This window comes from Trichoplax adhaerens, genomic scaffold (assembly GCF_000150275.1).
Source record: "Trichoplax adhaerens TRIADscaffold_2 genomic scaffold, whole genome shotgun sequence".
NCBI lineage: Eukaryota > Metazoa > Placozoa > Uniplacotomia > Trichoplacea > Trichoplacidae > Trichoplax > Trichoplax adhaerens.
This window is the reverse complement of record NW_002060944.1, coordinates 1,014,039-1,086,127: the sequence shown is the minus strand read 5'-3', so window position 1 is coordinate 1,086,127 and position 72,089 is coordinate 1,014,039. Positions and strand designations below refer to the sequence as shown.

The 72,089-nt window shown below is 33.6% G+C and overlaps 13 protein-coding genes across 13 annotated transcripts in view; 4 read left to right on the top strand and 9 right to left on the bottom strand.

Moving 5' to 3' along the window:
- Nucleotides 1-2,854, bottom strand: part of TRIADDRAFT_52972 (uncharacterized protein) — a gene marked incomplete at both ends in the record, with an annotated part of 3,111 nt that extends 257 nt beyond the window's left edge. Inside the window, 10 exons of the mRNA XM_002109156.1 lie at nucleotides 1-79; nucleotides 265-392; nucleotides 487-644; nucleotides 746-832; nucleotides 964-1,053; nucleotides 1,194-1,302; nucleotides 1,544-1,658; nucleotides 1,796-1,919; nucleotides 2,197-2,318; nucleotides 2,671-2,854. The exon at nucleotides 1-79 is cut by the window's left edge and continues 23 nt beyond it. Coding sequence (XP_002109192.1) covers nucleotides 1-79; nucleotides 265-392; nucleotides 487-644; nucleotides 746-832; nucleotides 964-1,053; nucleotides 1,194-1,302; nucleotides 1,544-1,658; nucleotides 1,796-1,919; nucleotides 2,197-2,318; nucleotides 2,671-2,854 — 1,196 coding nt within the window. The remainder of the gene's footprint in view (nucleotides 80-264; nucleotides 393-486; nucleotides 645-745; nucleotides 833-963; nucleotides 1,054-1,193; nucleotides 1,303-1,543; nucleotides 1,659-1,795; nucleotides 1,920-2,196; nucleotides 2,319-2,670) is intronic.
- Nucleotides 2,855-3,624: 770 nt separating this feature from the next.
- TRIADDRAFT_21672 (uncharacterized protein) lies at nucleotides 3,625-4,528 on the bottom strand (the record flags this gene model as incomplete). Its single annotated transcript, XM_002109155.1, has 2 exons — nucleotides 3,625-4,094; nucleotides 4,225-4,528. Coding segments are annotated over 2 exons (774 nt in total), but the record flags the coding sequence as incomplete, so codon positions are not given.
- Nucleotides 4,529-8,393: 3,865 nt separating this feature from the next.
- On the bottom strand, nucleotides 8,394-10,098 carry TRIADDRAFT_52971 (uncharacterized protein; the record flags this gene model as incomplete). The annotated part of the gene is made up of 7 exons (XM_002109154.1): nucleotides 8,394-8,557; nucleotides 8,645-8,712; nucleotides 8,786-8,848; nucleotides 8,937-9,033; nucleotides 9,122-9,233; nucleotides 9,556-9,624; nucleotides 10,033-10,098. The coding sequence occupies 7 exons, from the start codon at nucleotides 10,096-10,098 to the stop codon at nucleotides 8,394-8,396; spliced, it is 639 nt and encodes a 212-aa protein (XP_002109190.1).
- Nucleotides 10,099-12,887: 2,789 nt separating this feature from the next.
- On the top strand, nucleotides 12,888-13,817 carry TRIADDRAFT_3835 (uncharacterized protein; the record flags this gene model as incomplete). The annotated part of the gene is made up of 1 exon (XM_002109728.1): nucleotides 12,888-13,817. A coding segment is annotated over one exon (930 nt), but the record flags the coding sequence as incomplete, so codon positions are not given.
- A 6,694-nt stretch (nucleotides 13,818-20,511) lies between these two features.
- On the top strand, nucleotides 20,512-23,407 carry TRIADDRAFT_21514 (uncharacterized protein; the record flags this gene model as incomplete). The annotated part of the gene is made up of 9 exons (XM_002109727.1): nucleotides 20,512-20,619; nucleotides 20,924-20,962; nucleotides 21,386-21,553; nucleotides 21,780-22,059; nucleotides 22,270-22,339; nucleotides 22,768-22,866; nucleotides 23,009-23,072; nucleotides 23,141-23,235; nucleotides 23,329-23,407. 9 exons carry the CDS (start codon nucleotides 20,512-20,514, stop codon nucleotides 23,405-23,407), a joined length of 1,002 nt encoding a protein of 333 aa, XP_002109763.1.
- A 1,239-nt stretch (nucleotides 23,408-24,646) lies between these two features.
- On the bottom strand, nucleotides 24,647-26,585 carry TRIADDRAFT_52968 (uncharacterized protein; the record flags this gene model as incomplete). Its single annotated transcript, XM_002109153.1, has 8 exons — nucleotides 24,647-24,757; nucleotides 24,866-24,981; nucleotides 25,082-25,157; nucleotides 25,304-25,403; nucleotides 25,548-25,639; nucleotides 25,758-25,834; nucleotides 26,273-26,387; nucleotides 26,526-26,585. 8 exons carry the CDS (start codon nucleotides 26,583-26,585, stop codon nucleotides 24,647-24,649), a joined length of 747 nt encoding a protein of 248 aa, XP_002109189.1.
- Nucleotides 26,586-27,424: 839 nt separating this feature from the next.
- On the top strand, nucleotides 27,425-32,557 carry TRIADDRAFT_52967 (uncharacterized protein; the record flags this gene model as incomplete). Its single annotated transcript, XM_002109726.1, has 17 exons — nucleotides 27,425-27,532; nucleotides 28,526-28,615; nucleotides 28,871-28,942; nucleotides 29,071-29,129; nucleotides 29,333-29,385; nucleotides 29,485-29,627; nucleotides 29,835-29,921; nucleotides 30,071-30,142; nucleotides 30,563-30,637; nucleotides 30,933-30,978; nucleotides 31,094-31,127; nucleotides 31,238-31,331; nucleotides 31,384-31,453; nucleotides 31,643-31,724; nucleotides 31,817-31,878; nucleotides 32,274-32,349; nucleotides 32,485-32,557. 17 exons carry the CDS (start codon nucleotides 27,425-27,427, stop codon nucleotides 32,555-32,557), a joined length of 1,296 nt encoding a protein of 431 aa, XP_002109762.1.
- A 597-nt stretch (nucleotides 32,558-33,154) lies between these two features.
- TRIADDRAFT_52966 (uncharacterized protein) lies at nucleotides 33,155-33,895 on the bottom strand (the record flags this gene model as incomplete). The annotated part of the gene is made up of 1 exon (XM_002109152.1): nucleotides 33,155-33,895. One exon carries the CDS (start codon nucleotides 33,893-33,895, stop codon nucleotides 33,155-33,157), a length of 741 nt encoding a protein of 246 aa, XP_002109188.1.
- Nucleotides 33,896-35,903: 2,008 nt separating this feature from the next.
- TRIADDRAFT_21077 (uncharacterized protein) lies at nucleotides 35,904-39,172 on the bottom strand (the record flags this gene model as incomplete). The annotated part of the gene is made up of 9 exons (XM_002109151.1): nucleotides 35,904-36,118; nucleotides 36,219-36,249; nucleotides 36,334-36,429; nucleotides 36,620-36,771; nucleotides 36,870-36,995; nucleotides 37,442-37,599; nucleotides 37,711-37,780; nucleotides 38,585-38,645; nucleotides 39,119-39,172. 9 exons carry the CDS (start codon nucleotides 39,170-39,172, stop codon nucleotides 35,904-35,906), a joined length of 963 nt encoding a protein of 320 aa, XP_002109187.1.
- Nucleotides 39,173-40,909: 1,737 nt separating this feature from the next.
- TRIADDRAFT_52964 (uncharacterized protein) lies at nucleotides 40,910-43,748 on the bottom strand (the record flags this gene model as incomplete). Its single annotated transcript, XM_002109150.1, has 9 exons — nucleotides 40,910-41,045; nucleotides 41,188-41,258; nucleotides 41,368-41,463; nucleotides 41,555-41,706; nucleotides 41,816-41,941; nucleotides 42,115-42,272; nucleotides 42,438-42,507; nucleotides 42,615-42,675; nucleotides 43,695-43,748. The coding sequence occupies 9 exons, from the start codon at nucleotides 43,746-43,748 to the stop codon at nucleotides 40,910-40,912; spliced, it is 924 nt and encodes a 307-aa protein (XP_002109186.1).
- A 1,226-nt stretch (nucleotides 43,749-44,974) lies between these two features.
- On the top strand, nucleotides 44,975-46,441 carry TRIADDRAFT_52963 (uncharacterized protein; the record flags this gene model as incomplete). Its single annotated transcript, XM_002109725.1, has 3 exons — nucleotides 44,975-45,302; nucleotides 45,755-45,858; nucleotides 46,067-46,441. 3 exons carry the CDS (start codon nucleotides 44,975-44,977, stop codon nucleotides 46,439-46,441), a joined length of 807 nt encoding a protein of 268 aa, XP_002109761.1.
- Nucleotides 46,442-48,117: 1,676 nt separating this feature from the next.
- On the bottom strand, nucleotides 48,118-49,589 carry TRIADDRAFT_52962 (expressed hypothetical protein; the record flags this gene model as incomplete). The annotated part of the gene is made up of 7 exons (XM_002109149.1): nucleotides 48,118-48,193; nucleotides 48,337-48,406; nucleotides 48,515-48,638; nucleotides 48,752-48,847; nucleotides 48,976-49,083; nucleotides 49,379-49,465; nucleotides 49,587-49,589. The coding sequence occupies 7 exons, from the start codon at nucleotides 49,587-49,589 to the stop codon at nucleotides 48,118-48,120; spliced, it is 564 nt and encodes a 187-aa protein (XP_002109185.1).
- Nucleotides 49,590-51,502: 1,913 nt separating this feature from the next.
- Nucleotides 51,503-57,801, bottom strand: TRIADDRAFT_52961 (uncharacterized protein; the record flags this gene model as incomplete). The annotated part of the gene is made up of 21 exons (XM_002109148.1): nucleotides 51,503-51,686; nucleotides 51,817-51,895; nucleotides 51,962-52,013; nucleotides 52,084-52,136; nucleotides 52,283-52,393; nucleotides 52,558-52,624; nucleotides 52,749-52,839; nucleotides 52,986-53,061; nucleotides 53,231-53,294; nucleotides 53,354-53,460; nucleotides 53,600-53,627; nucleotides 53,884-54,101; nucleotides 54,178-54,386; nucleotides 54,460-54,533; nucleotides 54,614-54,683; nucleotides 54,804-54,918; nucleotides 55,236-55,336; nucleotides 55,623-55,678; nucleotides 56,756-56,840; nucleotides 57,156-57,234; nucleotides 57,648-57,801. The coding sequence occupies 21 exons, from the start codon at nucleotides 57,799-57,801 to the stop codon at nucleotides 51,503-51,505; spliced, it is 2,073 nt and encodes a 690-aa protein (XP_002109184.1).
- Nucleotides 57,802-72,089: the final 14,288 nt, after the last annotated feature.

Sequence of the window (72,089 nt, the reverse complement as noted above, 5' to 3'; positions counted from 1 at the left end):
TCTGGCTGATTTCCAACGAAATAGACATGCGGGCAAGACTCTAATATAAAAGGATCCTTCTCATAATATGGGTAACAAGCTACAGTGGCAGACACGTCAGAATTACAATTTATTAATATATGGCAGTGCAATATTATAGAGATTATTAACGTAATAATTGTTTGCTGTTGCAAATAAAATCTTTGCAGGAATGTATTCCTACATTACGATTTTATAAACAGTGGCAGATAATGAAAATTAAATATCACGGTTGATATTACGTACCTAAAGTATCTGGAGCAGTTGGCGATATATGACCCCACCTTAAGCACTGTTCGCATATTTCAAGACGATCTTCGAAATATGAATAACGATAAATATCGTCGATATTTTGACCAGAAGTTCCCAGAAACCTACATCATATTATAAAATATTAGCATGAGTATGATAGCGTTACTTGATGCTTATAGCCACTACAATTCAAAACAAGTTGCTCATTCATCGTACCTCACTCCATCAACAGAAAATTCATAAGGGTTTGTAACACTTTTTAGCGAAGAAAATTGAAAACCTTTTGGAAACATACATGGATGTAACGGTTGCTGTGGCATTATGTGATTTGAAGGATCAAATTCCCCTGGCATTATGTCCACAGGAATGCATGACTAAAAAATTTAAAATAAAACTCTCCTTTAAGTTAAGATCAGAATCCAGGCTACGCTTATTTGAATTTTTGTATTAGTCTTATTGAATATTCAAGACTTACACATAACTGCGTCAAAATTTCGTCTAAGGCCTTAATCCCTTCTAGAGTGTTAGCTGAGCTACGCGAGGAAAATTTTTTGGAATTCGCCTATGTAACATGTATTTAAGTACAGTACATACATATTATTAAGGTTAGCAAGGAGACGCTATTCATCAACCAGCATTACTTTAGATTATTCAGTTTGAGTAAAGGTACAGTAACGCATGGAATATACAAACCTTATTTGTTTCACTGGTACTACTATTCTGCTGGGCAGCAGAGTTACCAGCTATGACAATTTGCACGATTTGAGAGCACATTTTTCGATCCTAAGAATTTTAGTATAATTGATATGACGTAATGAAGTAGGCTCTTCGATTACATAGTGGAATTTAAGGCAATGAATATACTGTACTGTATAGTAACATTGGCAAAATTCTATACTCTCACTATATACATCAAAATTTACCTCTTGTCCTTCAGTTAGCCGACCAGTAATAAAGTCAATAAACAGTTGCATCGTTAAGAATCCCTGATGACTGCTACCAAGATTTAATCCTGATACGATACATATATATCTGCAAAATAACCAAAATTACTATTACTTTAAGTATTCTAAAACAACAAGTTTATCTTGTTTGCAACACTATGCAATGAAATCTCATTTGATAATTCATTACAATAGTAAGCATACACTGTATATAAATGTATATATGTTACTGTCAGCGTGCGAAATCGGCCATCGTATGCCATAGCCGGTCATGGTATACGATACCCAAGTTCGTAGCCGATGTATATGTACAACGATTGATGACCTACTTATCATTATGGATAAAGGGACGAGGAATTTGTTTTGGTAGGCCAGCAGAGACCATTTCATTCACATAAAATTTGCCTCCATCTAATTCCTTACCTAATAATGCGACAATGACGCCTAAAATGCCAAAATAGTAAAAATCTCATTAGAAAATATACAGCTAATTCTACGTAAACATAGCAGCTATTCAATTGCCCCGGTCGAGTTATGTACATGATCATACAGATACAGGGTATGAATAAATCTTAACCTACCTGTTACCGATTTCGTAACATTAATGTTCCCAGTTAGAGAAATCCGTTGTGTTTCATCTTCAGCAACTAGCTCATCCGAATCGTCAGCGTATTTCGTCCGCGGAGGTAAAGGAATTAAGTTGTACTGCAACAAGTTAGTAACGATAATCTTGCTGAATAGGTAGATTACAATCATTTTTTGTTTAACATGTGTATTCTCAGCGATGAATGATACGATAACATAACGTAACATTATCATCAATTGGAGTATCTCAGCATGCTATTTATACAACACATCTGAAACTAAAAGAATTTCACATGTTACGGTGCTTGTACTAAACGTATATCCCCAGTTCATTCCTAATCGGTGTACTGATTGCATCCTCAGTATACGAGATACACTCGCTGATCAAGCAACTTACCTCGTCGCTAATTTCTTGTAGGATATTCGGCCTAGCACTCATTCTTTTGAATAGTGTACCAATAATGCAACTTGTAATACCCGTTTTTAATTCCATCAACTTGCAGTAATTTATATCATTACCTGAAAGGAATACATTAACCGTTAGTAACACACCACATTGCAGCAGAAGTCTTTCCAAAACGTTGCGCTGCTACTTTTGCAGGATATGCTCTTCTCAAAAGTAAATTAATTAATCAAGCTAATTGGAACTACTTTAACCACTACAGTCGACATCCTGTGCCATAGGCTACGTTAAATGCCATTTAGAGCAAGAATTCAATAGCAGATCGTAAAGGTAAATTACATACTAATAAATAAATACGGCAATACTCGATGCGGATGGACTAATACAGTAAACATGTAAACAATTTCCGTATTTATTCTCAATCACTTCATTCAAAAACAGCAAAGAAAAACGAAAAACAAGCCTTACCCCAAGCCCGTTTTGCAGCTTGTAATAAAGAATCACGCATAGCTACTAGGCGAGATGTATAAATATTGCAGTATTGAGTAGTAAAGTTACGATTTTGCTCGGAAAAGTAAAATCGCTGAGATAAATTGTCAACGCTAGCTGACAACCTGTTTGGCTTTCCTTCGCCTTGGCCATTTTCCACCATGATTGCAATTTTTCGCGGGTATGCCCAGCTCGGATTTGAGTGTGCGCACTTAAGTTTTATGTAGTGTACAGTACTTGTTACTAGAATTGATTATGGTCTCAGAACAGAGTAGCGATGGTATTGATTCCAATACACTAATAAAATTACTTAGTTTATACTAGCCTATTGGCTACTGTACGAGCTGCACTAGTCTACTCTGCCTTGAATTAGCTATTGATCTACTCTATCCATTTCATTTGCTACCTGTAAGGTCTTATTTACAAAGAGCAATAGACATTTTGTTCCCTTTTTCGGATATATCTAGAGAAATTTCTAGCTCTATCTTGAAAGGTTACGCTGCGAGTATATTGTAGTCCTATCTCACGATGCTATGGAGCACAGTATATTAATATGATTGATATTTTTTACAGATCTGAAGCTTAATCTTCGAGTATGCAGCAGCTATTTGCTCTTAGCTGCTAAGCATGTGAGGAGGATTTCTTATAGTAATTGATGACAGTACCTACAACAGCTACTAGTACAATAGTCTGACGAATAATTTGCATCAGGTATCTTAGAAATTACTACAACTTTGCGTCGCAATGTAGTATACCTGAGGTAAGTGATATAGTTAGATGCATGCTACACGAATAAAACGTGGTAGAAGTTTTTGGCTGCATTTAATACTGTCATTATAATTAATCTTTCTGAAGAAAGATACAGTGAGTCAATTTCACAATCATCTTAGGCGAGAACTGAGAGTTTTATTGATAGTTAGGGCTTTCCTTTAATTACCTTGACGAAAGCGAATGAAAAATATTATAGACAATACCCTCAGAATAAAAATGTTTACGTGATGGAATTCCCATTTTCTTATATTTGTAATATTCATTTGTTGTCATATTACGAAATATTAAATAAATGTGAAAGATAGTAAATCCTCCTAGTGCAAAAATGAGCATAAAAAGAGTAGTTAGTAATAGTGCTATTAAAGGATACTCCATAAAGAGATGTTGACAAACGACTGATAACGTCATAGATTTCAATTCTCCAGAAATTGGATCGACATAGGCAGCTAGAAATATCTTTTGCTTATCCACAATACAACAGAATATTCGAAAAATAATAATCGTACCATAAATACATATAGTTAGTAATGATATCAACAATCCAATAAAATATGCGATATTCCTTCGCCCAATGCAATTATTGACCCATACGCAATGATGATCAAATCTTGCCACGCAATGGTTACAATAGGCTATAATCAATCAAAATATTTACAAGGTTAATGGCGTACTTAGTTTGCGTTACAGTTGTAAATATTCGTCTGACGACGATTAAGTAATCTACATAAATCTAGTCATAGTCTATCAATACAGGTAACTTACTGCAATGCTTGGATCTTGCAGGTTTAATAAAATCGCATGATGTACAACGATTTTTGGAATAAAGTTGCTCATCATAACGATACATTTTCGTGTATCGATCATGATTGCGCTTATTTATAACGCCTGGATCGATATAGGAAAGAAGGGTAAAGAATAATAGATTGGTCAATATCATAGAAGCAGTAACAGTCTTGTGATGTTCAGCCACATCGTCGCAAGGCAAATGTGGACAAATTTGAAAAATAAAAATCCAATATCCCACTGCAACCAGTGTAATATAAGTGAATTGATAAAATCGATTCCTAAGAGAAAGAAAATCAAGGCGGTCAATGTGCTAGACATCGTAAAAGCATATAAAGCATATTATCAGTAAGTTGATTAAAAGATCATTTTAAAACTACTGGTTATCATTGAGCTCATGCTAGTACTGCATATAACTGCAGTAAGCATTACGTCTAGATTTACTCAAGAATCTTAGTGATGATACTGTACGAGTATATACCGGTGCAAAGTAGCGTTACGATATTGCAATCTAGTATCAACTAACATTACCTTTTCAGCACGAAATTAGTATAGAGTGCACTTATAGCCGTCTGTAGTGAGAGCGGTAAAAAGCTAATAGTCTTCTTGATTACGTAAGCAAGGCCCTGAAAAATAATAATTCTGATTAACTATATAATCAGGCTATTTAAATAAATATGTGAATATTACAAAAATGTCATTTATTCAGTACTATAAAGACTCGAATCATAAACGTCGATCTGTACAGTATATTTGAACGGGACCGGATGCGAAATCGGTCCCGTTCATATTGATCGTAAGTTATGATAATCATGATATACTGTACACAATACGGGCATCAATGAAAGGAAGCGTGAACATAACTAGGATAAATGCATCCTTGCTTGATCTAAGTGATACTCGCACATAACGTGATTTTTTACCCTTTCTAATCTTTCCTCTAAGCGTTGACTGGTCGTTCTTCCACAGCCACACGAGTAGATTATCGTAATTGTAGTAAGAATGGTGAAATATCCAGCTACTAATGTCAGAAAATCCATAATTTTACAGACTCGTTGGAGAAGTGGGACTTGCACAGCTAAAACAGTCCATTAATCCAGAAAGTAAATGTGGAATCTGCCAACAATTAGATCAAATCTTGACCAACATTGCTCGTTTAATCATCATCCTACATTGCTAAAAGTACAACAGACTATGTCTATCAGGTTGCACCAGAGGGCAAAGATCTGCAATTCAGAAACTGTAAACAAGTCAAAATTTGTTTCCACGGCAGCGTTTGCTACAGTACTCAGCACGATACGATACAGTGGACAGTACTGTACTGTACAGTTCATCTGTACTGTACCGTAAGAGCAGGATGCGGCTTTAATTAGTTTCTCACTGGTACAGAGTGGTGAACAGGTCGATAGAGCTGGTCAAATACTGTATTAGGCGCACGCTTATCCAACGCTGTACAGTCACTTACTCGATCGAGGAGGAATAATTATACTGTACTTTCAATTTCTAGGAATTGTTGAGCAACTACTCTAGCTATAATATATAAAACTACTGTATCTAGTAAACTCTGAATATTAGAAGAAACGATGGAGATCCACTCTACCTCTATAGTACTCGTATTTCCAATTGCTATTATCGTTCGTCAATGAATGAATACCTGTGTTAACATAAAGTGTTGATGAGGGAGTAGGATCATAAATTTATTTATAGCATGCTGTGATCTACGGTATTGAAAACAAAGTAGGGCAGGGGGACAATTTTTAATCGAGTAGCCCATGCCTATAAGATAGGATTGAATAATTAGTAGAAAAGAACTAAAATAAATCCTGTCGTTCCCGGTAGTTATATACTGAAATGTTAAGTAATGTAGTTATTCCTTTAAAATTGTAATTATTGGTTAATTTCCCGCTAAAATAGCCCTATATAATGATGAATGCCTACTCATCATATTTTTCAATGATTAATTTCATAGTAGTTATCAGTAATGTAAATTTATTTTACGAATAAATACTGTAATGCTTGAAGCCACGGAAATTGCAGTTAGCGATATTATAATCAAGTTCACGCGTATCATTATAATATAATTCTCATAATAAGTGAAACTAAGTAAATTGACAAGATCCGTTGCCATAGAAATTTCAGCTCATATGCGGGTATAGACTTTGCAATGTAAAACATACGTTTTATGATATAAGCCGTCATCTATCCAAAAAATTCTGCTAAATGAGCCTTACATAGTCATATTTACAATATATACAGTAGATATACGCGTATGTATGTATCTAACGTAATTTTAAGAGACAATATTTATTTTCTTTCCACCCTCTTATTGTGTCATATATTAATATATAATTGATATTGGTTATTGCACTCTAAAATCAAACTTATAGTCAGCCCTAAATTATTTAGTAGCAAATATCGTATAAAACAAGATTCTAATTTTAGAGATTAAACAACGCTGGCAAGATTGTTTATAGTACAAATATAGAATATACTGTAGACTTTTATTATAATTTTGTAAAATAGACTTACGAATTACTATCTTAGGTCGTGACGCGAAGTTTAAAACATTAGTATCATGCTATATAATAGCATAATGTACATTAATGTGAATTACCAGGGTTTAAAGATATTATCTTACTACTAATAAAGAGTCTAAGGTTTGACTTAGGCTAGAAAATAGCTAAGATTTGAGAGTTACGCTATTTATATTACTAGCATAATAGCTTAGAGTATTAAATCTAATTTACAATAGCGTAAAATAATCTTGCAAAATAAATTATAAAAGCCTAAGTTTCTGGTTATTTTTTGATATTTATTAAAGATATTAACTTAATTACAGCATACTAAATTATGCTAGTATTATACTAATTACTTATCGTCATCTTTACATAATGGATTTTTATGAATCTTATTTTAGCATTAAAATCTTTTGTAATTTACTAATCGATGAAGTATAAAATAAGCAAAAGAGATATCACAAACTAATATTGGATCCCAAGGTTATAACTTTTTAGTTTACTTCGACGATCACACAAATTAATTATTATAAAGATGAAATTTTTATTATGTGACTGAATAGATAAATCATGTTCACATCTATAAGGCTTTCAAACAGTCGATAATTTCAATACTCCAGATGAAATTAAATTATATGAAATTTTATTTAGAAGAGGTAATGCCAGAATCGATTTTTCCTGATACCTTGTTCAAATGATTTCTTTTAATGACCACTCAATATATGCACAGGTGAACAAATTATAATCCAGACAGCGCAAGGTTATTTTCCACATCATAAAAGTTTATATAGTAATGGATACTTGATTATACACAAGACAACATTTTAAATAAGTGTTTGCTAGATATCGATGGAATTAAACTTGAAAGATATTACAATAGAGATAATTCAAAGTAGTATTCGAATGATAAGTAATTATTTGTTGATTGAGAGGTGCAAATTTTGAATGCAATACTTTTCTCGCTGATATTGCATATAATTAATTCTCAATCAATCGTAGACATGCAGTATTGAACATATATTTACATTATGCAAAATCGCTTAAACGAAAAATTCACATGTATTGTGCTTGATATCGAATCGATAAGACATAAAATTATTGGAAATGCCATTTACGACCTACATATGATGAAAATCTGTACGATTACATGTAATTGGCAATAATAGCATCTTAATGTAGGTATAGAAAAGTTTAATAAGAAGTAATACTACATTGACATCGTGTACTTAGCCCCTTGACGATGTAATGTAAGCGTACAAATTATTCTCTTGTGTTCTATTAAACAATTAGGTTCGCATTTGTTCTATAGCTGCCATATGCAATACCATATCCCTGCATATCATTTGATATTTAAGGTAAGGAGCAGAATAACATTTTCTTCGTAGCGATATCAAACAGTAGTGTATAATTATATAATTACATATATATTTGAACTGCATTAAAGACTTACTTATTTCGTAATTAAATGTATTATCCTATACAGTAGAGTGTAGCATTAGAGGCGCAAATAATGACGCTATTAATTGCTTAGCAATCTTATATTGAGTCCAATTAAACGAAATTCTTATACGCTGATAATACTACTTTCAAGTCCAAGATAACTCTTACTATAATTAAGTTTAAATAAAAGATTCAGCGAGGAGTAGTTGCTGTCATATTTAGAGTAGTATTGGCTTGCGTTGTAGCATTTGTAGTTATACTAGAACCTGCACCATTGTCGTAGCCCATAGTTCTTAAATCCATCATATTCACATTGAAGATAACTTTAATTGAGCCTTGAGATCGTACGCGAGTTACTTTAAAGGCAATATCATGTATATTAAATGACTGTATGGGAAGGGATTTATTGCAGTTAATTTTAATACTTTTAATATAGTGTGTACCTTCTCTTCCTTCACTTTGAGCTACTATTGTCGGATCTACGTAATCTGGTCTTCGACCTAGGAGCCAGCTAATTGTACAATAGCCATATAAATGATTTTTGTTGGCTTTTAAGCGTGTTTTACAACTAATTGTGGGCATACCTAGTCAATTTCTGTAATTGCGATGAAGATTCTGGGACAAACATTGGCACTTCACGAACATGACTATCAAATAATAGGCACTACCGTTATGGATGACTAAAAGTATAAACCGAAAGGGAGATGATATCGTAAATTTATAAGGCTACTTCACCTTCCCGGAGATATTGGAATGTGAATTGCTCCATTTCCACGGACCACATCATTACCAAAAACATCCTGACCATAAACGCTCAACACCAACTGAGGCCCTTAGCGTTATAAAGGAATACATTTACAAACCGGATAAAATACAACACTTTGAAAAGAGATATCGATTCGGTAAAGTACTATACTTACATCCAAATGGATTAGTGCTTTTGAACGTTATATTTAAGGGGAAATTCCATATGAATAGTTGCTTGCCATCGAAACTCTTACGTGTGGTTTGTGTTATTCCTTCTTCTAGTCCCTAGTCCATCATACAGTATAATAAACAAATGCGAATAACTCTTCAAAAGATTATATCTCTACCGCAACTATTTGAAGTAATAATACGACAAATCGCGAAATAGTAGTCTAATTAAACTTTATCACGCTTACATAAATATATTAAATATAATCTAGAATAGAAGTTTACAACATTTGATCGGACTTGTGTTCACTAAGTTACACTTACAGTGCAAGTTACCAATTTTACGTGTACTTCTAGTGGTATGTATAAAGATGACACTTAAAAAACTGTAGTCTTTTCGTACAACTAGGAGACTATGAAGTACTATGGCGAAGCTTACCGCTGTTACAACCCAGTCTTGGCCATAAACAAAAGTATATTTAGCGAATAGGTCATTGAATTCTGGAAACTGAATTAAAAGGTATACATGTAATTAATATCAAATTGGCTTTTATTGGGTCATATATCTATTTGACATACGAATCTTTATGAAGTTACAACCATTAGCAGTTATAGAGCGTTAATACCAAAGTTAATGATATTTCTATAAGTTAAAGTATGCCCTTCTTTCATATCAACTATCATTTATAATCCTCTAAATGAACATTAGGTAAAAAAGAGAGGGAAATTTTATCAGTTTCTGATATTTTACTTATTCCGTAATAATGTTATTTCGGTGCGAAAGTTAACCGATAGCATAAAAAGAATTAATTATCACATTGGCGCAGTAGTCAATTGATAAGAATGATTCTAAATTGGTATTGGTACGAAATCAAAACTAATCAATCTGCTGTTCAACTTCACTATTCCATCTTACGTAAGCAGTCTCAATTTGGCCGGTGACAAACAGATAAAATACTGGAGAATTCATCGGTGCCGCCATTGCTGCTGATGATTGGAGTTGGAATTTCTATGGAAACATTCAATTTTAAACTGCACTGACCATGCGCATTTGGTAATTCTGAACGTTGTGCTCCAGTACCATTTTACTTACAGAGTTACAGTATATTGATTGATTGATGTGTTTCGTTGGTCCATTCGTCTGTCGATCCGCGCCACGATGATTAGGGTGGAGTTGATCTCCACCCTAATTTTCCCTCAATTACGGTCCCGTATGAATGACAATAGCCCGCACCCGGATCCCGCGATGTGTACAGTACAGTGCATCCGGGTGATCGGGGCGCACTGTCAATCACAGTACAGTACTGTACTGTACAGTACTGTACAATCTGATTATTTTCGATGTCTCCTCTTCGTTCAAAAATCAAAATTGTACAGTATTCCGTTGAAATTCCTGTATAGTATTTATATATACCCATAGAAGGATACCTCCGAAGAGAGATTATCATGATAACATGAACGTACAGCATCTGAGTAATTGAGTAATCGGGGTTATCATGGCTGGGCTTAACGTACAGTACTGTACTGTACACAGTGCATCCGGCCAATCACAGTACAGTACAGTACAGTACTCTACAATCTGATTATTTTCGATGTCTCCTCTTCGTTCAAAAATCAAAGTTGTGCAGTAATCCGTTGAAATTCCAGTATAGTATTTATATACTGTATACATACCCATAGAAGGATATCTCCGAAGATAGACTATCATGATAACATGAACGTACAGCATCTGAGTAATTGAGTAATCGGGGTTATTATGGCTGGGCCTAACGTACAGTACAGGACTGTACAAGTGTACACTGTACATTACATCCGGGTGATTCGGGAGCACTGTCAATCACCGTACTGTAGTGTACAGTACACTCACTGTACAGTTCACCGTACAGTGATTGACAGCGCTGCCGCTCGCAGCACCGTGCTACACTGTACCTGCTGAGCCTGCGCCAATTTCTTTTTTCTGTTTATAGATAAACAGTCACTGCACTGGAGCATGTTCGCCATGGCCAACGTGTTGAATTGTCAACATCACAATTTTGCCATTTTTACCATGATGAAAGCCAAATCTGTTGCTGTAGAACTGCACACTAGTGTACATGGTTACACGGTTATGTCTAACTGCAAAGCTACCATATGGTAAATAGTGGTTGCAGTCTGTACAGCTCAAAATTAAACGATAATTCAATAAAATCAATATTATTGAATTAAATTCAATCAATCAATAAATTCAATTATGAGCATTGAAATGTTGAATGATGATTTTTATTTTATCTGACAGTACAATTGTAGTTGGTATCATCGTCCTTGGTACCATTGATACTCGTCCAATAGCGTCCTATAAAGTAATTGCATAAATAGACTGCCAGCCTGCAATGGATAGTATCGCAGTCCAATATTGTGTCATGTTTTATCGCGACAAAGCACGCATATGTCGACGACACTATACCGTACGCAGGTCCAATGTGGAATTTTCTATTTACCAAAGTACAGAATAGCCATGAAAGCCTGCCGACTACACCCCTGGTAGTACCAGCCAGTGAGCACTAGAGGTGGAGACCTAAGAGAGTTTCCAGTGAGCATTGAGCAATCCTGACAAAATGAATTTTCTTGTTGAATATTCCCTGTGACATTTCTAATTAATTCGTTCATTCATTCTATTCTACAACATATACCAACAATGTATATTGTCTCTGTAGAATATAGAAATATACCGCATGCAAACAAATGCATTGGTGTGTATACACTCCCTGTAGAATCGTAGTGACAATCCAAGCTAGCACTTGTTACTTGATGGCGATCGTACAGTCGAAATGAGTGGTGGTGAAATCCACTAGTCGTTGAGTATGATGCGTATGGTACGTCACAGTAGCGTAGACCTCAATGCTTTACGTCATATACAATGTTATTGATTTGGAATTATAGCTATTGTTGGTGCTATTGTTTTTCATACAAATGATGTTGACATGGGGTGACTGTTCTCTATTCAGGACTGTATCATAGTCATTGATGGCGCGTTGCTGTTGTCATACGTAAAGGTTGACCACAACACAAGGTTGACCTGCAGCCAGTACAAAACGACGCTTCTACCGACGTTAGGGCGTCATTTGACTTTGCTTCACTCGTGCCAACGAAGGAATTAGTATTCAATCGCAGACTGTGGTCCCACCGAGTCCGTGGATGGTCTTAACGCTGGGCGGATTATCCAAAACAAATTAGCTGAACTTATCCGGAAGAAGTGTTTGGAAAATTGATTTGGATTGCAAGTTAAATGATCCTTGTTATTAGCTAGAAAAGGCGGAAATTGACTTTTTCGGTAGTCAAGAAATCCAAGAAGAATCACACCCAAAAAAACCACTCTATCCACTTGAGATTGCAGTTGAATTCATCCAGTGAGTAAAGGAACGGAAGTAACGAATGTCCTTTGCCTTCAAGATTAACCCAATACCATTCAAGACATCCTGAACAACTGTGATTTGGATTGGAAAGAAGACAAAGCAATTATCTAGATAGCAAAGGGAAAGGAACTAGATACTGTAGAGGTGGAGGAGGAGGAAGAAATTACACGGCTACAGCACACACCATTCTACATCATCAATTGTTGTATTGTACGATAGGATGAGTAACAAGGCAGTCAACAATTCCCCTACAGATAATCCCAAGAATAAATCATCATCATCATCATCATCTTGTACACTTAAAGCCAAGAATGATAAAAGTGACATTAATTATGCAAATTTAAAACTAACCACCAACGGAACCAAGCTAAAAAATCCTGGCCACAATTATCGAACTTTGAATCGATTAATTGAAAAAAACGGTGCTATCAATGTCAAGCGACAAGTACCCAATCGCTGGTCTTGGTATGGCCGCGATTTATTTACTACTATTATGAATGCTCCTATAAGAACCAATGTTATCGTATTTTTTGTTGCTTATGTTATCAGTTGGTGGATCTTTGGCTTTTTATGGTGGATTATGGGCTATTTACGTGGCGATTTTTTACCTCAACATCAACTCTGGCATCACATAGGAAATTATACACCGTGTGTACAAAATTGCGATGGATTTTGGGAATCATTATTATTTTCAATTGAAACGCAAACAACAATTGGTTATGGTGTACGAGCTGTCACACAAAAATGTCCGGAAGGGATATTTCTACTACAATTGCAGACCATTCTTGGATACTTGATTGATTCTTTCGCACTTGGCATTTTTTTCGCCAAGTTATCTCAAGCGAAATATCGAACGAAAACATTGACCGCTAGTAAACGAGCTGTTGTTTCTTTGCGTAATGATGTCCTCAATTTAATGATTCGTATCGGCGATCTGCGAAGAAATCCGATCTGTGAAGTTCAGATTTATGGACTGTTATATAAAGATACTATTACTAAAGAAGGTGAAATTCTCATGAATGAACCCTTTTTAATTGAATTTGAACCTAGCTACATTCATTTATTAACTCCGTTAGTCGTATGCCATCCTATTGATGGGCAAAGTCCATTACATGACATGACCGCCGATGATTTATTTGCAAAAAATGCCGAACTGGTTGTCATTATTGAAGGCATTGTTGAAAGCACAGGACAGACAACGCAATATCGAACTTCCTATAAACCTCATGAAATTATTTTTGGTTCTTATTTTCAAAATATTGCTTCAAGAGATCGTTATGGTCGATTAAATATTGACTACTCTCGATTTGATCAAATTGAACGCCTTGATAGTGCTGGCCCGTATCAGTTATAAAACAAAAATTCTCATCTCCCCGGTAAAATGTCAACAGCCAACGTATTACAACATCTGCTTGCTTGTTGTAATACTCCTTATTATGTAGATACATATAGTATATCATTAAATAATTCAATTTAAAGCAAGATAGAAGAGTGTACTAAGAACAAGCTTTACTCTCCTTGACCGTGATGACTTTTAAATATGCAGTTGTTTCAGCTCGTTCAATCCGATCATTGGCTGTAAATTATAGTTATGCATATAGTAGATCGTTACAAGTTCAGGAAAGAAGATAAAGTCCATGTATCTTTCTATCTCGACATCATCTCTTGTGGAGCCTCTGATCTAATTACGTTAAATCTTGATCTGATTTTTGCATTAATTATATTTCTTGCATAATTTCATTCACATGTGCAGGCAATGTCAATGTTTACCCAGTATGAGTTCGGTGATTCTTTCAGTGGGTACACTATTATGAAGCAAAAGAGATTATTTCAATGAAAGCTCTTGACTGTACGTTGATATTTTAATCCTTTATCATCATGTTATCGTTTGTTCAACGCTTTACGCCATTATATTATATTAAATTATTATTTTGCAAGAATACTCTGTACACTCTTAGCAAATGATTTGTAAATGTTATAAGTGATAATTGAAAGGCAATCGCAACAGCTCAATTTATTAAGTTATTCTTGAAAAATGTTTTGTATCACTATGTTATTGTACTATCAGTTGACTTTTTTGCATTGCCAGCAATTACCGGTTTTTCATGTAAAATTTCTCATTTGTAGCTATCATGCAGCTGATTCATATTGGTATTTTTGACTATTTGTTCCACTTTGGCTATGTTAAATCATTTTCATAAAGAAGAATTTAATTTATACGGAGCAGACAATAATGCGTGTCTAACTATTTTGCAATTAACGTAAACGATGATAGGATAAGTTTGCAATATTTTTCTTTAACTGACGTTAGGATAGAAAATTCCTTTCTGTTATATCACATAATCATTATATATAGGTGAAAATGATCTCAGAAGTAATCATTTTACTTTGAAACACCTAGAATGAATTTGATTAACCTTGTAAGAGGTACACAAAGTTGACTTTAATATATTTTTTGGTAGCGATTGCTTTTACATTACAGGCACCGATTGATAATAATAATGTTGATTTATAAAATGCTATCATAATTTTTGTAATATTGTTTAATCCATCTTAGTCTATAATTTGCGAACTGAGATGTTATTTAGAAATAAAATACTCTCTAAGATTGAATGTGCAACTTGTGCATGGGTATAATGGAGTACAGCTAGAGTTTATAAATGAATGTGGATACTGAATAATTACCGTTGTTATGATCGGCCCAAGTCATATCAGTAGTCTTTTTCCCTTATAAAAAAAGTTCGACACTTTAGCAGCTTATCTGCCTATTAAAATCAAATTTATACTGTAAATAACAATCTGATAATGCTGAACCCATTATTTAAACTTCATCCCTTGTGTTTAAGAATCAAGTTAGCAGGCTTTTATTTACGTTATTATAATAGATTAGAATAGGCCAGATGTTAGAATTTTGTTCGAAAATTGTCATATCGCATATTGTACGGCTACTCGTATTGTTCTATTTACTCCATCACCATAACAAATGATTAATATCTTTTGATGCATTTATCATCTAATACATTTTAGCGAGGCAGAGTACATAAAATACCAAGATATTTACCTAGCAGGCTAATGGCCTGATTAGTAATTTGTACGATTAATTCGAAAGCGCCAAGCGAAAACTTTCCCTATTCTTTTTTTCAATTGCTTAGAATCAATTTTAGAGTATTATTTTCCTAATTAAAATGTTGCTTAATCTTGAACTCTAAGTCTATTGCATAATTTATTATAGCACTAATCGTAGATCACTGCTCCTTTATATTTCATATTCTACTATAAACCAACGTACTCTTATTAGGCCATTCTTTGTGGTTATTTGGCATTTCTTTAATATGAGTTATAATATCGTAGAAAATTTCTTATTGCGTCTCGTAATAGATTATAAAAAAATCAATTTATTTCAGTATCCAAAGCAAATTCTTGACCATTCTTTTGAATGTTACATTTTGCACCATGCTATAAAAATCAGAACGCAAATTTTGCGTAGCAGGATATCCCCCATCATTTTCACTGAATCCGAACAAAAAGGATAAATAAAACACCGGAAGTTTAATCTAGGAGGAAATTGATGATGTAATACACAACGGGCTGAGATGATAATTGTAGCTAAAATATGAGTCTTAATATTGTAGTGTAATTTTTTATTGAATCTCGACATAGACTATAAAAAATCAATTTATTTCAGTATACAAGGAAAATTCTTAACCCTTCTTTTAAATCTTACATTTTGTACCATTCTATAAAAATCAGAACGCAAATTTTGCGTAGCAATATATTCCTCATCATTTTTAGTAAATCCAAATAAAAAGGGTAAGTAAAAAAACGCAAGTTTGATCTAGAAGGAAATTTACGGAGTAATACACAATGAGCTGAGATGATAATTGTAGCGAAAACCACAATAGGGCAAAGGGTGACTTCCTGGGTAAAGATTATACTATCCAAATTAATACCTACTGATTTATTCCAAATACTATGTCTATTTTTGGCTAATAAAACATATGCTCTAATATTTTAAGGATATAATTGGTAGCTTTAAATAATTGATTACGATACTTGAAGTGAAAATGCTGCTTGCAGACAATTGTTAACTATCTCATGACTCTGTTTAACATGATATTGTTCGAATGCACGCTTTGAGAAAATAAATTCTATGCTAGCCTGCTTAAAATTGCATCATTTATGAGCGCAGCTTAATTAACACTACTCAGAATTTTATTAAAATTGACAGGAAACTACCTATCTCACTAATTAGACATGTTGAAAATATTCTTTATTGCGTTATTACTTGGATTCTGCATTCCGTTCCAGAAATTACCATAACGAACTAGGAATTCCAGTAGGCATAGAATACACTTTAATCATGCTAAAAGGCCAAGATGCCTAAACTAGAGTTGTACCCATTGAATGATATTATGGCTACGTTAAATATAATATGACTAATCTTTGATGTATCCATTCTTCTTGTTTCCTCAATACCTTCCTTTAACCCCTTTAAATAGAAAAAAAAACACAAAAGTGTTTCTTAATTTGTTACGGTTCATTAATTTTAGCTCTACAGCCTTGTCATCCAAATCCATTCACAATCATGATTGTACTGCTTTTCATAGCACTGAAAGGTGTAATACAGATAAAAGGAAATTAACCTTTATAATTAGTCCTATTGGGATAACTTACGTAGCTATAAATTGTTGTATAGCGTTGGATGGCATTGAAAGGTTTGTTGTATTTCAGAATACAAACGTAACCTTCAACGTTTTGAATTTTCTGTGAAAGATTAATTCAATACACAGCAATAAAAAATTCTGATGCCTGTATTACAAGATATCAGGAAATAGTCTCAATGTTCCTTTCTTGATATAATTAAATTATACAGAGCAAGACAGTTTCTTGAATGGTGATAAGACTTTTTTTCATACATCAAATTTTATTGGTCAAATTTTAATTTATGGTCCTGTTGTAGTCGAAACTTTCAATGAACAGATAAACAATTTTATGTATCTCTATTATTTGGCTTCTTCCATTGTTCCCTATTACCACCTTCAAGCTAATTACTTTCACAGTCTGTCTATGCTTGTGCTTTTGCACTCAATCAGTTAGATTGATTTGCTAATTTATTATTCATCATTCAATTCATATAGTTCATTCTTGTATTTATTAACATTTTAATCATTCCTTTACTTTAGTATTTTAATCACTAAAGTATATTGCTTATTAATGTACAGGCAAGTAAAAAAAGACTGTATTAGGGTATAATACTGATTAATCTTATAAAATATGGCTATCTTCCCTTCCTGTACGCCTAGGATGTTGTTCATTACGCAGTACTCAGTGATCATATACTGCATGTAGAATTGTTAAAATTTGTAAAATCCGGCTATTTAAGAAAATTATCTAGGGAAATAGCAAATCTAACTCTTATATAAGTATAATTAATTATTCGTAATATTATATTACAGTATACTATATTTAACGATACTACTGTCAATCATCAAATCATATTAATGCAATAGTATGCGTGTCACGCTGTTAAAATATATACCGTTAAATTTCCATGAATTTACTAGCATTATAATGATGTGAAATATCTGTGAATACTTCATTTTACCTTTAACGTAATTCATAATTACATTCTGCTTAATATTGGGATATCGTGTTACTGATACTACTACCAGTCATCAAATATCGCATTAATGCAATAGTACGCGTGTCACGTTGTTAAAGCATATGCCGTTCAATTTCCACCAATTTACTAGCCATTATAATGACGTGAAATATCGGAAAATATTCCATTCTACCTGTAACATCATGTACAATCACATTCTGTTTAGTACTATGATACCGTATTAACTGTCAGTAAATTAATCATTGCGTAGCGTAAGGAACTATGAAAGAAGACTGTCAAGCAAACATTAGGATTGCATGCTACGCATTCCTACGGCACAGCCCGACTAATAAACACTCTATACTTGTATCCCTTAACTCCCTTTCCTGTCTTCAATTTACAAAGCAAGGCTATAACATGACATTACCCGTAGACTAAAGTCCTAACGTTATTTCATCAATCAAACATTGACAAGCATGAAAGAAATTGCATTTTAGTAACGGCTATATTTAGTAATCCATGGTTTCAGTCGTGATCGGTCCACGTATCATTTCAATTTTGGACATCACTCTTAAAGGTACATTCTCATTATGAAGTTGATCAAGGACTCATCGTGATACAACCCGACGGCATCATCGACTCGATTTCGTTACCTGATTAATTTACTCTACTTTTGAGATAGTGTATATATGTCACATATACTTATACATATATCTCTATATATGTATACGTAACAGATGCACTATCTCACAAGTAGAGTAAATTAATCAATCGATCGATTAATTTACTGTGTATATATTATATACGTAACATATACACTATCTCACTAGTAGAGTAAATTAATCAGGCAATGAAATCGATCGAATAATTTACTGTGTATATGTATATACGTAACATATGCCCTATCTCACAAGTAGAGTAAATTAATCAGGTAATGAAATCGATCGATTAATTTACTGTATATATGTTATATATATGTTACGGCCATTCCTAGGAATGATTTTGTCCGGGCAGTTTGCAAAATGACCGATTTCGCATACCGTCCCGTTCATATATACTTAACATATGCACTATCTCACAAGTAGAGTAAATTAATCAGGTAATGAAATCGATCGATCAATTTACTGTGTATATATATATATATATATGTAACATATACACTATCTCACAAGTAGAGTAAATTAATCAGGTAATGAAATCGATTGATTAATTTACTGTGTATATATACTGCATATACTTAACATATACACTATCTCACAATTAGAGTAAATTAATCAATCGATCGATTAATTTACTGTATATATATATATATACTTAATATATACTGTACCTTATCTCACAAGTAGAGTAAATTAATCAATCGATCGATTAATTTACTGTATATATACTTAACATATACACTATCTCATAAGTGGAGTAAATTAATCAGGTAATGAAATCGATCGATCAATTTACTGTATATATGTTATATATACTTAACATATACACTATCTCACTAGTAGAGTAAATTAATCAGGTAATGAAATCGATCGCCTAATTTACTGTATATATATATATACTTAACATATACACTATCTCACAAGTAGAGGAAATTAATCAGGCAATGAAATCGAGTCGTTGATGTTGTTGGTTGGCCATATCATGAGTCCCCGAGTCCTTGATCAACTTCATAATGAGAATGAACCTTTTATGAGTGGCATCATTCCTCCTGGCAATGATACTCGGGATATCATCCAACCTTCACTGTTTTCTATGCCAGCAAATGATGAAAAGTTCCACGGTAACATGGTGACCACTGACAGGGCAACAGCTGAATCGCAAAGGGTGACATGATGTGACATTACTTTCCATCTAGTCGATGACAATACGCCTGGTCGTGGACTGACGGACGAGGGTACGTTGGATACCATTGTCCATGGTACAGTAGGATACAGTACGGAAATGAATATCATCATTTCGTGGCCAGCAACAGCTTTCGTGGGCAGCCTTTTAACCGTAGCTTGTGCGAGCTGTTCTTCAGGAAATACTTTTAATGTTATTTTAGCTGTTGTGCTGGCTAGTCAATCAAGAATCTTGTTGGATTGTTTGAGAAGATTGGAAAGTGTCTCTGTTGCAGAAATTTGCATATGAACTGTAGACTAGCATAGGCTGTATCGACGTCAAGTTTCTTAGCTGTCCTCGCTAAAAACAAATTGGCCATTTTATCACCAATGATTACAATTGCAAGAACAAATTGTTTCATTAATTATTTATCGCTTGATACGATTCACTGAGCATTGGTTATTACCCAAGCGACAACAAATTGGTTCTGGAAGACTGAAAATTCTATCCAAACTGTGTCGACTTAACCGTTAAGGAGGCAATTTTTTCCCAATCTTGACTCAGGTTTGAAAGCATCAACATGATACGAGGTTATGGGCCTATAGCTCAGGCATATTTTGGCACACTCTTCACATGGGGTTTAACCGCTGCTGGTGCGGCATTAGTGTTTGTCTTTTCATCTGGCAAGGTATGTTTAGAGAATACAGTAGAATTCCTGTTCATGAGTGATTGCTTTGAAATTGTTATTGTTTTTATGGACCATGTACAGTATTAGGATAACGATAGCTCAAAGTACAGTGTCTTGACTTCACCATGGGCTTCTACGAGTAGATATACCTCTAGAAGTTTATGACTTAATAGCCCGATCAATCTGATTTGATGAGAATGATTTCATTTAGGCACAGTGATGCCTTTTTAGCACAAATGCTTTGTGTAATATAGAGAATGGAAACCATTTTGACTAATTGGAGGCTTTTTCTCTTCTGTTTTAGAGAAAAGTTCTAGATGGTAGCCTTGGATTTGCTGCCGGAGTAAGTTCAACAACGACTTGAGATGCAAATAACGATATAGACGTGTATGAACCATCCCAAATCTTTTCTTAATATTCCACACGTTCTAACTTGTAACTAGAATGATGCTTCAAAATTATATTTCTCTCATCTTTTATATCGATTCTACTTTCTTCAAATTGTAATGATTAATGTAACATTTTAGCCTTATTTGAATAACAAGCTCGCAGGGAACAACCTGCATTGCAATATCGTATACTATGATGGCTGGTAGCTGTTTCTGTTTGTTAGTTATGCAACAGTTTCTATTGTCCACAATGGATACTGCAGTACCATGAAATTGTTTTTTCTTTGTATCAATCGTCAACCACGTACTATAAAGCAATATTGACTGTTTATTACTTGCCCAGCAATAACCGATAGACTATTTTACTGTTATAACAGGTTATGGTGGCAGCTTCCTTTTGGTCATTATTACAGCCAGCAATAGAATTAGCTACAAAGTCCGGCCACTACGGCCAAGATGGCCAGTTTTCTTTTATACCCGTTGGAATTGGTTTCGCATTCGGTGCTGCTTTTGTTGGTGTCACTGATATGATGATGAGTAGAATGGTAGGGCAGCGATGTTTGAATATTTTGTTTTAAAACTTTAATGAAGCATATCAATTTGTTTTTATTGCCGTTATCATATCGTACTCTACAAATGTTGTCAAAATCGATCATAAGTTTTTTATTATTCTATAAAGAGTTACGTTATAGTAGTACAGTATAGTATCGTCATCACCTTTTAAATGTTCAAATTCATTTAGTCATTCTAACTATTTCGAAATCCTTCTAGAATATTTCTTCACCCCAAATCGCTTTAGCAAATGTGTACTGTAAAAGTATGAACGAAGACACCGAACGATTTGAATTAGGAGCAGAAGATGAAGAAGTCAATAATCGTTATCATCACCAAAGCGATAATAGTAACCTTGTCTATCGTTCACTCAATAATAAAGCAGTTGAGAATAATAAAACTCAACATTCTGAATACCAGAAAAATTCTGAGATGATTAATCTTCAATGGCGTCGTATCATTTTACTAGTCATCGCGATAACAGTCCACAACATTCCAGGTACACCAATTTTCTTCCATTTTGCAAAACTTCTACCGATATACTGTGTATTTTAAGTTGACCTTTCTTCAACTATCAATTACAGATACACAAAACCTGTACAATTAAAATAAAATTGTAGATAAGATGAGTCATCTAGATTTCATGTGCTCTGATCATGAAACGTAAAAGTATGCATGTTGAAGAATGTATTTTACATTCAAATTGTAGAGGGTCTTGCTGTTGGAGTAGGATTTGGTGCAATTGGAAAAACGGAGCAAGCGACTTTTGAAAATGCTAGGTAAAACTATTGTTACAGAAAGATAGTATGTGATTGCAATGAAACAATTAAGTAATAGATTTAGTAGCTGGATTATAAGAGCATAGTAATGATGTTAACACGATATGTTCGAATCTATTTATGTACTGTACACACCAAGTATTATACGTATGTATTTATTAGACACCTTAATTAATAAACTGTACGATGATACAAAATGTTCTTAAATTCGCAACGAATAATTTACTGAAGATTGTTACATACGCTTGATGTCAGCAATGTATTTATCAAAGTTACTGACTATCAAATTGCTCCACGCAATGTTTGAGAGCGCTAGCACCTTGCTATAGTGCTTAGTACATAACAACCATCGAGCAACAATAGATGATTGGATAAATCTTGCAAAGTGATAACTTTGAATTAGGATTGTATTCAATCTTTTAATTTAGAAACCTAGCAATTGGTATTGGCATTCAGAACTTTCCGGAAGGACTGGCTGTAAGCCTACCTCTTAAGGCCATGGGATTCTCAACATGGACAAGTTTCTGGTATGCGGTTTACTCATACGTTCATGACCTTTTGTAGCCTTTTACTTTCCTATTATTAATGTATCAATTTAAAAATAAACGTAGAATTGAATTAATTACCTTACGTCATTATAAGAATATTTGACGATTCAAATTTGTACAGGTATGGACAACTGAGCGGAATGGTAGAACCAATAGCTGGAATATTAGGAGCTGCAGCCGTTATGGTAATTGAAGTTTAGCCTTAAAATTATCTATCGAGACTCATATATAGTATTTTAACGTTATCTTTCAGATAGCTGAACCAATTTTGCCTTATTCATTAGCCTTTGCTGCTGGTGCCATGATTTATGTAGTCATTGATGATATTATCCCGGAAGCGCAAACTAGGTAAATCAATCAAATTCTGCACTCAGTACTCTAAATAATTTACAATAGCCGGTCAGGCTAATTGATTCTGTTATTTAATCTCAATATGTACAGTGGTAATGGTCGTTTATCATCCATTGGTTGTATCGTTGGATTTCTCGTTATGATGTCCCTTGATGTTGGATTGGGTTAAAGTTCTGACTTAGCTTATGGAAGCTTAGGATAGTACGCGCGAATTGTTAATGACATAGAGATTAAAATTTTAGTAGAGTATTATTCTATCATCTCATCATATTACTAACATACCTGAAAGTATTTGAAAAAGCAACAATTTCATCTATCAGTATATCGAATTGTATAAATACAGTTAGAATATCCTTTTGAAACATTGTGGCGATATTCGTATAACGTGTATTTCAGACTGCTGTATCTAAACGAGCATATAACATTCAGCATCGCGTAAATTTATTTCAAGTTGTGTTTTTACTACGGGTATAACAACAAGTTTGTGGTATATTTCTTATTATACTACTTATAAATATACCAGAACGTAGTGCAAAGTAAAATACGTATTAAAACTAGTCTGTAATAGAATATATAATGTGGTAAATCATACGTATAATTATATATAATTATTGTAATAATATGCTATCTATACGTATAATTTTTCTTGCATCATGTATTTGCAGTACGCGAAATCTTGACCTGGGGAATTCAGAATTCTCTCCATGCTCATTACTTGTACTGTACTGTACATATATTACAAAAGGATAAGCTGTAGCTAACGCAGATACCATTATTGTTTTACCATTTCATTATCGGAATTAACGACGGACTGCTACTTCCGATTGTATTATATAATAGCTATTCCCGATCATTTACGTGCATTCGAAAATAAAAAGTGCAGCCATAGGGAAATCCAACATTTAGTTGCTCTGGATATATAGCATTACGACAAAAAGAATAACAAGTTCGGATATGTAATTATTTATACAGTAGCACCTCTTATTCGTATAAGAAATTAGCCATTAAAGAGATACAAGGAACTAAATATGAACTTTAGCCGCAACCTTTAGGCAAATTTCCAATAAATGTGAATATTAAAAAAATGTTTTTTTATTTAAATGTACTCCAAATGAGCATTTTTCAATCCATGGTAGAAAAAAATTGAACAGACTCTATAATCATTTTAGGTATTTCGACACCAACAAAGTTTATCTATCCAATGCAAAATGGGCAGATGTTTGTACTACCGACCAGAGAAGAAACATCCTTTCCCAAATCATTCAAAAATTCTTTTACAGCATGAAAAATCTTTAATAAGCAAAGATCGTACGTGCAACATTTGTATAGGATCGTTGGAGCAAGTATCATAATTACTTTCTTGTGAGAACTATAACTTTTTATTACGGGAACGATTAAATAAGTAACGTTACGCGATCTGAGGGAAAAGTTTTTTCAATTGGCAAACTGTATCTTCTGGCGATGTAACGGTATGACCAATTGTGCGTTCGCTATTAAAAATTTCGTGATCGTTCCCACCCTGATCGTTGCGAAAATATGTTATCTTAGTATTAAAAGCATCGATTGAATGATACATTATATTCGCTTAAAAAGCAATCAGGCTAAATCGCTAACAACTGTTATATACCGGTTGAGTTTTGTCACCAAAGAAATAAATTTGATCGAATTCATTCGCTGGTATATGACGTAGGCAATAAGTTTTGTCCCATCCGATTGGAAAGACATCAATACTAATTTGCCCACCTATGTCAGTGTCCAGTACAAAAAGTTGTAACAATTTTGATTAGTGGTTATAATATTTTAATTTTCCTAAAGTAAATTGTCCTTGGATTAACATGTGTACCGATCGCAAATTGTAGGCCAACATCAGGAAATTCTTTTCGGAGAGCTTGTAGAAACTTGAGTCGAATATTTTCAGCCTAATAGAAATTGTATCGTCATAGATAAATATAAAATAGGATAGTATGATAGTATATTATGATAGTATGATAATACTCGTATACCATCATAGAGAAAAACTGTATACACGTAGCTAGAAAAGTTCAAACAAAGTTTCTGATGATACCTTGTCCAAAGCGACAAATTCCAATCTTTCGTCGTAGCTACAGCTGCGTCCAATAGGACAAAGATTAATCATGCTAGAGCGGAATTCAACAAAAGTACCTCTAGAATGACAAATCAAGAATTAATGAACTACTGTTATGTGATGTTAAGTTATGTAGTACTACAGTATATGACTCGTATGTATTGACGTAGAGCGATAACGAATATGCGTCTACTCTATTTATTATTGCATGATGGTATTCAACCTTTTCCTAGGCAATTGCAATTCAGACATGTATTTTAAAGCAAAGTTAATGACTTTCTGTAAGTTATCATCTCCGATGCAGCTGACAATATTCTATGCAGGTATTACAAAAAGGATCAGAAGTCAATTTTGAACAATTTATTTACCCACTATTCCTACACTGACTATTGATGAATAGCCAACAATATCATGGTATAGCAAGTTGACTGACCTCAGCGCTTATTAATTCACCCTTCTTATAACCAACAACTCCATTTTCAGCAAAGACATAATCATAAAACTTGGGAACTGGCGAGAAAGGATTGAAATCATATAATAGAATTGATTGTAAACTACCTACTTCATATCCATTGCAATATAAACAGGACCAACTAATGTAATAAGTCTTACAAGTCGTGTTACAAGACTTGTTGACAAATTGGCAGTTGTACTGAAAAGACGTAGGTATATTCAAGTCATCTATAAAACAATTTTCTACTCCTCTACGGAAATGCTCATTCCATTTGAAATAACTGTCTTGGCAAGTAAACCCAAGCGGAACTACTGAAGAGTATACTGTTTATAGTAGATCCCATTTGTACTAGTGTTGTCGCCTGCTGATGATCTTTGAATTAATGTCCTATACTGCATGTATTTGTAAGCTTGGATGACTAGAATACAAACAGCGAGCTATACAAGCATGCCATACGATAGCATGTAAGAGAAATAAGTTTATCTTTTCCTTACTATCCTCTCCACCCAATTGTTCCTTGATTTTGCCATAATCTGATCCACCAACAATGCCAACAGCAACATGTTTCTTAAGGTTTTCTAGGGTGCATTTCATGTTATCCTCAATAAGCTAATATTGGAGAGAGAGTTAGTCAAGAAGGAGTTGATTGATCGATGACGGATAGCAACTAGCCAAGAGAGTGCAAGTACTTGTACTGTTCAAGCCTACAATCTACAATAGTACAGCCTTCAATGGATCATCGCTAACCTTGCGAGCTGGCGTTAATGTGCCATCCACGTCGAATAATACAAGTATTTTGGCAGTCATTTTCACCGATTCTAAATAATCAATTTCCTAAATGTTGATCTCCTTTTTACAACCGATTCTCGTCGACACTTTAACTACCAGTAGTTCTACGCACCAAAATGAAATCTCCGAGTTAGTTGTATCCGGTTTGCTCAATCGCAGTCAACAAAACTCCGTCAGCTGTGGTCCAGTTAAATATACTGTACTGTACATGCAGTATACAGTACAGTACGTGATAAATCCGTCCATCCGACCACACAGTACACAGTACTGTGTAATACTGTACAGTGTACTGTACACTGTTCAGTACCAATCTCGACATCTCGTTCATGAGAAGTCTGTCCATCCGACCATATAGTGCACAGTACACACTATACTGTACAGTGTACAGTATAGCAGTTGTACTGTACACTTTCAAGGTCGACATTTTTAAATTGTTATTTACGTCTCAAAGTTATTCAGCTTTATATTCGTATAATTCTTATTACATTTTGATTCACACTCGTGATTTTAGGGTACCTTAAAGTACTCTGATTCGAACTGGTTCACACTGTACATACTGTACACTACAGTACATACTGTACACTACTGTACCGTACCGTACAGTACGGTTCAGTACCAATCTCGTACATGAGAAGTCCGTCCATCCGACGAAACAGTACAGTACAGTATACAGTACAGTACGGTACCGTACCTGTTGTACTGTACTGTACGGTATTGGTGATAATGTTAGGGTAGTACGGTACTGTACGTACAGTACCGTATAAGGATCACTAGTATCTGCTCACCCGGCGGCAGTTTCAAAATGGCGGATTATTGCTAAACAACTTTGGATAGATTTCAACACAGAAGAGAACGCCATGACTTCACACGATCGTAAAGAAGTCAAAAAGCTAAAGGATAAAGCTGCCAGTAAAACTATTTTCGGCAGTAATCAAGACATTGTTGTGATTGCAGCTGAAGATATGGTAAGCTATGACAGAATCAGCTCACGAAATGCAGCAGTAGCTTTAGAGCAAGAGTATAGTCAACATACTTTAGGCATGGAAACGAAATGAACAGTCAAGTGAATTATGATGATTCTCCAGCATAGACTTCTATATGGGTGAATTAAGAATGATAGTAGAATGCAATCAATTTTGAAGCTGATAGTTACCTATAGTACTTGCTATAGTCATCGGTAAGGAATAAATTAACCTTCCAATCGATACACATCAATTAGAATTATTGAATTAAATTGTTATCATTCAGTATAAGCTTCAAGATCGATAAATAGACACGGTATAAGGATAGAGTGAATTTCGAAAAGGATACAGTTACTCTTTCCTAACAATAATATGGACACTATGATATTGAGAGAGCCTATCAATATCGCCGATTAGAGCAATATATTGTACACGTATAATACATTACTCGGCCTGTAACATACACGTGAACTAATTAACTTGCTAGATACTTCATTAGCTGCTGTGTGCAGTGATCATAGAATTAGATACATACTGTACAGTGACTGATGGAAAAAAAATAGCTATTACGTAAGTTATTATTCTGAAACTTAACAAAAGTCTTAATATAGATAAATACAGTTACTGCGTGACAGTAGATGGTACTGCATTCGGCTGTTTACTAAACTAGCCAGATCCCTCATTAGCTGCTGTGTGCAGTGATCATAGAATTAGATACATACTGTACAGTGACTGATGGAAAAAATAGCTATGACGTAAGTTATTATTCTGAAAGTTAACAAAAGTCTTAATATAGATAAATACAGTTACTGCGTGACAGTAGATGGTACTGCATTCGGCTGTCTACTAAACTAGCCAGATACTTCATTAGCTACAGTACTAAAAGCTTCAACAATTGCAAATTAACAACCAATATAAGAGTAGTATTAATTTCCTGACCAATGGATTGATTGATCTGGTTTCATGATATGTGTTTTCGTATTGTATATCCAATAGTTGAAGAAATGCAACGAAAAACACTACGCCGACGTTTATAGCCTGGATATAAGCAACACTGGAATAACAAGAATTGCAAACTTAGAAAAGGTAAAATCATTCCTCACACCTGCCATGATAGTATCAATAGGTCAACAATGACAATACAAGTAAAAGTATATCAAAGCCAAATCAATGATTTCTATCGTTATTGTTATCTTTACTATGAACTAGTAATACCGTATGCAATGGGGCTATGTCGTTATGCTTGCTATTGGAATCAATGTCAATAGAATCCAATAAATAAAGAATTATAATTAATTAACTTTATTTTCACTCTTCCTTTAACTCCATCATTAAATACAGTTTATAAAGCTTCGAGTCTTGGATTTATCATGTAATAAGATAGAATGGATAGATGGTTTACAACACAATCAGGTATTTTTGTTACTGATTAATATAGCATGTTTGATATACGTATCGTAAAACAAGTATATAACAACCTCTCCACACCAGTGTTCCCATATAAGTTTCTAGGGATTTGACTTTCACCTTTTTCTGTATAGGAATTGCGTGAACTGAAATTATACTCGAACAAAATTTCTGAGTTAAATGGCTTAGAGAAGTAAGTAACCAGTAGCTGTCAACATCAACATTCCCAGAAACGATCAATAATAATTTAACAACGACAGTACATACAAGTGTATGCTACGGCCAGTGTCGATAATACCTTTCTAGTTACCTATTGTATGTACAATTTTATACTGTACAGTGTACAGTATACTTATCTACTTTCTTAATCTAACTAAAAAATGTTCACAATGACAGACTTAAAGGATTAACTAACCTAATTCTTCAGTTTAACAACATTACTGAAATAGGTAAGTAGTATTCAAATTTATCTTAGGTTTTGTATACCATAGATTGTGTAATATTACCAGTAGCATATTTATTGATTAGCTGTTATTAATTTCATTTAGGCAACGGTTTAAAATCGTTAAGGGCACTCAAACTCCTCCGGATAGACAATAATAAAATTAATAAAGTGGAAAAAAACACGTTGACTTGTTGCCCAAATTTAAGTAGCTTAGACATGAGCAACAATTGTATCCATGATTTAACGGTGAGTATCTTTCGGCATTTATGTGATATAATGGGGCTAGTATAGGAGTAATTATAATTTCAAGTCGTTCATTCAGTCATTTCGTGATTCGTTAATCTAAATAAAATACCTCCCGTAAAAGTATCAGCTGGGATCATAATACCATTATTTATGACTGATGCATCTCAATTTTGTGATGATATGACTTATTTCTGTTGATATCTATAGAATATCTGCTGTTTGAAAGCCTTAACGGAACTACGATTAGCAAATAATCAAATAGAGCATCTACCGGATAGTCTTGCTTGCAAATCAGTTAGTACGATACAAGCACCATAATAATGAACATTATCAAAAAATTTATGCGAGTATTTTTCATGCTGTAACTCAGACTGCACCATTTCGCTAGTTATAAGTGAAATTAGATTAATCAAATCTACATAATTTATGCAATTTTTTACTAGCTGTCGGAATTAGATCTATCAGGTAACAGTCTTACCGATGTTGGTAGCTTGAATGGTTTACATGTTTTGAATGTAAGTGTTAACAATCATTTTAAATAAATCTATACAAGCATGTCGTTCCAGAATAGAAATAGAAATACATAAGAAATCCAAAAACTGGACGATTTATTGAGCGACATGCCCAACTAATTTTGAATTTAATTTACTTTGATAGAATCTTAATATCAGCCGAAATAAAATACAGACTTTGGAATCATTAGGGAAAATGGGGTTTGTATTTATTTAATTAAACTGAATTCTGAATACTATCCGGTAAGTATCCTTATCAAGATAAAAACTTGACACTTTCAGGCGACTGCAAGAACTGCGAGCAGCTGACAATCTGATTTCATCAATATCGGTACTTCATATTCAATGATTATCGTCGTAATACAAGTATGAAGTATTAACGTATAAATAGTCTTTAATGGTATCTATTACAACTATTTAAAGAGAATAAATGTTCAATTTCCGGCTCTCGAAATACTTGATATACAACGAAATCAGATATCTTTTATTGAAGATATGGTAAGTTATCTCACGATGCATACTGCTTTTAAATACGTTTTGTGTTCTGCCACTGTATTGTAGTCAGTTGTCAATATGAAACTGCTTGATGATTTATGACAGCTGTCATTGCATTTTTTCAAGAGATATGGGTATCTAGCCTAGAAGTAGTGACAGATCTGAATCATTACTTTACATAATCGTTTGTAGATATAACAACGTTGACTATCACCATTGGATATTCTCTTCTTACCTGAAAATTCTATACACGAGACTATCTTGCAAAAACTTAAAAATGGTTCTTTTCATTATTTAGGAATCACTAAAGTTAATTTCTACCGCAACAGAATATTTACTAATAGGTCAGTAAAATTGTTAGCACAAATCGCTATAATTTATTTGATGCCTATTTTCTCTTCACTGCAATATTTTTGTGCAAATGATGTCCAAAATATTCTCTTTAAAATTGAAATTAAGGAAATCCTGTTGAGTCAACTCCGGAATATAGGGGGTAATCATATGCCTTTTATTGATTTATACTTGTAACAAATAAGAATGTTAGCAGACTATTGAGTAATTTCATCGGCTGTTGCAGCTAAAGTAATGCTTCTCATGTGTTAGATTTTTAGCCAAGATATGGGAACTTGTTCTAAATCTGGAATCCTTGAACAAGGTATCTAGTATAGAAGCTAATCGTTATGCTAGATTTTCGCAAGTATGTTAATGTATAAGATATTTGGACTTTTGTGTTATATTCTAACTCCAAGAAACAAAAGAGATCGAAAAATAATCCGAAACGACCGGGTTCTGCAACTATTATTATGAGAAAAATGTCAGGTTGGCGTTGTATTTCTTGCAGTCCCATATATCTCCATTAATAGCGATATACAGTATTACCGATTCTATTATGTACAACTCAGTACAAGTACTTACTTACTTACTACGGATATATCTCTACGGCTTTTAACGAGCTTATTACAAAGTATTGCAATATAATAATTGAACGAAAATTTCTGCCATATATAGGATTCGAGTCCAAAGAGGTAGAGGAAATAATTAAATTTTCTACAAGGCAATTGCATACATTTGAAACTTCAGTACAAGAAAGGTTTGCTTGCCTATTTATTTTATTAATATCGTTCTATGTGTAATGATAAAATAATGACTTCTTGTTATTTCCTATGGAATTGCAATATATAGATTTAATTCTATCCGGAAATCAATCGATGAGCTACTCCCTGTACAAGCCATGTCTAAACGATGTATGATTAACTTCAAATTTACACTTTAGTATATATTCGCGTACAATGATAAAACGATGTATTATTTATTTTTACATATTGAGATCCTTAGTATCAATTGCACAGCATATTTTTCTATAAGGAGCTGAACTACTACTAATCTTTTGGTAGTGTAGGTTTATAACAAAAAAACAGTAGTAGCAGAGTAGGACATAATAAATTCCTGTTATTTTATACATCGTTGAAGTCAAGTTAATTGCGTTGCTAGTAAAACTAGAAATCTAGATTTGACTGTCATGTATAATCGATTCAGTCATGTTATCAAGAATTATTATTGTATATTCAAAGTATATGTGTACAAATTACACATTAAATCTTTCATTTAAATTCTTGTTTGCTGAATTTTACTATTGCAGCAATATCACCTTCCAAGAGCGCAATGGATGAGCGACCATATTCTGCAGGACAACGGCCATCTAGCCGCAGTGGAAGGTTATATAATAAATATCTATTGTTCTGCCTTAACTTTAGAATTACTCGTACTGCATAAATCTGAAAGTCAACTATCGTGCAAATAAATTGCTATAAGTGTAATAAGCAATATCCAATTATTTTTTGACTTTACAGGCTGTCACGACTTCAGGAAGCTATGGCTTTTGCAACTGAAAATTTTACGGAAGAGCCTGAACAGACCTCATGACAGTAGCGCACTGTAAACCCATATTTACCTAGCAAAAGTGGGATGATGTCTTAATGCTATAACAAAGAATATTTTTTACCAGCTTATTATTTTCATTTCATTATTCTTTATAGTAGGTAAATAATAATATTATTAATGGAATATCATTTCTGTAGTTATAAATACCGTGATCAATTGTGTAAATAGCCCATTATTTTTGAACGATGATCATGGTTGTTGTAATTTAATAGGATATTGCGAGCATGAGAGAAATGCCAAGTTCGATATTTTTTTAACCAAATTGATAACTATTGCATAAAGCAAGGAATTCTGAGCTCGATGACGTAAATCGTGTTCATTACGTATCTGTTATTTTGTAATTTATGTTATAATATAATATATTTTTAGAACCAAAATCTGACGACAGATCGTTCATAAAAAATAAAATATGAATTACTCTTGACGTTACAGTTTAATAATATTTATATAAAATATAGGCCATGCATGACTCTTACTACGATAAAAAGGCGCTATCACCATAACATACAACAATTGAATAGCACAACATGATCTGGCGATAATGACGTTGTAGATGCATTGCACTGTAAGTGGAAAGCATTATTGTTTCAATATGCTTGCATAGCTTGTCAAGGCCGTCAGCGTAATAGAGGCAGTTTCGCTTCTTAAGATGAAAGGACTTATCTTGATGCCAGTAGCACCAAGTTGATTTTCTAAATAGTTGATTTCTTTATCGGAAAATCCTTTCTCAGGTCCGATGCAGACAGTTTTACATTGAGCTAGGGTGGATTGAGGCGTAAATCCAACCTGAGCATTATCCAAGTGCCTAGTATCACCAAAACATATTGGGTGCACATTTGATTGTAATTTTAAATTATGCAAACGATCAGCAAATGTCAACGTTGGTAAATCGAGGCGGCCACATTGCTTTATAGCGCTTATAGCAATCTCAGTTAATTTCTTACAACGTGCAGAGCTAAATTGCGAAATTTCACCAAGTTCACTGGCGTAGAGGTAAAAATGGCTTACTCCTAATTCAGTACATTTCTCGATGACAAGATCTAAGCCTTTACTTCGTATAAGTGGCTGAATTAAATTGATTCTCGGTTTATCCAGTACTAATTGCGTCAAGACTTGATCAATGTTTACGTGAGCAATTTGATTGCCTTGATAAGCATCGATCCTGGCCTGTGCTAATTGATTTCTACCATTTATAATTTCTACCGTTTCTCCGACTCTCAGTCGCATTACATTCTTCATATGATGTAACTGATCGCCTTGTAAGGCAACTCTACCATTTTTGACCAGGTTGGAATTTAAGTAGAAGCGATAGCATGGCATGATTCAATCGAGTAGCTAGGCAAAATTACGCGTATGTTTATGTGAATCTTGTAGAAGTTGTAGGCCACTAGTGTGGAAATTTTCCGTCGCAATAGGATAAATCAGTTGTAGCTTTCAAATTCTTCAATCGTGGTGCTAAAACTATCAATAGCAATAGTGTTAATACCAATGGTATCAGCTAAAATTGGCAGATCAGAAAAGCCTATTTAAGAATTGCTGCATTGCAAAGTATTTCAATCCACCTGCATTAATATCAAAATCTGATTGGAATTAATAATCTTCACTTTCTTTCGGAACGCAAGGCTTTCATGCGATATAACACAACACTGCCAAATACAATTAGCTTTTAAATCAGAATCTAGACGCTAAGGGATATTATCTTTCTCTAGATCTGCTAAGATTTAAAGTTATCATGTTACTACAGTAGATTTTCCTTCAGTGGAATTACGAGCCTCCTCAGGGAAATCATGGCCGCCATCGGCAAGATTGCCAACTACAGTACTGTACTGTTGGTACTCGAAATCAGGCAGTGTACACAGAACATTCGCCTGTACAGTATCGGTTAGTCTCTCTATACAGTCATACAAGTGGTGTATTCGATCTGCTCACATGTAAAAGCTTTTATATAGATCGCACAGTATAGCAAGATACACTGAGTAGTGCTGCTGGTATTCGTAGCAGACTATGGTATGCATATTCACTATGCTATTTTTATAATATATCATAGAATTCGTTTCTACTGCAAAACACTGCTGCACACTATTTCAGGGACTACTAAGATAAGTCCCTGACTATTTTGACTGCCGTAATCGTAAAGTAAATAATAGTTTCTACTTTCTTCCATACTGTATGTAAAAAGAGTCTTATCTAAGATGGTAAAGTGTTAATGGATTATATAACAGTCTTATCTAAGATGGTAAAGTGTTAATGGATTATATAACAGTCTTATCTAAGGTGGTAAAGTGTTAATGGATTATATAACATAGTCTTATCTAAGATGGTAAAGTATTAATAGATTATATAATAATTAGAAATGGATTGTATAACATAGTCTTATCTAAGATGGTAAAGTCTTAATGGATTATATAATAATTAGTAATACCACATGCAAACTTTGGTACGGTAGACTGTACAGCATGCAGTAGTATATTACTGTAATATGGTGTGCTTGGAATCTTGCTAAATTAATGATGTATCCTAACTCAAAGCAATCTTCTCTCTACACCTCATTTTCTTCGCCTAATGCTGTACTCTGGCAGTCTGACTCTGTTATGTAAATCTGATGCACAAAAATGCTGTACAATATATATGACATTATTGCACGCTACACTGCTTACAACTACTACGCAAATTAAGATATCAAGCAAAAGTAATGCAAAGTTGATAACGCGTAACTACCAGAAACAAGAATTCTTACGGTATCGATTAGGAACAAACCTGAAAATATCGGTAGCCTAGAGCCAGCAAATATATTTTTATTTTTTATCTTAAAATTCATGTTTTTGCATAAATTTATACTACGCGTAAAACAAAGTTGTAATAAAGCTTGCAATAATAGTAACGCATGAGCCCTTCTACCTATTTATTCCATGACATTCATGAACACATTGAATGATTTTTTGATACTGCTAGCAAATACTTTACAACGTATGGGGGTAATATTCTTCGGCATAATAGCAACCATCAATAGCTGGTACATTTTCCGTTACAAATTTTCAGATATGCAGTACATGTACATCGTTCTTGAACTATTATAAATATCCACTAATAAATATCATCTAAATTATAATCGTTAATTTAAGGACCTACTATTCGTGAAGGTACAAATTACAGCGGATAATTAATCATATCATTACTGCATACTGTATTATAGTCTGTACAAAAGAACTTTATAAACATATATTAACGATGCAATATTACATTTACTACAAGTCTTTGTACAAAAAATGTTTGATATCAAAGATATTGAAGAAAACTAATTTTAACAATGCACTAGATTACATGCGAGTTAAGCAGACAATGATGCCTTCTTTCGTGATGCCTTCGTTACAAACAGAACGAACGACATAATCTTTTCATACATGGTAAACATCAAAGCTGTAGTTAAGACGGTCTGTAATAGCTTCGCCTCCAAGCCTTTGAATAGACCAGAGAAACCTTCATGCCTAGCGAGGTAAATAAGACAGAGTAAAATTCGATGTGTGACTGTCATGTTAGGTTGATCTTTAAGGATTAATAATCTTAAATATTTCGGTAAACTTACGAATTAATACACAATGAGTTACAAACCTAATTATCTCCTGCATGATAGTAATGAAGGTACGCTTCTTATTGGCCTTTTCAGAAGTATTGTGCTAAGGGTATTTATGGACATATAAACTAATAGTTAATATTAACGACACCTGTCTTTATGCGGCAGTTATTTTATATGAAGTTACCCTTAAACGAGCTTGAGAGACTTGCAGAGGGTAAGTGAGCACAGTTGCAATAGCCTTTGAGATTGCGCCCATTAGGAATACCAACCAAGATGGAATCTACAGTAAAAACACCAGTTGTACATACAAGTTACGACCTATTATGAGCTAAGTGATAAAATAGAATAGTAACCAGCGGCAACCATTTCGACATAAGGCTATTCATGTAAATTAATAGTAGTAATCATAATAATAATAATAGCGCTATTTCATTTGAAGACTCCAGCTTTAAATGATTTTAACGAGTAACCTGCATATTGTTTTTTCCTCGAGTAATGTATCTTTTAAGAGCTTCATATGACATGAACTGAATAGCGGGATTACAACATAATACCAATGATGGTGCTAGACCACTCCATAAGGAAAGTATTCCCTCTTCCTTGATAATACGTCTAAAGCAATCTGCCATTATAATAACGATACTTTATCAATTAGACTGTCTACTCGTATACAATGTAGCTCAATTTGAATTAGGTGGCATTACATTAACGTCAACTTACCAAAAATACCGGTATACTGAGTCTTTTTTATGACTTTATTGTTATAATCACGAACAGTCACACCTTGCAAACGCAGTCTTGTATTTGCAACCCAAAGTGGAGTTGTTGCAAAAACATTAATAGTACCTGTATTACATTACCAACACTTAGCAAGTTTTAATTCAAGACTGTAAGCATAACATTCACAATTACTATACTGTTTATATTGTTGTCTTTTTTTAAGCTCGTAAAATGAAGATAGCAAGTAGAAACGCATAAACTCAGTACTATAACAAAAATTTAACATCACGATTTCTAATATGACAGAATCTACAGAGAATTAAATTTAGCTATTATATTGAATGCCGCTAATGATCTCGAATTGAAATAAACTCCTTCAAAAATTAAGAAGTGCGCAATTAATTAATTTTCTTATTTCCACTTAAAGTAATGTTCTCTTTCCATAATCTATGAAAATGTAATGGCTTAACCATACACTACAATCGATACTACCAATAGGTTGGTCCAATATTTAATTGATGAACATATCTAAATATATATTTTGAAATAATATTCAAGCGCGAAAGACTTACCAGCAACCATTCCAACCACTAAATCACTAACTGACTGAGTTAAAGGTAGTTGTTTAACCACATCCAACATCCTCAATCCATTGAAGGCATAAAAATAGACAAAATTCGAACAATACAGGCTGGTTAGCACAGGTCCGAAGCCGGTATAAAGAGCAGATCTACGGAGAAAGTGTAGCGACAATTGGTTTAGTTATTAACCCGTGTTGTTCATATGATTCTATTGTATTTGCAATATTTTAAAGTAATGGTTATAAAACAATTTATCTTACAATCCTTCCTCTCGGATAATTTTGGCTAATATCTGATGGGTTGGTTTAACCAGTTTGGTCTGCATATCAACTATACATTGATCATGCAAAGATCCACAAAGGCATACGATGATATCAATGAAAAATATTAACAAAAAGTAATATAAATACAGAGGTATTTATAGTTAGTAAAGTACTGCAATTGCGCCATGTATTTATCTTTCAAGCTCATTCGCAAGCTGATAGCTGCCTAACTCGCACGATGTTCGACAGTTTAATAAGTGCACATGGCTTACTATCAAGCAACAGAATTGCATCAGCCTTATTTCAGCTATTGCTACAGAAATCAAGTCAGCTAGAATTGACTTTGTTAAGCAGTAGCTAAATATACAGTGCATATGTATCACGTGAGCATATAAGTACGCTAAGGTGGTTGTTTATATATCCGAATTAGATAGCTAAACACAGTATTTAATATAAACGCGCTCAGACAACCTGGTTATAAGAATGTCAACGTCAGAGGTTAACCCTAAGTAAAGAATTAATTAAAGTTAACATCAAGGTTGAGATACTGAATCGGCGAATGCTTCATCAGCCCACTATCTCAGATTTGGTGTTAACTCCATGCGGAGATGTTCTCCATTAATTAGGGTTGAGCTAATACGTTGACAGAGTTGGCTGATCATGATGTATCGTAACATACAGTGTACAGTATGAGCTAGCTGGCACATCGAAATAACCCATCCATGCACTCTATGAAATGCTATTCTAATTTCAGTAGAGCCCGTAGGAATAAGCACTAAAGTATTGAGCATGCAAAAAGCTCAACTGCCATACTTGCAAAGTGTTGTGTCTAAATGCCGCCTAAATCTGTACAAAATCTCCTATACATTACCTTGCAGACGAGTTCTAGCCAGATCTAATGGATAAAAGGTAGACATCGCTACCGCGCTGCCCTATTTAGAATAATACGATAATCATGAAAAATTATCAGAAATAAACAAGCTTTGAAGATGATGCACGCATCCATTGACCAAAATTTGCACGAATGGCTATAAACGGACATGATATATGGATAGTAATAATGGATTGTATGAGCGCATATGCAATACGGTTTAATAGCTTGCAACCTTGCAACTTTTCGACCGTTATCAGAATGCGATAGTGTCGACTGTGTACTGTGCAAGGAATGGCTAACGCTAAAGTAATAACATAATCAAAGGCATTCTTACAGTCAATACAACTAACTGTATTGATCGATCGCTATAAATGTTCTGGTTTTACAGTCGATCCTTTTTACTCATGCCTTCTCTACTTACTGTTTTTGACATCAACCTTACTGTATTCATTAACAGGCAACATTGTAGTTATACACAATCAAGTCTAAAATGAACAATTAGCCAAGAATTTAGTCTAGGTAAAAGCTTACAGAAGCTCCAGCAATGGCGTGTGTTAACGCATCGAAGGTTAAAAGCGAAGACATGTTGATGAAAGCTTGTCGATTGCTGTCGTGATGGGCTGAAATTGAAATCGGCGGATTGCTCTCACCAAGGCAAAAAGAAGTTGCAATACTCCTGTCCGCTGACTCCTACTTGACCCGGTCGAGGATTGTTCGTTCAGTACTACGTTCCATTCATGACCTAACCATCCATACAGTATGCGTAATATCACCAGAGATGACGGAAGTGTATGAGCAGCGACGACATCGGCTAGCATGACATTGCAACGATAAAGGTCTTTGACTGCACCGTATGTCTTGTATTGTACACTCGATAGTTGATACCACCATGGGTCGGGTCGAAGGTCGTCCTACTACACTACAGTATGGAAGTACTGGCTGACCCCCAACCCTACCCACCCCTACCTGGCTAAGTATTGGTTGGTTTTCCAACGGTATCACGTGATGGGCTGATACTCGGGTTATGAACCCGAGCTACTAGACACCGTAAGGACTTGACCTCGGATCGCGTCGGACAGGCAGAGTAGCGGACTGGAATGATGGCCTTGTACTGCTAGCTGAAGGGTAAAAATCAATCAATCAATCAATAGCAAGTCATTATTGCATAGGGGATCGAGGGTTAGATGATAAAGGTAAAAGGAAAATCGCTATGGGATAAATGCAATTATACAGCGTAGTAGGTAGATGCTGTGCAAAACAGATGTCAGGCAATGATTGAAAATAGGCTGGGGGGTGTTCGATTGGTCGCCCACCACTGTATTGCATTAGTTGCAAGTGCAAAGGTGCTGATTCATAATTAATTAAAAAGACTTGCTATCTCTTTCTCTCTGTTAGTAGCCCTTGCTAACTCTATCTCTACTGATACTTGGTAACTATCTAGTGTTGACAATTTCAGTACTAGGTACATCATCGAGGTTTTATAAACGGTTTCTGCTACCGATATCTACAACATCTGTTTTGTACAGTAAAGATAAATAAATTGCCAATCGAAATCAACATCCATCGTCATTGAGTAAATAGTGAAAATCAAAAATTGGGTTGATTCTTAACAGATTAGAAGAGGAGAGGGAATAATTCAAATTATATCACTTTAAGTGATGTAATCTGTAATACACTATGCAAAGCGTGAAATACAAGTACTTGTAGTTCATTCGATCTATTTTACTTTATTTCTAGGAGAAATCAGGACAAGGTATCGAAATCTAATCAATTGCTACAATGCAATGAACCAAGTTATAGCTGTACATACTGTACACTTACTTTAAAGTAGTGTACGACGTCAAAAATAAACATGGTCTGCTAGCTATCATTATCGTACAACATCCACTGTAAGATTGACACTATTTCAAGATAAAGTAACAACTTTATTGTGCAATGCTTTATTACAGTAGAGGATGAGAAATATGATGCTAAAATCTTCCAAGTAATCTTGACAAGTTACATAAAATTTGTATTCCAACAGGCGGCAGCCTCATACCTCCATTAATACGAATCATGTTTTAATATCGACTATAAATGCCCCTAGCCAGCTAAATATTATTTTCGATGTGGTTAAAATTGGGATTATAAATAAAAGCTTCATCTACGGTAGCTGGAATAGTACTAATAGATATCAACAGCGTTAACGCTATAAAAGTACTTGAAGGATAACTAGATCTAGAATACTATATCGCATATACTATTGTAATCCAAATAAGAACATTCCGTTTGTCTATTGAAATTGAAATATAATATAAAATTTTAAGAAGAGTACATCCAAGTTTATTTCTTAATTCTAGTAACCCAAAAGACAAAGGCGATAATTTTTTCGTAAATAGTAAACATTAAGGCCGCCGATAAAACCGTCTGCAATAATTTCGTCTCTAATCCTTTAAATAAACCACGAAATCCTTCATGCCTATTATAGTTGACCAGTTATATTCAGTTAAATCATAAATAGAAATGCTGCTATCCATGATATCCTTGTTATACATCACTAGAGAAATGAAACTGCTATAGGAAACAGAGTGTAACAAGATTCATTGAGTTGCAAGACTTACCGTAAGATTTCTCTAAATATATTAATAACTGTACGCCTTCTCTTAGAATTGTCATCCACAGATGCATTATGCTATATAAAATAAAAACAAATTTATTATTTTTATGTTGATCTTTCTACAGCGTACGCATGCCTGAAAGTTGATTCATTGCAAGATCGAAAACTTTTATGATATTCTTACCCTTAGACGAGCTTGAACAATTTGAATAGGATAAGTCAAAACAGTAGCAATTGCTTTCGATATTGCACCCATAAGAAAAATAGTTAATGCCGATATCTAAAATATGAAATGAAAATAATTCTATCAAATCAAGTAAAATGTAAGATTAATAAGGTATTATTATCTATCTATGACAGGCAGATTTTACCTCTACACCGCCGGTATTACGGCGAATATACCGTTTGACAGCTTCATATGACATGAATTGAATGGCTGGATTAGTTACTAGCATCAGCGATGGGCCGAGGCTGTTCCATAAAGAAAAAACGCCTTCCTCCTTTGCTATTCTCCGAAAGCAATCTATATAAATGCCAAATAATTAAATGGCCGTCCTATCTGGCATTCCGGCATGTTACACTGTATCAACAACTGTATTAATACGCGCTATCGGTCTTTAATATCGACTAACCCCACATATTTAAATAAGGTTTCCTGTCGATCAGTTTACGGTTATAATCTAAGACCTTCATTCCTTGCAATCTTAGTCTTGTTGATGCAACCCATAAAGGAGTAGTAATGACAACATTGACTGAGCCTAATAAATATCGATAAACAGGTTCAATTTTGGTTCAACTGCAAACGATTTCAATGCTATATCCTCCATGTACGTTGTTATTATTATTTTATGCTTCGTACTTACAATAATATTTAGATTAAAAACAAAAACTAATTTATAATTATCATTTGCAGCTTAATAAGAGTTATTACCAGCAATCATCCCCACGACAAGATCGCTAATAGATTGATTGAATGGCAATTGTTTCACTCGGTTCAACATTCTTAGCCCATTAAAGGCATAAAAATAGATAAAATTGGAACAGTATTGGCTAAATACCACAGGAGCAAAGCCAGTATACAGGGAAGAGCTATGACAGTCATAAAAAGTTGCGGGTAAGTTATAAATATTTATTTTACTAATAATCATTCGATTTTAGATATATAAATAATTCAACGTAAATCACGAGATCCAATCACAGAGATGATTATTAACACAGTCTAATCACTAATCACTATTCTATATGGATACTAACAATCCTTCTTCGCGGATAATCTTGCTTAAAATTTGATAGACTGGTTGGACATCTTTGGTTTGTGTATCCACTAGACGATCATAATATTATTATTACATGGCAATTCTTTTGAGAGTTTTAATGCTTCACATTCGATCGTCTACAGTATATACTCGTCTAGTATTATGGAAAGCTTACCTTGCAAGCGAGTTTTGGCAAGATCCAATGGATAAAATACACATGTGGACAAAGCACTACCCTACATCATGCAAAAAATAATTGTACTATAAATATTGATAATACCATATAACGGCTTCAATACTCTTCTGTTATAATCATTATTGATTGTCGACGACATTCGCTTGATACCTGTTACAACGGAGTATCGCGAGGCTTTTTTGCCTAATTGCTAACATTCACACCTACTAATCCCATCTTTAGCATGGTACTAGTGCTACAAGCTAGACTGCGCTAACGGTATATCAAAACAGAAGTTGCTGATCCATCAATCAAGAGTGTCATCCAGTATCGCCTGCGACAGGCTGCATCCTACTTGCACTATCGCGATAGTCGTGGTTGTTATTTTGCGAACATAATCTATTGGTACGAGATTGTAGAATGCATCTATCTTTCATTAATGGACAGTACATTAACATGATCTACTGGTACGAAGTTATAGAATCCATTTATCCTTAATGAATGGACAGTACATTAAAAGTAGATGAGAAAATAAGGTTGAATTGCTACTTGTTTATCTGGCACGAGTGCACGAATTTTACTACCGCTATGGGGATATTGATGACAAGTAGACCATAACAGAACGCTTGATAATACAGAATATAGTGTCATGGGAGGAAACTTGGTACGTCGAGTTAAGGATTGAATAACATTACTTTATAGGAAAAAGCTATCCTTCTTATTCTACCAATCAAAGCTGTTTGAATGTCATATCCTACATGTGCTACATGCACTTAATACAGGCGCAGGATCCTCTGTATGACATTAATTATAGCATCGCTTGGAGAGTCTCGAACGATAATACTACAGCGATAATCCTATCCATTCTACTGTACGCTGTATTGTTATGCAGCAAATTTAGACAGTCTCCATTACAATGCATAGTAATACCTACAGTAAGCTCCATAACTGTATACTGTAGGATATGGGATATCTCTGCTCTTTCTCCGCTGTCTACGCCATTCGTATTGACAAGTAACTGCTAGTGCATCAATTCAATTCAACAGTGCTCTATGCATCTGATGGACGAATAATACTTACGGAAGCTCCAGCAAAAGCGTGCACAAATGTTTCAAATGTTAGCAGAGTTGACATCGCTTGAAGTGAAGTCGACTGCAATCTTTCATTTATCGCTGAATTGAACTGAACCACTCGCCAGTTCTTTGAATCCAATGTTGGAGTATTACGCTAGGCAAAATTAGCGTAGTAACACTGCCAATGCTGACCAAATTTTCAATGCCGCACTGCTCAATCAATTCATTCACAGCCCCTAGCGGTAAAGTTGAAACTCTTGGCGCAACCTTGAACCAAATTGCTTACTGTAGTACCGCAATGGCAAGCAACTTGTTAATTGTGACAAGAAGACGAATTGCAGGCAGTAGTTGCTGCGTCACTCATCAGCAGCGACCTGACCGGCGGTGGTGACTGACTTTGGTAGGCTCAGGTGGTCTTGTGCCTTTTCTCACTGAATTCTTGACAGTAGTTGTACTGTATGTACAGAAGCCTTGGTACAGTATGAACTTTGAACCCTTCAACCGGAGTCGTCTGACCTCACCCGTTTGGTCGTGTCAATTCATTCAGTTGGCAGTGACATCTGACTTGGTGTGGTGTATCGGTCGGCACTTCAGCAGTGACATGTCACACGCCTGCAGTACAGTACGTAACGGTACGGTAGGTTGTACAGGGTATACTGTACTGTACGCAACTGTACAGTATGTATTGTACAGCATAATTCGGACGGTACAATACAATAAAGTACTGTATGTATGTACTGTACACTGTACAGCACAATTCGGACGGTCGCCCGGAAGTTTTGGGCCCAATTCTACAGTACGTACTGATAGAAGTACTGTACTGTACAGTACTGTACTGTACTGTACTGTACAGTACTGTAGATCACGTCAAACTACAGTACTGTACTGTACTGTACAGCACTGTACTGTAGGTTGAACCACGATCGTGATGTACTGTACTGTACTGTACTGTACTGTACAGTACTGTACTATAGAGCACCTCAAACCAGCTTGAACCACGATCGTGATGTGCTGTACTGTACTGTACAGTACTGTACCATACTGTAGAGCACCTCAAACCAGCTTGAACCACGATCGTGATGTGCTGTACTGTACAGTACAGTACAGTACAGTACTGTACAGTATAGTACTGTACAAAGTACTGTAACAATACTGTATGTTCACTGTACAGTACAGTACAGTGCAGAGAAAGTCCCGTAATTTCTACACGCGAAATCATCCGAGAGCAGTCTACAGCTAGCCTGCAGGTACCAAATTCTGCTGAGAAACGAATAGCGATGCGAATGAATGGAAAGAGATCCTACCTTAGACTTTGCATCGGATCAATTTGATGCCTTGAAAGCACTTTACACGAAAGATTTAAAGCCACCGTGTGATGATATACAACCTTATGACAATCTAGCTTCGTATTGGGCAGCCGTTCAAAGGCAAACAAATCGCAAGACTGATCGAGCGAGCGCCAGCAATCAGCCTCCTAAAACAGCCGCTGCTGCTGCTAAATCGGCTAGAAAAGGCATCAAGATCAACGACATTGCAACAAAGAGTGCACGTACTGTTAATAAAGAAAAGAAACTCAAAAATAAAGCCAAGCCAAATGTCCTTGAAAGAATGAAACGTATGTAGACACATTTATACAAGATGCAAATTCGATTAGTGACAATCTAGCTAGCTAGCATCGATATCGCAAAACGTCATTACTGCTCAATAATCAGAAGGATAGTCATAATTTTGGCTTACACGCGTCCAAATTGTGTGATTCATGTTTGCTATTCCTTGTAACCTGATAGCAATATTGCTTGTAATTCTTGCAATCGAAATTTCAACTCATTCTTAAAGTAATGCAAATATCTTGCAATTGATATCCTATGCAATTGCAAACATTGCACGTTGATACAGTCAGTACCTTACAATTGGATACACATAGACGAGTGCTATTGTAATTTATTATACCATCAAGATTCGCTGCCCTTGCATTGCTTGCACTGCTGTAATACAATATCTTTTGTGATTCTTTACCATGCATACAAAAAGTTTTATCAAGCGGACCTTTTAGCATACTGTATACAGCGTTAAATGAAAGGAAATCGGTACACATTTGGACTCGTAGCTATGATAAACTTCGAGGAATTTGCCGTGGTTTTGTTGCTGCTTTCGACAAGCACATGAATGTCGTAAGTCATCCTGCGTAGCATGATCGGTTGTATATTAACTCCAGTGTGTAGTACATATACATTCTTTCTATTACCAATATTACAGTCAAATTTAAAATTGGAATGCAATGAATATGATGCATTATCGTCTACACACAAGTATCGCAAATAATTCTGAATGATAACTAATGAACTAACATACACTTGCGATTCTACGTACAACACTCAGGTCCTAGTAGATGTAGACGAAGTTTACACGTTGCCACATTATTTCATGCGTTCTGCCGGTGGAAAAAATTCAAGTAAAGTATTAGCCGAAACTGCGAGTCATGACAGTACCGCTGCGGCTGTTTTACACCTACTCGCAAATGATCCATCCAGTGAAAATTATTCAAACTTGAAGGGTATTCATGCCTGCTCGTTGAAATCTGCCCTCCAATATAAAGTCACTGGAACGGATCAATTTCGGCGTATAAAGAACTTTGATATAACAGAAGATGTTATCAAAACTGATCAATCATTCATCATTGTCAGAAGATATTTACACCAGGTTTACCTAAGGGGTGAAAATATCGTAATGGCATCTTTAGCTAATGTCGATTAAGTAAATTACGATTTAAATAAGAGTATAATGTTATTGTTCTCGGTAAATTTTAAATTATTGTCAGTAATTTATCAACGCTACTAATGTACAGTGCTGTCGTACAAAATCTCAGAATCTCTAATGAGCAGCGGCTTGTTATATAACTCAGTAGGATTCCTGTAATCCAGCAGGATAGTGTAATTACTGTAATTACGTACTGTATTTCGGTACTAGTAATGTGAAAAGTCATTTATAGTGTTATACGCGTTGCTAAAATCTTTACTGATATACAGGTTGTCGCTAATCTTTCGAAATTAAATTAAAATTTTTATATTAGTACGAATCATTGTTACCTATTGACAATTTAACTTTTTCTTGTTGTTTATATGTAAATATGGTCGGTCGTTTTTCTATCAGTGGCAATCATTATAATTATTATTAAAAATGAAACAAAGACATTTTGCTTTGCAATTGTCATCGAATAATTTCAGCGTCTAGATTAAATAAAAATTCAGAGAAGCACGTATTTACACTTGTGTTTCCACGCGATGCACATCTCTTGCATAGCTTACGATAAAAACTTATAATTGGCTACTTCGTTGCAGAGCAGATTAACGAAACCTTGGTCCAGTGGATATAATGTCGATACCTAGCAAAAAAAGTAAGCCTAGGTAGATTTCAGACGTTACCAAAAGTGCTATACGCGTAAAAGTAACATTTTGTTAAATCTTATACAAAACTGAGCGAAAAAGCCTAGGTGAATTCAGACAAAGCCAAAGTATAATAAATTGATATATAGTATTAACTACATTCAACTATGGACTGAAGCTAAGAGTGAAAGGAAATTTCATCAAGATGGCATTGTTTAGTCTACATTTATTGTGGTAAAGGGGTAAATAGTCAAACATAGCTCTCGAAATGAATATACGAGTAAAATTGCAGCGACATCATAATGTACTTGTTACTGCTATAAAATCCTGATAACCAACGTTCTTCTTAAAATTTTGACATCTCATTCATTACACAACCAATATAATCTAGTAGCTTTCCCTCACACCCTTCGTTGCTTAAATTAAAATAGATAATACAACGACATTGCTACAGTACCGCAAGAGTACTCTTAATAATAATCATAATTATAGGTGAATTTGACTTTTAAATCAGGGACTTTTAGAGAAGTCCCTGCTTAAATTCATTCCGCCACTGCACAGACCACATGCATGATAAAAGTAATTCATTACCATTCTTCTACAGCATAGCACTTCCTAGTACTCTTGGCATGACTAACATATGATCTGACAAGTTCACATTACTATCATCTACTTGTTAGTTTCGGCAGTTTCTACAGCACTGGCATATTTATGAGCAACGATTACTGCAACTACAGCTATCTGTAGTCAATATAGCGATGTTCGATAGTTACAACACGGAAGCCAAAATTATCATAAGAAATCTCACTTTACCATTAATACTAAATCCATAGCTAAATTCGATATCTAGCTAGACCCAACAATAAATGAAGAACTCTTCCAAATAAACGCTCGTTTCTTTTATTTTGCACATACAAATTCGGTAATTAAGATAAAATGCCGAAGACATCGGTGTGCAATAACAATGTTTACGGTCTTTATTACATTATTTGAGCCAATTTTATATGAATCAATAAGTACAATGTCCACATTTGGCTGTCCTTTCCACTAAGATCTATATCCACAGTTTCTGCGCCTACCGCGAGCTCTTTCAAATTTAGGCCCTTTGCTTCGTACATAGGGTCTAATAAAAATAATCAAAATGTTAGTAACAAGTTTATCTGCATTCAGAGCAAGTACACCATATTACAGGTCATGAGCTCGTCTTAAAGCCTTTTAATTCTTTTAGTAAAATACTATTTACTGCATCTAGTTCTTTACACTTACTTAGCGTGACTGTGAGGTACACCAGGTGCAGGTCCGAAATGTTTCTGGGCTTCTCTGGCATGCCGAGGTCCTATTGATAAGATCACAAGGGATTAATATCGACGTCCACAGATGCTACTTAGTAAAGTAGTATATACTCATATCGATTCATTACGATAATTGCATAGTATTTCAATACCTTGCAATAACACGGTATTTTGTCCTTTAGGCGCACGCAAAGCGAGTTGGTCAAAAGTTAAGATCTCTCCGCCAGCTTTGAGTATACGCTCACGAGCACCTTCCGTCACATGTAAAGCACATATCTAATCCAGAAATAATCCAATTTGGAACATAAAAAATCTCCATTAGTTAAAGTAGTCCTTATCTGAAATTCATAATATCCAATGGAACGCCGATCCATTAAACTACCACTAACCTTCATTTTTGGTAAATTTAATACGCGAATATCATTGGTAACCGTTCCCACAACAACAGTGATCTTGTTACTATCATACGATTTCATTTTACGAAGCTAAATACAGGAATAGTCAGTTCACATGAGGAAAAGTCTCTAATATTACTTGATGCAGTATTGGTACGAAATATACGTCAAATCGACCAAAAGAAATAATATCATTTACAGAGTATATTACAACATACAATTCTGGCTATTGAAATAGGTGCACGATGTCTTCTACTCATGAACAGACGCTTAAGAACAACTTTGTTAAACGGAGATTCCGTACGTCGAGCCAAGAATCGGTACAACTATTCAATTAAGCATAGAAAAATTGAATACATTCATACAAGTTATACATTTCTATGATTACTTGCAGTGATAATTTGATGTACTAACACTAGAAGAAAATGGACGAAATCATTGGAAAACTTTAACTACAACATGGAAATAGAAAACGACTGTATCTACTAAAGCACGACACACTCAACCGCTATCAAACTTATCGTTTGTCGCACTGTAACAGAATATATTATGAATAAATCCACTAGTGAAATATTGACATCCTTTAAATCCTAGACGGTGTAACGTCGATGGAATGCTTACCTTGACTAGCAATCGTATGTAAACGTTGTTGCTTTGTGGTTCTTTTCGAACCGTTTTCTTAAACTTGTTATGATCGAGATCGACACCCTATCGTGGTTTATAACAAGAACGTCAATAGTTTGACTAAAATGATTCAGTACAAGTAGTATTTTAATAAGGATTGAATGGATAAATTGTAGATACTATTTAACGATCACGCTGTACTCACCATCTTTTTCGACCTGCTAAGCTAGAAGAAAGCCACTTTCCCAGAAACCACTGCTTTATGGCATCGCATTTTTGGGCAGGCGCAGTACTGACCATAGCCGGACCACCTCCATGGCTGCTACAGTACAATATACTGTACACAGCCCTATTAGGTACTGTACTCCATGCATAAGAGATCCTGTACAACTGTATACAGAACAGTACAGTACAGTACTGTACAGTCCTTGCGGTACACTGGTACTGTACTGAACAGTCCATGTCATGCAGTTCCAGTTAGACCTGACTTCCAGTAACGCTCGTAAGCACAGTACGGTACATACATACATACAGCGTAAATATGAGCATGCGCAGAATGTCCACTTTTCTATCTACGGTACAGTAGTACGTTCATTGATGACATTTTGGGTAAAATTACATTTCTAAATCTTAGAATTATACTACAAGTGTAAGGGTCTCTAGGGTACACTGTGCAGTATAGAAACATAAATAAGTAACGGAAATTCATTTTCTAGGGATATCAATATTGTAACCGTATGAATTAATCAATTGATTAACGTATATTCGTATATAATTAATTTTTATTTATTTCCCTTGATGCACACTATAACCCAAGATTAAATACCATTTAAACATCTTATGTTTAATTTGGTATACAGTATGATTATATCCGTTGTGCTTCCTTTACTTAACGGAAACTCATTTTCTAGGGATACCAATATTGTAACAGTATGAATTAACTAATTGATTAATGTATATTCGTATATAATTTTTATTTATTTCCCTTGATGCACGCTTTAACCCAAGATTAAATACCATTTAAACATCTTATGTTTAACTTGGTATACAGTAGGATTATATCCGTTCTGCTTTCTTTACATTAACATAAACTAGCATCAAGATTACAATAAGTTATATGCTTAATCTATTTGCAGAATCCTTTTAGTTGGGAAATAAATCCAACGATCGACAACAATATCCAAACATCGAAACCATTTAATGACAGAAGTTCATTGTTATATCGGTGGTAATTCTGCTAAGGCATATGTATCGTCTAGCAAATCTGCCCGATAAATGATACAATTAGCTACAGTATTTCCAACTTACGAATTGGATAATGAAATTGGTAAAGTAATCCTATAATCCTATACATAAAATAAATTTACCATTAAGATACAAACGTTTGATTCAATGCTAGAACATTGTCTTAGATGCTCATACATTGAGTCTACAAACGCCGTACATTTTTTCCATAAGCGATACATGAATGCACGCATATATAACAGAGACTACCAAGTACATACTGTGTCAGGAATCATCTTCGATATATCGTATTCAACTACTTTTTAAACAGTACATATTACAATGCTTTAAACCATAAAGCACATTACACGAAGTGAAATACTAGTCATAATAAGCTATATGCTAGAAATTTTATTTCCAAATTCTGTACATCAAAGTTAGAGGTACGGTTATAAAATAGAAACATTTACAAATTCTTACTGCCTCAAATACAGAGAATATTACAGGCTATAGTACACCTGAAAAATAATATACTTGCAGCTGTATTTTCGCTTATTCCACAAAGTTAAAAGCTTTACAAAATTGCAATTAGCACACTAGCAAGCAAATAATTCAGAATAAGCAATTCACACGCAGTATAATTACAGAATTTATTATTGCATTGCATTGATAATTAAATGGATAAAAAAGATCAAGTGAGTAAAGGCTAAAATTTCCTTCCAAAACGGTTCACTGGCTGTACTCCATGGAATGTATTATTTATTTCCTATCATAAAAAAATTCTGTATCACACATGCTGCTCTAAATTTAAATTTCTACTAATAAAAGTGAAAGATATAAATGATTACAGTACAAAGTTACGGTCATGATCCAAACATAGAAATTCTACAACGTAATTTAATAACTGTTTTTACCAATTTGGAACCATCTTGGAACCTTTCTATCTTTGTTATCTTTATTTCGTGTTTGTTGTTGTTTTTCGTTAGTTTCTACTCCTTTCTTGATATTATCTGCTCTAGATTTTTCACTAATTTTACTAGATGCTGCATCTAATCCACTATCACTTGCTTGAGTTTTTCTGCTTTAGTAATAGGAATAAAATAAATAACGATATTTCAGAGCAAGTCCAAAAGGAATACAAAAAAGGAAGAAAACAGAACAGTTAATGTTGTAGACAATATATAACAGCATCATCCAACTATATCAACAACCTAATGTCCACATCTCTTAACAGACCAGGAGAGTTTGGATTTACGCGCATATCAAGGTACTGCGGGGCTAAATAACTATCTACAATTTAATGAGTCAAATATTTAGGCAACACAGAATTTAAAGTTTAAAGCATAGCTCATTTACCTAGCTTCGTATCACATCCAACATGAATGATAGCCTTAGGAACCAGCCCAGCCTAAATATTTTTGGTTACTATAACATTTCATTGCATTGGGCGCTGATAATCGAAAGTGATATAGCTTTACCTGATATAATCTCATATCCTTTTTATTTAAAATCCTTTTTGGTGGTGCAGTATCTAAATTTATGATAAAAGTATATTTAATTCCCAGATACTATAAAATCCAATGACAATACAGAAGCGTTGTAACACCTGTAAGATTGCCCTCACAGTTGCCTTACTTCATTTAAGCAAATATTAATTTGGTATAACAACGAACTTACATAAATAGAACGGCATGTTTACATCATTCAGTGTTGATTTTACAAATTTTTCAACTTCAGTTACTAGATCCGATAAAGTATCAAGCGAATGAGTACGCAACACATATTCCACTTGAAATATTTAAATATAACACATTCATTAAAGGTTAAAATGTATAAAACTGGTTATAATTATCTTAGCATATTGTCAAGTATACTATATAATCTTGTATAACGTTCATGTATAGTTTCTCAGACTATCTTTCCTGATCCACTAATGCAATAATTAAACTTACATTTTGCAGAAACTTTAAAAAACGCCTGTATCACAAACTTATCTGGAAAGTAGAAACGAATTGCTGCCTGAAATCATATAAATATCTGTCATGACGAAAGTGTTTGAAGTCAAAGTGTCATTACGAATCGAAATAGTACAGTTGAAATATCTTCAAAATTTATTATGCTATTAACTGGTATCCACTTATACCTTATCGTAAATTTGAGCACTTTCCAAAGCTCTTTTATCTCGTAAATCCTTAGTCATAAGAATCTGCTGATCTTTGTTCGAGTAATGAGATCTGAGGTAATATTTGAGTGTACCAAGATTGCATAACTTAGTTAAAACTTAATTTACATTTATAAAATATATCAGGCTTTGTCCCATATTTACATACAAGTCACGTTACAAGTAAAGAGTATTCTTAAATTTTAAATATCCACATACTTGGTATAATGTAATCCTTGAAGCATTTGTTTAATGTCATCAACGGAAACATCATAGAAATCGTCAGAATATACCTCTGAATTCATAAGTTAATTATGTGTTGGTAAATTAATAAGCCAATCTATTGTATGTTCGGTTGCAGTACAATGTCAAAATTTTACAGAGCTATGATAATAACACGTTCGTAACTTCTTAACCAAACATTTACTATAATTTTTTGATATCAGCAAAATATCTACACTAACCAGAATCGATTTCAAAACCTTCAATGTCATCTAGGTGGTAAACCACTGGACAAAGGTCTACGTCCTAGAGTTCGAAAAATAAGATCATACTCATAAAAAAGTTGCTCTTTCCAACAGATTTACCTTCACTCCTAATACAACGACGAAACTTACTTTGTTCATGTCTCCAGAGTTGCCATCTTTTCCAAGTATGTTATCATCATCGATCTTTCGGCGTTTTACGTCTTCATCTGTGAGAATAAGGTATCAATGTCTAAAATTAATAACGTAAATGACTTCCACATTGAAACGCAATATTAAATTAATCAGCTTTCACTATTGCTGTAATTATATCAAGTGGCATAGATCTAGAAATATAGAATCTCATACCAGGCTTGCCTTCGGTCACCCATTTCTTCTAAATAGGTTATAAAATAATAAAAATGCCATTTAAAAATCCTGAAAGAGATTAATAATCGGCTGTGCAATAGTCTGAGTAAAAAACTGTTAATTCATCTATTTATGTAATGACTGTAGTCAAACATAGAAAGATTCTACTATTGCAAATTTATAAGCCGCTAGATCGAAACTCTACATGCTAGCATTACATACAGATAGATATCTAAACAAATGATTTATTGCTGTAAAACCAAGTTTCAACTACAAGACTATACTTTGATAGGATTATCATTTACAGGCTCCCCAATGTCTGATTGAGAGTTCTCTTTTGATTCGATCGGAGCTGGCACAGTTTCCATCGGTAATGGAATGTCGGGTGCATGAGAAGCGCCTGAATTAGTATCGCTTTCAACTACATTAGAAGTGAATTCTTGAGGAGTTATTTCCGAAAGTTGATGATCATCGGCCTGATGAGACAGCGTTATTCTTGAACCTTGGTAGTACAATTAAGATTTCGCTTAGTTCAATTAGTTTAAAATAATTACAAATGCTAATTTAAATTTTACTACCTGAAGCTTCAATATTTGCAGCTGGCAGATTTGAAGGAACTTTCGTGAATCTCTCTTCTACATTGATCTGACTTGTTTCTATGGTTGTTCCCTCCTCCTCTGCACTTGGTTCAGATGGCACAGAAACGGTATTAGTCACATTAAAGGTCCTTTCCACTTCAGAATTAAGCTCACGGTTATCTTCGTCCTGACCATCTCGATAATGTAATCTAAAGTAAGATGGAGAAATTTGCTTTAAAATCGTTCATGAAGGTCAAAATAAGTAGTTTCATCCGGCAATACCTGATAATTGCTCTTCCGCTATCCAAGCCCAACGATCTCAAAAATGTTCGTTGTAAGGCATTTCGACCAGAGATCTAAAGATAAATGTACAGCGAAATGATTACCAAATTGAAAACAAAAATCTGTACTAGAAACAATTAGAATCTGAGTTCACCTGTTGGTGCATGTAAACACACGAGATAACTTTGTTTGCTTCTGTTGTAAGTAGTGAGGGCAAATTCTTTCTAAAAAATAGGTCATAGTCAATCAATTACTTTTAAGACTTGAATTTCTGTAAAAAATCAGTAAGATTTGAAGCTATTTGTAGTAATACTTTAGCAGCAATATGCAGTGGGCAAGAATACCTGGAATACTGATTCTCCCAGTGCTGTATAATATCCCACAATGATGTTGAAGCTGGAAAGGAATGTTGTAGCCTCGATCCATCACCAACTTGCAAGGCAACCGTAATTTCGTTATCTAAGAGTATATTAGCATGTTAGTCAATAGCTATGATTAACCGAGCCAATTGGTATGCATGCATATATTGTGCCATTCAAAGGTTAGTAGCAGTGGTATCATCTAGATAAGAGAACTTATCACCATTTCGTACTACTACCGAAGCAGGTCATCATTTAATATTTTGATTCATGCTTGTTGTTTTCCATTGAATGGTATAGAATTATTTAACTTTTGTTGTTCTATTTTAACACATGGAATTGACATACAGGTAGCAATGTACTGTAGTACTGTACTATAGAATGCATTGAAAGTGGTACCAGTATTGACTTATTTACCAGTTTTAGGCTTATCCAGCTTAATTAATTCAAGTGAGACATTATTAGGTAGATTAGCGTGTAGAAAAGTAATGGATTCTTGCAAAAGTTTCCTTTGATATCTGTCCAATAGGTAAGAAAGTCATGATCATCGTCAACATTTTTAGCACAAAAAATACAGAAAAAGGACAATAACTGATAAAATTCCATTGAGGGGAATAACTACTATATACGCAATCTAAGTATGTTTGTAGAAAAAGATTTGGATACACTAACAATCTGGCGTTTATTGCGAGAGGAGGTATTCTACTAGCGCGCAACATCTCTTCCATTTAGCAATCACTATTCTACTATTTAACAGCTCAGTGCACACAGATAGAAAGTCATTTATTCAGAACAACAAGTTACCTTAGTGAGTAGAATGATGAATTTAGCTTTTCTTTAAGGCAAATGTTGTCGACAATCTGTTACCCATAAATACAAAATCAATGATGAGAATGGATAGACAAGGGTCCATTTTAATGTGGTAGTCAACATGCGTGAGCATGATTAACGTTAGAGAATGATATCATTATCTATTGTCAAGTTAATGGAAACATGCTAATCATGGCTATATAGCAGTAAACTCCTGTTTTCCCTTTTCGATTCTGTGTTGAAAAATAAACAACATGCACACTTTGAAACTTCATTAACGTGGCTATCCATTCGTCAAGTCGATTTAATCCAATTTGCTCACAATATTAATTACTTCGATGTCAACCATGTCCAATCAATACAACGTCGACATTGACGAAACACTTAATGATATAATTGTTTTAGGATAAGAAAGTTTCATTGTGTTATTCAGTCTATTTGTTTATTTCAAAGAGTGTCTTACTTCAGCAATAGTGGTATTAGTCTTGACTTTGATGGATTTTCTTCTTGCATTAGGCAATACGATCACGACTGATTTAGTAGCCATGTTATTCTTTCTTGCCAAATGAATTGATTCAATGAAATACTTTGGGTAGACTAGGGTAATCCATTGGCTCTAAGGCTTATGCTACACTCTACAAGTGGTGTATCAAACAGTACCCCACAGTATATCGCAATGCTAGAGATTGGCCTGTCATCATTGACTCAGCGGTCTACAGTACAGTTCGAGCACCATACAGTACAGTGTTGACAGTACATTATACTGTAGATGCAGTACAATGTATTGTACTCTCCAGTCATCTTCTTCATCAGCACCATGGAGATACGGAATAATGAAAGCAAAATGGAGTTTTCTTCCATTTTGTCATTCATTCTTTCTGTGTTCTTCGTCAGTACCATAGCAAAGCAAAATGTTGTTTCATTTTGTCATTCATTCTTACTGTGTTCTTCGTCAGCACCGTAGCAAAGCAAAATGTTGTTTCATTTTGTCGTTTATTCTTACTGTGTTCTTCGTCAGCACCGTAGCAAAGCAAGATACAGTTTCATTTTGTCATTCATTTTTACTGTGTTCTTCGTCAGCACCATAGCAAAGCAAAATGTTGTTTCATTTTGTCGTTCATTCTTACTGTGTTCTTCATCAGCACCATAGCAAAGCAAAATGTTGTTTCATTTTGTCGTTCATTCTTACTGTGTTCTTCATCAGCACCGTAGCTAAGCAAAATGTTGTTTCATTTTGTCGTTTATTCTTACTGTGTTCTTCGTCAGCACCGTAGCAAAGCAAGATACAGTTTCATTTTGTCATTCATTTTTACTGTGTTCTTCATCAGCACCATAGCAAAGCAAAATTTAGTTTCATTCTTACTGTGTTCTTCATCGCCACCATAGAGATATAGGATAATGAAAGCAAAATGTACTTTCTTCCATTTTGTCATTCATTCTTACCGTGTCCTTCATCAGTACCATCGAAAAGCAAAATGTACTTTCTTCCATTTTGTCATTCATTCTTACTGGGTTCTTCATCAGTACCATAGAAATACTGGATAATGAAAGCAAAATATAGTTTCTTCCACTTTGTCATTTATTCTTGCTGTGTTCTTCATCAGCACTGTAGAAAAGCAAAATATAGTTTCATTTTGTCATTCATTCTTACTGTATTCTTCGTCAGCACCATAAAAAAGCAAAATGCAGTTTCATTTTGTCATTCATTCTTACTGTGTTCTTCATCAGCACCATAGCAAAGCAAATCGTAGTTTCATTCTTACTGTGTTCTTCATCGTCACCTTAGAGATACTGGATAATGAAAGCAAATGTAGTTTCTTCCATTTTGTCATTCATTCTTACTGTGTTCTCCATCAGCGCCATAGAGATACTGGATAATGAAAGCAAAATGCACTTTCTTTGAATTTGTGATTCATTCTTACTGTATTCTTCATCAGCACCACTACATTTCTTTCATTTTGTGATTCATTCTTACTGCACACTGTACAGTAAAAGGTCCATCAAAATGCTATGTCTCACTCCGAAATCCGATTAAAAAATATTTCTTCTCTAAAAACTGATCCGACTCGGAACGACAAATCTGACGAATTGGCATTTCATAGCACATCTTGCTGTGCTGGAGCTGTGCTAAAACTGCTAATTTATTATTTCGATCTTTCCTTCTCAATTTCATGTTAGGCAGACGCGCCAATGGTTCACTACGTCAATTGAGCTAAAATGCCGATAATACAGTAGAATAGTATACACATTGATCATAGAATTATCTGTAGGATAAAAAGTAGAGATGGAACGATTATATCAGCACAGAATTTCATATTTAAAGAGTAATCCTACTTAATATTAGGTTACAAGGTAGTTTTACTCGATCAACCAAGGTACAGTAGAGTATACTCAGTTTATATGATCTCCTTGTGTCACAACTAGGGACTACGTAACTAAAAATTCTCCTCTCAAAGCCGTAACTCAAAAATTTTCTCTTATACTAAAAATATACGGGACTGGCAACGAATCTACAGTATTAACAAGTCCCATATATTTTTAATATAGGAGAACATTTTTGAGTTGAGTAGTCCCTAGTCACAACTTACAGGTCGTGGCAGCTGTAGACAAAGCTATTTCCAGTCTGCAGGCTAACTAGAAAATTACTGCTACCTCGCTACAGGACTGTAATGCACGATATTTGCACCTTCGTTTCTCTAAAACTAGAGTAGTTTACTTAATTAAAATTATACTTTCAGCTAGCATTCTTTCTAGCCTCTCCAATGGTATATTTTTAAATTATTTCTCTTACGAATTTTTATATGCATTAAGTCATTTTGTAGTTTTTACGGACAAAATGCTTTATTTTACAACACACTCTGCTCTACACTTTGTAAACTGGTATACGCATATTGATGTAAATACCTGTGCTATGAAAAACGTAGCATTTAAGCTAAGTCTCTAGAATATATTACAATTCTCAATGTAGGTTTACCCAGTCTTAGACCTTCATGCATAAACAGAGCCAGCCAGTATACAATTTTAAGTCTGGTACATAGATGAGTCTAGACAACGTAAAGACCTCAATAATCTGAATGCAGTAGGTAAAGACAGGTTGTGAGTTGAATTTATAACAACTGTAACATACGCTTAAGTACAGTATAAGAAAGTAGAGGAATAAAATAGTTATAATGAAAGAACTAGAATGTAAGATATCAAATGTTTCTTAGCATTGAACATCGAAATTTCTTCAATCTCGTAATAAGAGTAATTCTTCTCTCATAAGTTTGCTACTTTATTGCACTTCTTGCTCTGCTCTCACGATGTTAATCTTTTTCTTAGTCCCAGTCAGTTTCTTCAAATATTACTACTATTCTACTGTAGTTTTGACAATACTCTCCTGTCTTCATATACTGTAATATATAGTATGCTGATGTAAATAAATGCATGGCTATTGATTGCTATTGCAATATACTATCTGATATGCTTATGTAGATAAATATATGGCTATTGATTGCTATTGCAATATACTATCGGCTCAGAAATAGCGAAGTGTATATGCGCTACTTTCTGTAGTCCAAAGAAAAATCAAACGACCTGAAAATCATCTTAAATTAGATAATTCGGGGCCAATTATTAGTTACCTATGCTCCAACACTAAAGCTCAGTATGATCGCCGATTGCAGATGACACGATTGAATACAAGAGTGCCAGTATGCAATATCGCCAAGCTAAATAGGTCATAGAGAAGAACTATCAACTTCTTTTACTTCAAGCCTGACGTGAAAAAAAATTGGCAATCAATTGAAGTCAATATTCCTGTAAAAATTGCCAAAACGCTTTTACAGACTACAGTCAGGATGCCATCCAACACTAACAACTGATTTCGCAAATACCACTTGCGCATGTATGAAAGTCATCATTAAATTGATTAATAGTAAATAAAATGAAGAAAGCCTCCTATCTTTTGATTAGGCTTTCCAATGATTGCATGCAAGCCCAATTATATTACAACTAGACTGTATTCCAGAGAGTGACAATCTAAATCAAATAATAACATAATTAGATTGGCGATTTACTGCTAGTAACTCGACCCAAATTGGATAACAACTTATGTATAGATCTATCAATTAGCCTACATAACATGACGATTATTTCCAGTTGAATACCTGTACAATGTTCATTCCTTATTATTGCAATTTGCATATTGACATGAACGATAATTATGGCTGATTTGTTTTTTACTGCTTGATGATACCGCAGTATCGCACTGCCTTTCAGTGCATTCATTCAACTCCTGTTATTCTATCAGACTGAACTTAGTTACGAGCAAATAAATTAATTAGAGAAAATGTTGTCATGAATAAACAACTCTCAATAATTACTAAGAAGTGTTGGTTTATTTCTATGGTACTGTACTGTAATTTAGAACTAACGCCTTTTTTATCACTTTATAAAGTTATGTGATTAAGGATAATCCAATTTTCTTGCAAAAGAATTTTCGTCTATTCATGACTTTTATGTACTTCTTATTAATTTTATTATTTATTCGAATTGTATGCTAGCCTATCAGTACATTAATGTATTGGTAACTGGTCTCTGTATACATCTATGCCACTGATCCATTCGAGTAAAATTTTTCATGGATGTATACCGATCGAGGGAACCAAAGGTAAAACTCTCCATTCATATCCTAAATACTGATCGCATTGAGCTTCTTTGGTAGTATGTCTAATGTAAGTTACCGTAATAAATATCGCCTATAACGACCAATTTGGAAATTACATTCGTAACCTTAATACGAATTATACCGAGCTTCCTTAGTAGGTGGTCGGAACGGATCTTTCAATATTGATTGAATATATCAAGACCAATTAACTATTGTGATCCTGTCATAACTCAAGTATCTATATGATGTCTTAATAACATAATTAATAAAAATTTCATTAGTCTGATGACCTTTACATATAGTTAAAGAAAATGATTTAGTTTTATTCCAATTTAGTAAAATAAAATTATTGTCAAAGAGCGTCAACATCGGATAGACAACATTATCATCTACTTTTAAATGATTATGCTATACCTGTCGAAATTCTGTTTTAAAAATCTTCCTCCCTCCCCTCATGTTATGAAGATGCTTTTCATTTTATTTTTTTTATAAAATTACGTTATTTCATTGTTTTCTTGACTTTTACGACATGAATAATTTTGTCAAAAACAGAGAATATTATTGCTGCTGATTATCTAAAATTCTTGCAATAACCTTCCTCCCCCCTCCCATCAATATAATTTGTGATGTGAAGGAATACAATTTACTCCGCTGAACAGACGAAATTCGATAGCTTTAGCCTTAATAAGTTCTGACTAAAACTACAGCATTGCTATACATTTGTACTTTCATCAATTTACAAAATGACCGATTTCGCATACGGCCACGTTCAAATATATGCCTACAGCAACTCACCTCAGCTATCAGTATCTAGTCAAATTGATATTAGACCTACAGCAAATCATGATCTTTCCAGTATTTAATTCAATTTACAATACGATAAGTAACTTGAATATACGCGTATAGTAACTTATTTCAGGTATTAGTATCCAGTAAATTACGATTATTTCAGTATATAATTTATCATTAAATATAAAATACATTTCTTAGTAAGCATATTAGCTACTATTACTTCCTACAGCGTATACGTATTGTGTTTTAAGGTCAAAATCCGCTATATTAAGTAACAGACAGCGTTTAGAAATAACTACCGGTCAAAATTAAATGTTTAGTAGCATAAATGGATCTATTCATTTCTTATGACATATTAAGAAACGAGTTGGATATTCAAAAAATTCTACGTGATCATTCATAATGGCTAATCCTAATTAGTATCCATAGATAATTCAATGTGTCCTTATTAAGTGATGAAAACCACGATGTATTACAATGTAAATGAGAGGGAATAGAGCATAATATTAGGTAGAATTGCAAAGCAGAATAGCAGAAATACTTTTTAAATATCATTAAGATTCGATCACTACTAGTCATACTTTGTTCTACCGGTGGAAAAACTATCAAAAATGATGAAATTAATGTTAAAGGTACTGTTAATTAAGGCAGTTATTATAATTTAATTAGCTAATTAACAACGTAGTATGTCAGACACAAACCATAAATCGCTAATAAACACTCCATTTATCCAGTTTGCCGCAGCGTCTATAATTTGCACTGCTATATATGCGTTATTTTTTACAGCATATTATTGGTAAAAGTGTATTGACATCTGATAATTAATAGCCATAGCAAAAGCGTAATTAGCCACAGCTTAGGATATCAAAATGGGTTTGGTTTTACTATATAGAAACGTAGATACTGTAGATTCCCTCAAAATTGATCAATCTTGTTCTAATTATTGGCAATTTGTAAAGGAAATTGTCCATTACCACTCTCTTTTGAATGATTCTAATTAAAAGAAATAAATTCTAGAAAGTTAAGGGTGATTTCACCGCTAATACAGTATACGGCCTGTTTCTATTTTACAATCCGTAATTGTCACTTTTTCCAAAGTAATTCGATCACTACTTATAAATTATAATTCAATTTTATGTACAAAGCACGGATAACTACACTATACAATAATGATTGCTATTAAATATCACTTTAAGCAAAGTATGACGAATGCTTCCTGTAAAAGAAGCAATTAAAATTCCTTGTAAAGAGTAAAATAACGAGCCACAAGAAGGAAATTCGTAAATTGTTTATTAGTAAATGAAAGTTATTATTATTTTAGTACACATCCAACTTATGTTTACGTAGTCTGTTCTTTGATTGACAGAAAGTAGACAACCAATGAATTTGAACATATTGAAATGGGCAGCTACGAATACTAGGTTACTCTATCGTGTAATCATTTTATATCAATTCCAATTTAATGCATGCATCAATAGCAAGCCTTTACAATGAAGAAATTCTTCTCATCATCTGTTGTAAATGCCGTCGTTGTATGATGAAATCCTTTCAAATCTGGAATAATCAAAACGATTACTACACACGTAGGCTTAAACTTTTTCAATATCAATCAATCTTAACGACTCAAATCATTTGCCAATTTTAAACAATGGTGTTAAAAAATTTCATTTTATCATTCACTTATTCTTGTTCACATACCAATTTTCATGTAATTTGACACAATACAGAACATAACTTCGATTGTTTTGCCTTAATGGAACGCAATAACAAATTGTTAGGTAATATGCAAGGCATTCATTTTTCAACATTAAATTCATCATTTATTACAACGACGTCAGTAAATTAAATTTAGCGAAGCCATTATGCACCAACACAATACCTTGTCCAGCTGCAAGGAAAGGAAAAAACAAATAATGTCATCACGAAGTATTATTATCACTATTTAATAAACCCTACTTAACGTAAACTTGTATAGAAATAAGGATTTGACATTAATACTAGCATTGAGTTTAATGTTGACTGTCCCAGAGGAAAATCAAATCATTAACAACTTCTTATATAACAATCTGGTATTTCCTGATCAGAAAGTCATCTCTGTGAAGGCAATTGTGGCTTTGATAATAAGATATAACAAGCATACTGTAAACACATTTTGCCAACGCTACTAGAACAAAAATTGAATAGTCTTCCGGTCATTGATTCATTATGATCAAGTAAACTATAACTATAGATCAATATTGGACAACACTTCAAAATTCTCTTTGTTAGTATTTTAAATCATTACAGCTTTACATTCTGGGTTTAACTTAATAATGAACGTGGATTGGAAGGTTAAAATTCGCCAAGTAATCAATCTATTTGTATATTTAGAGATTCAATATTTGTTTACTTATTGCATATATTGAATCTGTTGACGACAGAGCGTTAAACTTCCATCTGATGCTTCCTATGTAAACGTTAAATAATTTTTGAACTATCTATAGAATTGCATTGAATGTATGATGCAGGATATATGTACGTATGTATTTGAATAACATAGATAAAATTAAAAGCACAAATTACATACTATACGTGCATATGGCTTGTAAACCAGTTTTCCTGGATAGATATTAATGTTCCCATTTTCCATTAATAATTATTATCAGCGAAATTCAGCTTAACTAAGAAGAGGTCTTCTTACTATCGTAATCAAAACACTATTAACTACGTATTGATATTTTAGTTAAGCTTACTCAGAATACAATCATAATAGCAAGATGTTTCTCATAAGTTTATACCTTCGAGCAAAACCGGACATAAAATTACTAAGTACTTATTTCAACGTACGTACGAGTAAGATATGCTAAATATTTCGGCCTGCCCGCCGGCTATAATCCTATGAGCCTATCTAATATTTCTAGCTAATTGTAATTCATCATTTTACTGACAGAATTGCAATTACTGTACTTTACTACCGACAAGAAATTTGCATTACAGTATTCATATTCAATCTTATATATTCGTTAAATCAACATCGATGTACTCATTGTCAGCTTAAATTGAGAAATTTTACCGACTCTGTACTAATTTAAGACGAATAGGCAACTATTTTACTATTCAGCACTCGTTCATATTTTCAAAATCGTAAAGTAAATAAGCTGAATTTTCAATAAATAGTTCCCTATAGTAAAAAGATGTAAAAGAAAGCGATCGTTTTTTTATTCAATCGAAAGTAAACCGAGCAGAGTTTGACACAGAAGGAATTAATATCATTGTTAATTGATGTAATGTAGTAATTGTAGTCATTGGCTAAGTTTGCAAATGGTTGAAGAATAAATTATTTACAGTATAAGATCTTAAACTGATAATGAGATTTTTTATCGTCATATACAACGTTCTGTTTTTAAAGCAATACTTAAAAACTTAAAATAAGAATTAGAGAGTTAAATAGCTAAATATGTAGTAGTTTCATTACTATCATCAATTCAGGCCGTCATTAAATGATACTTATCCATTTAGAATACCATCAGTAATGATTATCGAGTATATTTGTTAAAGAATAATCAAATAATTAATAGGATTAATAATAAATAAAAAATTTTAGACGTCAAGCACGGTAAACATTTACCGTGATCGCTAAATTAAATAAGTCTCGCAGTATTGTTTGCCTATTTAACCCACCCCAACCAATATAACAACAGCTCATTGACTAATATCAGCATACGCGTATCCCACAGTTCAAACAATGATTGATCATAAAACTATTTTATATCATGAAGTAGAATATTATTTGAAATATGAAAGTCAGCAGGAAGTTAACAGCAATACAATCAATTAAGGAATATAAAAATTCATCCAAAGATAAATGCAATCTAGTACAACTATAATTGCTTATAGTTTATGTTTACGTGTATATGCTTTAGCAATCAAACTCAAAGAAAATTATTTTTATTAATATTACTATTCAAAAATAGTTCTCTACCTATTTTACCACGAGACCACTCCTATTGATTTATTTCTTTTATAATGGAATGTCTTATAGGTAAATAGAATAACTGGCCTATAAAGCATAATTTACAGTAGTTGATAATTCAAGTACTTGCAATAAATCCCTAGACGCTCTTTCCAGAAGTTTTCAACTATTTACAGCCTGCTCAAATGAGCACTATACAACCATATTTTCAATCTTAGCTACATATTATATTAACAACGGTAATCTAATGAATCTATTTTATTCCGTCAAAACATGTATATTTTTAAATCTTAATATAAGGTATACTTGAATTTTCAACGCCTACACTTAAATATGCAGGAAATTATCAATATCCCAACACATATACTAGTATATAGATAGATTTATCTGAAAGTTTATTAATTTATAAAATAATGATAATCCCGGTAATAGTAATCAGAGAAAAATAATCGCTCTATTTAACAACTTAATTAACTTGACTAACTTTCAGTATCAATATAAACAATATCAGCTGAATTAAATAACAAGTAAATGTGAGATTATTCAATGGGTAATAAGATCAGTTCCCAATTAGGCTAAAAATCAATATCGGAAAATATTTTCTTTTGCACACATTGCTCTATATTAAGAACTAACGTAAAGAATCGATAACAGAAACCTTCTTAGCTAAAGTATCATTCAGGCCATTATTATCCAAATACAAAACATTGAATTAAAAATCTGAAAATACAATTTAGTGGAACAGATCCATTGGAATATCATAGTCGCCAATTTTTTATTTTCAATTTAATTAGATTGAATATTCAAATACAAATTTATCCAGACAAGTTACTGCTTTATCCAATAAAGATATCTTGTCATCGCTCTCCTTTTGCCTCTTGAGATCTGTTTACCAGTTACTGCAACATAGAAATAAGCTAAAATTAGCTAGGACCAGCTTTTCCCCACCCTCTTAATTAAAATAACCGTCTTCAATATTAATGCTACTCACAATTCCTTCATAATAGTCAGATAAATACAAAATATCAACTACGTCATCAAACAGTATCTAAAATGTGAACCATCAATATTCTCGGCATAACATGATGAACTTATTTCATCATTATTCAAATGAATTATCTAGTTCTGCTGCTTTTTATGTATGTCTATTATTTATTAACGAGATAATTTTACTCATAGTTCCAACAAGACAATGGATTCTCATGACAACATAAAAGATTCTATTGCCGCGAAATATAACAAAAAAGTTAATACAAGTGTGATCATATGAAAATCCACTCTATTCTTTTCACTTTTCTGTCGCTACATAAATTTATAGATTGAATTGTATGACTGATCCAGTAAAAACTATTTACTGCATTGATGCATACCCCTATAAAATATTATCTGATTAGCATTAATGAAGAAGAAATCTCTGATAGATAACTATGGCGGAAGAGCAACGTTAGTCATAATTGATGACATATTCCGTCAAATTTAATTGAAATTTGAAATAATATTAAACATATTCATTGAATTGGACCAAGAAGATTCTGGTCGAAGAGGTGGGGTTGAGATAAATTAAATTTAGAGCTTGTCGCAAATGATTTTATTTTCTATATTTACGTATAAACATAAATAAGATAATTTATTTTCGCACGCTGTCCTATTTTGGGCATCTTGTATATTAACTGCACTACTTTACTAGCCTAAATAATACAATTTACATCGGCTATAATACGTGTCTATATCTAGATTCTATTCTAATGTTTGTCGACCGAATTTAGCAATGTCATGAATAGTTGACGTAAATCGTATTATTGTTAATTGTCACAAGACAAAAGTAATGATAAAATTTGATGTTTAAATTTCTTCTTTCTATGGAACTCTAATGAAACTGTATGTCAATGATCCAATTACTTTCGATTACTTTAAGGCAACTTACTTCATGCTAAAACACTATCTTATTTGCATAAGATAATTTTGAATTCGCGAACTTCAATCTTATTAATATTATTAGCGACACCAGATGTAATTACACGCCTATCAATTCCTGTAAGTTAGCTCATCAAAACAGAGGGGTTGGCAAGAAGGAGGAGATACACTATGATCAAAGTCAACGATGTCAGCAATAATATCAGTCTATAACGATCTCTTCGCTAATGCCTACTTTTACTTTCATTTTATTGTTAATATTTGAATAGTGCTTTATTTCTCTATACATTTTCTACACATTGTTAGACTGGATGGCTTTGAATAAAAGCATAAAAATCTATTTATTAAATGACAATCTATGATGCATGAAAGGGGGGCTGGCTTATGTTGCAATAGGTATTAACTACTTTAAAATCGATGTTCGTTACATTTATACTAATTTATATCCTAGTAAAGCCACCGGTAGATGATGGCTACCACAGGATTAGTTATAAAATATTCAACTTTTAAATGCTATTCAATACTCGTTTATATAGAAATAAGACAGGATCAGTAGTGATTAGAATATTCTATTGACATATCAGTCATATTGAACCGACTACCACTACTATGGCCGATAGAACTAAAAAAAAATAAGTAGTTTAATGAACATGTCAATTTTAGCTTGATCTGATGAAATTCAATTAAAAATAAAACTAATATCAATTAATTTGATGCGACATCGAAGTATAGCGAGCCATATAAATCAATTAATAATACAATATTAATATTGGTCGAATGATGCATAACTCCATGAATAATGTAAATGTTGCAGCGAAATAACATTTACACTATTAGATCTACAGAAGTCGATCGGTTCAAAATTAACCCAAGCACTATATTAGTTGGAGTTAGTTATTTAAAGATTTTCTTGCAAAGTCGCTTTCCGTTGACTGAATATTGAGGTTATAGCAATCGCATTTCAAAATAATAATTACAAATCTAAAATAATGATTCCAAATTCTGTATCCATTATGTTGATGTGATCGTGTGCATAAGTACGTCAAATAATTGATGCGTTAAGAGGATGGAAGATGCAATTATATCTGATTAATAACTTATATTAATATGGACGTTTAACATATTTCTTTATCTATAAATTATTATGCAAAGCGTCAATTTGAACCTAAAATGAAGAATAACAGTATTGACGATCATGGCCATATGACGACATACTTTTTTTTACTAGAAAATCACGTCAATCTGTTTACAAATTATAATTATCGCTTTAATATCATCGTGATAGTCTGTCAGGTATTGAATAGATGCTATAAGAAATTTAGTCTTTTTGGCCTTTGTTTATATTATTGAATTCCGATTACATCAGTTAGTTTAAATTTAAACCTCCTCTATACATTTTATTTTTTTATTTAATCCTTTTTAAATCTGATAATTATATCAATTTTTCATAGCAACACTCATTAGTTGATGATTAATTGAAAATAGGCCAATAACATAAGTCCAGGTACTACTTTCAGCATATTTATCAAAAATCACGTAATTTAATCATGACATCAAAGGACCTATTTAATAAATGAAGCTTTTTCTCAGCGCGTGATATCAATATTTTGCATGGCAACTAAAAAATTAGAACTCATAGGACATTTTTGCTTTGGTAATCGCTTTTTAAATGAACTAACTAGCACGTAGATAAAATAGTAAAATAGTTTATATAAAAAACAAAAATATTTAGTTTCACGTTGATAAAATTAAAAGATAGACAAGGTATATTAATAATTGATCGTCTCCTATCATAAAAACTGTCTAACAATAGTAAATCTTAAAATAAATTGATCATAAGCCACTATAAAAATATTCAACCTACTTTCTCTTATTAATAGTAAAAGCAATTTACTTCGGCTGCTATCTACAGAATTTTAAACAAAGCCTATTATGGTACTATGATGTGAATGCACTCATATAATTAAGGATGTTAAGAAAGAAAGAATCACTGATAATGAGTTAAACACGACTGTCTCGGAAGACATTTATTTTAAACGATATTTTGTAGGAAATGATAGTAACGAAGAATGAGTTATAAAATGTTAACCTGAAGATAAAATTAACCTTATTTATAATTATAATTATTAATAGAATTATAGCCACAATTTTAGAATATCCTGTACATAAGCTTTGCCTAGCATATAGTCAAATATCCTAATTGCCCTATACTCCTACCCCTAATTGCCCTATACTCCATACATTATTACAACTTACATAGTATAGCTGAATACCTAAAGGACAGAAAATTGAATGGTCCTTTTACTGCATAAGAGTCTATAGCACGCAAGATCAGAATCATGTAATAGATTAATTACCGTATCGAACTTGAAAACTGCATATTTTTATACTTACCACTATCCTCCCATTTCGTTATTATATCCTACTTCTATTTTTATAATACTATATCATTTTTAGCCAATACCATTGCCTTATAGAAAAGAGAGCTTACTATAATATGCCTATAAGATTGTAATCGCGGAATAGATTATCTAACTTGTAAATTGCATATTTTTAATACTTCCAATTATCATCCTATTTCTATATTATATTTTGCTTCTATTTTTATAGTGCTATGTACTTTTTGGTAAATGCTGTCGCCTTATAAAATACAGAGCTTACTTTTTAAATACTTATATAGCATTTTATATACTACGTGCAGTGTCTATAAATTATTTATGTCTATCAACACGCTACTATAATCACAAGGAATTGCCTCTCATCATTCCTATATTAAAATACTCTAAGAAGAGAAATGGGTTATGTCATAATTCTACCACGAATTATTACAAAAGGCTACCAGTTGATCACAATAAGCACCCGAATATATAATATGATACTTAATTACAGTACAGTATTGCATCGAGTTCTTAAAAACTCTAATTTTGTAGTCAGTATAGCAGATACAACCTAGAAGACAAATTACCACAAAAACGGGGTCATAATTCTTATTAATGCCTTATGAATGGAATATTAATAAATATCCTCCTTTAGCTGCTACTACTTCATATGATAGAATCCAAGCCAATTATCACTCGCACTACATTCATTACAGGAAGTTATTTATCTTATTTTTATATACTGGTCTTGAATAACACTTAAAAATACCGTCCTTATGATAAACAGAAGTCACCGGCAATTTACTATAGATATTTCAGTAATTTCCAAGCTGTAAATAGAAACAAGTGCTGTGCCGACATCATATAATATACGGTACTTTGCTTCTGTAACTTTGATTATTCTGATTATGCGGAATTACACCTAAATGAGGACGCTAGGATGTCACTCTGTTAAGTAAATATTACTTTAGTAATTATTTTCAATTCCGACAGACATCATAAACTATTAAAATCATGTATAGAGTGAGAGAATCAATGTAGAACATAAGATCCATCTTTTTATAGACTATATTATTTTTAATTTGTTTTACCACCCTAAGGGAGTCATTAATTTATATTTGGTAGCACTAGTGCATGCTAGAAGAGTTTACAATAGTACTACAGTCATATTTTTTTTTCAATTGGGCAAATAGGTACAATTTGCTTTGCAACATTGACTTGATATGTTCTGACCTTGTTACTCCATTGCTTCGCTTATAAAGCTGCTTTTTTTAATCAATTCATAATTATCATACAATATGTCAAGGACTATGAGCAAATATTTAGAGCCACAGTCTATGGCCCATTTCTACGTTATTATTTGGAAAAAACAACATTGATGTTTACCATGAATAACGAAAAATAGACGAAATGTTAAATACGATCTCATATAAAAAGTCATAGGATAGATTACAGTAAAAGATGTATTGGTACTCTATTTGGTCTACGTTGATTCTTTTTATGATATCGTTTACTTTAATTAACGATGCAATGCGAGAGTAAACTTTATACTTTCTACATCTAGAATGATGTGAAGGCCCATCTACAGGAAGCATTGATAATTCATAAAAGTGTTACGATTCTGTCTAGCAAGATATTCGCCTACTAGAGCTCTTGTATGATTTGAAATATCCAGTCAAGGCGTTGTAGTAAGACTGATGACGAATTCAAGTTGTAATTTGTACATTTAACCAAGAAAGAATCTCTCCTTATCTACTTTTTCTTAATCGTTATGCAAAAATGGCTAGATTTTAAACTCATTTCTCTACTGGATCTGATACAATATGCGATAACGCCTATAGCATGAAAGGTAGTAACCCAGTAAATTATATGTAAACACACTTAATTCGAATTTCTCTTTAGCAGATTTATTACCCAAAGATAGGCACATAATAGACGAAGATTGTAGGCGGGACCATAGAATTAATAAGGTAAAGAGTGCGTTAATAACAGTTAACATTTAGCTATCCTTGTTAGCTTGCATCGCGTGAGTTGATGTGTGCCAAGGAAAATAGTCTTCTATAAAATATCATTCAACATTGGAGTTTTGACGTCATTCCTGTGCATAACAAGACTTTCTATTTATCGCCATGTTTTGAATAGTAAAATATTTATGAAATTCCATACGTCTGCAACATTATGGGAGTATGCAGTGATAATAGAGGATATTCAACTTGCATAATGTTATACAACTAAGCTACAGACAAACAAGTACTTCATAACAGACTCATGTTTTATTACATCGGATGATAATTCTGGCACATGCTTGCGATGATTGATGTTCTAACTAAGTGATCAGTAATTTAAACAGAATGCGTACTGTTCAATGATCGACTTAATAAAGTTATGGATAGAAATAATACTGTAATCCAAAATGAGCGAATGGTCTGCTGGTCGTAAGGATAACATTCATGCGTTATACAATCCTAATGGGTCTGTAAGCAGATACAATTTAATGGTATCGTCAAATAGGTGTAAAGCTAACAGATATGTCTCTAGTTAATAGTCTCTTTGCGTAATAACACAAAGTTTCATTGTCGATGCCATTCAAGACTTTCATTTGCATTTCGCAACCTTCATCATCACATTCGTACTATAATAATTATCGAAATGTAGCTGTACGACATTTACGCTGCTTAAAATACATTTCTTGTATATACTCTTATATTGTATATATATATGAATCTAAAATGCCATCCGATTAAACGTTCTTAAAAGTTGAGCAATAATTGAACTTC